Source organism: Lytechinus pictus, chromosome 6, assembly GCF_037042905.1.
Source record: "Lytechinus pictus isolate F3 Inbred chromosome 6, Lp3.0, whole genome shotgun sequence".
Lineage (NCBI taxonomy): Eukaryota > Metazoa > Echinodermata > Echinoidea > Temnopleuroida > Toxopneustidae > Lytechinus > Lytechinus pictus.
Window position 1 is genome coordinate 27,457,462 of NC_087250.1, and position 72,089 is coordinate 27,529,550.

The 72,089-nt window shown below is 37.6% G+C and overlaps 3 protein-coding genes across 3 annotated transcripts; 2 read left to right on the forward strand and 1 right to left on the reverse strand.

Moving 5' to 3' along the window:
* Nucleotides 1-20,568: 20,568 nt before the first annotated feature.
* On the forward strand, nt 20,569-33,298 carry LOC135154582 (peptide chain release factor 1-like, mitochondrial). Its single transcript, XM_064101307.1, has 7 exons — nt 20,569-20,712; nt 21,467-21,602; nt 22,688-22,770; nt 25,818-26,001; nt 26,716-26,879; nt 29,657-29,774; nt 32,504-33,298. The coding sequence occupies exons 1-7, from the start codon at nt 20,665-20,667 to the stop codon at nt 32,863-32,865; spliced, it is 1,095 nt and encodes a 364-aa protein (XP_063957377.1). The 5' UTR covers nt 20,569-20,664; the 3' UTR covers nt 32,866-33,298.
* A 6,076-nt stretch (nt 33,299-39,374) lies between these two features.
* On the forward strand, nt 39,375-42,824 carry LOC129262764 (uncharacterized). The gene is made up of 2 exons (XM_064100599.1): nt 39,375-39,477; nt 39,754-42,824. The coding sequence occupies exon 2, from the start codon at nt 39,781-39,783 to the stop codon at nt 41,431-41,433; it is 1,653 nt and encodes a 550-aa protein (XP_063956669.1). The 5' UTR covers nt 39,375-39,477; nt 39,754-39,780; the 3' UTR covers nt 41,434-42,824.
* A 17,746-nt stretch (nt 42,825-60,570) lies between these two features.
* Nucleotides 60,571-63,357, reverse strand: LOC129274050 (uncharacterized). The gene has a single exon (XM_064100515.1). The coding sequence runs from the start codon at nt 63,355-63,357 to the stop codon at nt 60,571-60,573; it is 2,787 nt and encodes a 928-aa protein (XP_063956585.1).
* Between the last annotated feature and the right edge of the window lie 8,732 nt (nt 63,358-72,089).

Below are 72,089 nucleotides of genomic sequence, written 5' to 3' on the forward strand. Positions count from 1 at the left end.
CTTTTTTTCACTGTTCAGTAAACTCAAACTTTTATCTATATAACAAGACCAATATTAAGAGCAATAAACAATTTTAAGAGCAAAAAACGCTGATTGGAAAGATCGTTTCCAATGGGCTGCTGTCAGCTCAGCTGCTCTGCTCATTGTGTGACGTCACTCAGCTGGAGCTCGCAAGATGACCGGTGGAAGGCAGAAATATGGCATGAAAATAAATCATTTTTGAGAGCTGATTTCTGCAAACTCTGATCACTATTTTGAAAAGTGAAGTTATATATCTGATTAGTAATACTTCCCCTTTACAATGATGACCACATAAAGTCATTATAAAATACTTTTGATTCTTCGGTTGTATACTTTAAAACCTCTGATTCATTGGTTGGGTGAAAAAATATGGAATTATTGCAAGGGACTTTTAAAAATGAACTAAAATGGCACTTAGGGTTTTTAATATGTTGAGATTTAAGTTTGACAGCAATGCTAGAAAAATATAAATTAAATTCATTTACTATCGATTGAGGATCTGTTAACTTTCTTTCTTCTTTAAAAAAATAACTAGGATATTGACATTTTCTTTTCTTTCCTAATAGATTATTAATAACTTCCCAGGTTTTAGACATCTTGTTTCTATTCTTTTGTAATAAATCACTAAAATAGGTTTTCCTCGCAGACTGTAAAATGGAGTTCAATTTATTTCTATAATGTTTATATTTATTTTCACTGATATTATTTCTTTTTTTGCAAAATATTTTATATAATCTATGCCTTTTATTTATACATTTTAGAAGTGAAGGCGTAACCCAAGGTTTTCGTGGGGTATTCTTTCTCTTTATTTTACGGGGAGCAAAATTATGTTTATACGTAGTTTTAAATAAATTTATAAAGGAGTTATATGCATTATCTACATCACATGCTGAGAATACTTCGTTCCATTCTAAAGTAGCTAAATCTTTCTTAAATGAACTTAAACTTGATGGATCTGTAAGTTTTACATAAAATAAAGACGTTGGTTCTTTGTATAATTTAATAGAAAGGTTGGTTATTTGGAAAATGGGTAAATGATCAGTTATTCCACTATAAAAAACACCAGAATGAATATCTTTGTCGACTACATTTGTGAATATGTTATCAATCAATGTTACAGACCGTTTACAAATTCTTGTTGGTTTGTCAATTAATGGACGAAGAGAATTATTATACATAATGTTTACAAAATCATTAATGTGTTGACAAGTATTATATTTAAGAAGATCTACATTATAATCACCCATTAAAAAAATAGATTTATTTTCTGTGGATATTGTTCCAAGACAACTATTGAAATTTTCATTAAATTCAAGAATGGGTTTATTAGGGTTTCTATATATAATACCAACAATAATATTTTTTGAACTATCCGAAATAATTTCAATAAAAAGAGATTCACAAATGGTTTCTGGTAAAGATATATCCTCTCTTACTTTAACATTAAGTGAATTATTAACCAAAAGTGCAACACCCCCACCTTTCCTACCTTGTCTGTCATTATGATAAAAAGTATAATTATCTCTATTAAATAATAACGGGATATTTTCATTAATCCAGGTTTCACTAAAACCATATATAGAAAATTTTAACTTAATTTGATTAAGAAATTGATCAATAGCGAAATAATTTTTGTTAAGACTTCTGGAATTAAAATGGAGAATACTAAAGTTATGTTTGTCATCAGTGGTAAAATCTGAATTATCATTGAAATCAATAGGGAGCCAGTACTTAACAGGTTTATCAAATGTAAAAAAATTATTATCTGGATCAATATCATCAAGTATTCCACTCTCATCAGAATCAATATATGTCGAGAACATATCAAAATTATCATTATCAACGGTATCATATTGCACTTCAGAAAATATACATTTAAACTCTTCATCATTTACTTCATTGAAAGGAAAAATATATTGGAGAATATCCATACAGTTGTATTTGCATGTTCACATTCACACTTCAATCAACATTCAAAGCATACACAGCAAAAATAAAAATAACAATTAGGAAATCAAATATAACATAAAAAGTAAACATTAATATACAACAAGTAGGCATAGAAATATCAGAGTAACGTACAAATATATAAAGTGACAAAAATACAAGCAGATGAAACATGTAGGTCAATAACCTTGGATGTATTATATAATAAAAGAAGTTATAGATTTACAAAAATATGACATGATTAAATGGTGACACTATATTCTCAGAAGAATATACATGACTAATCAGGCGACTTCAGAAAGAAAAACTTCTACAACCATTTCAACGGTATGCAAAAAAGTACAAATATGTTCTTCAGCGTTCTTATGTATTCGAAAGATTATATATGATCAATGTCTTTCACAGAGTGTATCACTCTCTTCAGCGATTTGTTGTCTGAAGTTTTGACCGCTACAAGTATGCGTCCATCCATCGACCAAGCCGATTGGATCTTACTTTCAGATTTTCTGCAAGCTCGTTGGGCTTCCCACAGAAGTGATCTGTTAGTAACAGTCAAGTCCTCAAAGATGCTGAAGCCAGTATTGCTTTCTTTTAGTTTCTTCTTATTTTGTAGCAGTAGTCTTCGCAGTCGGTATGAAATGAGTTTAACAATAATTGCACGCGGTTTCCTTGGCAACCCTTCTGGTGGTCCCATACGCCGGCGAACTCGATGACATCTGTCAATATCCTCCTCCTTGAGATTGACTCCAAGATGTTTCCTGGCGATCTCACGTACCGTCTCAGTTCCTTTTCTTGTTCAGGGACTCCAAAGATGCGTACACAGTTTCTTCGGGAATACTGTTCCTGATCATTTAATTGGTGCTGTAACTTCACATTTCTTTCCTCACAGGTTTGTCGCTGCTTCTGAAGATGCTTCAAATCATGCTCAATGTTTTCAATTTTACTTTGAAGATCCATGATGACACCATCCTGTTTATCCAGTCTAAGAATCAAAGATTGGAGTTTAACATCCATTGCTTCACAGATGGTTCTTTTAATAGTTGATAGAACTTCATCATCCATTAGAACCTCCTTTACTTGGCTCTTTAGTATGGCATCAGAGCGTGTTTCAGGCATTGTGTGGAGAGGTGGTTCCAAGTGTTTAATCCGATGCAATACAAAAGATAATCCAGGATGAAAGGGTAATGTCACAAAAGGTCAGTGATGAAGTACAGTGACCCCTCAAATCAATGCTGGATTAGGTCCCAGGTAAGCTTAGGCTTGAAGCAAAGATAAACCCTACTCCAAAAGGTATATGCTGGGACTGGGTTGAAGATAACTCACAGAAGCAGGTAAGAAAATTCAGCAAATAAATGTTACAAAGTCCGCTTATATGTCACCAAAGTACATCCAGGTCATGACTTGGTTGACTAAGATCTTCCTAAAGGTGAGAATGCATCACACTTCCATATACAAAGTGTAAAAAGGTAGATATTCAGGTAGATATTCTGATGTGATATAGAGCTGATATAGAGCTAGTGTGCATGCACACTAGAAAGAAAGAAAGAAAGAAAGAAAGAAAGAAAGAAAGAAAGAAAGAAAGAAAGAAAGAAAGAAAGAAAGAAAGAAAGAAAGAAAGAAAGAAAGAAAGAAAGAAAGAAAGAAAGAAAGAAAGAAAGGAAGGAAGGAAGAAAAAAAAAGGAAAGAAAAATAGGGGTACTAACTACGAAGAAGGTTACGACTTTTAGAGTAAAGACAACCAGTTGGCAAATCCAAGTCCATGTAGCCAGGCTTAGAGCCCTACTAGTCAGCAAAATACAAAGGACAAAACAGATGGAGCTATAATAACACACAAAGTAAGCCCCCGGTCCTCCCCCAATATAATTGAGTTTGCAAATTATACCACAATTATTGACGATTTAACAAACACATTAGTTTTGTAAAATTAGAAGCAAGACTAGGTAAATAAATATGGGGTGGGATGAATTTTCAAGGTTTAAATTGAATAATCAAAGCCAAAGTATAGTTGGCAAATTATAAAGTGGGCCTATTAAAGTGGCAGAACACTATACGCTCTACCAGTCAACAAAGTGATATACAAGTACTGCCCCGTTTCAGATCTGAAAATAACAGAACTAAAGACTTAAAAAACTGGTAACTCTTCAGTTGGCAAATTCATGAAGACAAGTCTACAACTTGTAGACTTGTCTACAAGTTTGCAGTTGGCAAAAAACACAAAAATGTTCTAAGTTATTTTTACTAAATTCTGTCGCCGAAGATTTTTTTTTAATTTATGGTGTCAGAATGTGCTTGGGGTGGGGATGGGTGGGAGTGGGGGCAGGTTGGAGTTGCATCATTCCTGGTGCTCTTATTGTCTGACTAATGAGATATATAGTCCTGTTGTATTTTAAGTCCATATTAAGATTATGCACCAAATTATCTCCTCGCACTTCAAGTTATTATTGTTTTATGTAGTGCCATATGCTTTTTTCATGACTATATACTTAAAGTGATTGCCCCCTTTTAAGGCCTTAATAAAACATTTCCAGTCTGTGCTTACGTCCGCATTGGTGTGGACCGATATAGATACAGGGCTGGTGTTAAATCAACACTGGCGTTTTTGCAGTGCACGAATTCCTAAAGACAGTCCTTAAAATGTCCCTTTTTCTGATCTAATTATAACAAATGGCTTGTCATTTGGGCACTTTTTGGAGTTTTAAAAGTGAAATACGAAGGCTTTCGTGCACACTTTTGGTGAATTTTGTGATAATTTTCACTAGAAAAATAAGTTTTTAAAAATTTAGGGGTCATCATGCCCCCGTATTGTCGTTGCGAGCATTTTGGGGCCAGGGTGAAATCGCCCCAAACGCCTCAAACAGACATTCCAAAATGTATTTGAAGTGCATTATTAGAACTGAAACTTATCTCTACACCAGGAAAAATTAACTTAACAAAATAAGCAACAAGAAATATTTATAAAAAGTAGAAGGGCCTGTACAAGTACACTGATATTTCACTCTCTCAGCTCATATGCACTTGATCGACTTCCATCGAAGATTCGGGCTAAATTCCGCCCGCCACTTCCGGGGACCAACCAACGTAGTATTTCGATGAAGAGCACTCCGTCGATTCACCGGTTGTCCCTACGATACACGCGCGCCTATGGGGATTGTGAACTGTAGGAAAAATCGTATAAAATTACACTTTTTGATATTTCTACGAAGACGAAGTTATATAGAAAATGAAGAATATTACAATCAGACCATATCCCTAGAAAATTGCTTCAAGAAATGTCATTATGAAGAGGAAATGGACAAAAATTTGTGAAGAAAAATCACGAAAAAGGAAATCGCATCATGAATATTGATATCATGGGCGGTCCCACATTTGCATGTTATAGCGAGTTTTCCATTATTTAATAAATAATGGCATTATTTAATAAATAATGGTTATTTGTATATAAATAATGATTATTTGTATATAATGGCAAACTGTAAAAATTGTTTATAAATAATGATTATTTATAAATAATGGGATATTGAAACTAAATTATTATTTATAAATAATGAAGTAGATATTTCATTATTTAACAAATAATCTTTATTTATAAATAATGGAAAACTCGAACATTAAATAATGATTATTTATAAATAATGAGAATAATGGTGCACTCGAAAAAATTATTTATAAATAATGAAGTAGACGTTTTCATTATTTAACAAATAATCATTATTTATAAATAATGGAAAACTCAACAAATTATTTATAATTAAAGAAATGTGCACTGGCATTGATAATAAATAATAATTATTTATAAATAATAGAAAACTTATTTATAAATAACGGAAAAACGAATTGCAATTATTTATAAATAATTTAGTATGTAGTGTCATTATTTATAAATAATGAAGTATGTAGTGTCATTATTTATAAATAATATAAAAACAAATAATCATTATTTATAAATAATGAAAAACAAATAATCATTGTTTATAAATAATGAAAAACAAATAATCATTATTTATAAATAATGAAAAACAAATAATCATTATTTATAAATAATGAAAAACAAATAATCATTATTTGTAAATAATGAAAAACAAATAATCATTATTGATAAATAATGAAAAACAAATAATCATTATTTACAAATAATGAAAAACAAATAATCATTATTTGTAAATAATGAAAAACAAATAATCATTATTTATAAATAATGAAAAACAAATAATCATTATTTATAAATGATAAAAAACAAATAATTATTATTTATAAATAATGGAATGTCGAACTATTATTATTTACAAATATTACTTGGAATTATATATAAATAATTAGAAATGATATTTTATATAATAGTAGTTATTTACAAATAAAATGTAAATTATATATAAATAATAGTTATTATTTAATAAATAGTGATTATATAACAAATAATTGTTCTATATAATATTGGTACATTCGGCGCTCATATAGTGGTTATTACATGAATGGAACAAAAAATTGATTCCATTGACTCGAAATCCTCCGGAGCACTGCCACTGGAATTGGTGTCAAACGATGCTATTATATCTGCGAGCGTGCGCCGGAGGTTCGTGCGTATGAAAGAAAGAGCGTGATTGGTTGTAAGCTAGTCAGTCCGCAAATCACGCTAGTAGTGCTGTATTGTGATTGGTTATTTTCACCGAGGAAATGAGAAAATCTCGGCAGTTTTTGTATGATATTTTTCATTTTTTTTAGAAAACGTGCAAGTGTTGTCTCTGACGAGTTCGACATATGATTTTAGAATTATTTTTTACACATGTCGACAAAGTTGTAGGTAGATACAAAATTTGAGGCACGAAACGGAAGAAAAAAGCACCTCGGCCCGCGGTCTATATTTTGTTCACCTGAAGGTTTTATTCAGCTTGGGTCGGCTGTATTTGGCAGTTAATGATACGCGTACCGCCTTGACCGAACTGTGCGAAGTCTGTGTGGTCTGTGTGGTAGAGATAGGCCGGGCCGTAAACACTACTTCTTGGGGGTGCATAAATTGCCCTAATTAAGTTTATTATTTGTGACAAAATAGAATCACTGTAATTTGTTTATGATATTAACTGTGGTACGACATAAGGATAACGGAGCAGCTTCTGTTTATGTTAAGATATAGACATATAGGAAGTTTTCTTTCCTCCTATGTGTTACAACGTCGGAAAGTTAATTTCTTTTCTTTATCTACCTCAGGTGACAAATACTGAAAAATAACAACAATGACAAAAGATTGAACATGTTTGGTCAGAGCTGGGCAATGATTATTAGCTCGCTGTTTATTCAATAGACTCATATTTGTTCAGGATGATACGAACATTGCAAAGTATGCATAAGCAAAAACACAGCCAAGAAAATTAACTCGACAACAATGATAAAGGATTGGGATTTGAAGCTTAAATCCCGAGGGATTGTGAAGGAAGAAGATTTGACGTTGCGTCTGATTCTATGTATGTGTCCCTGGCTTTGTCTGACTTCCAACGGCCATGTCGTGAAATCAGAAAGGGAGAAACTCGATTGTTACTAGCAGATGAAGCTCCACCCGACCGGAGACTGTGCAAACCGAACTTAGAGACGTCGGGAACAAAGGGCTTCAACGCCTCCAGGACAATCTCGCGACTTCTGGTGTAACTTAGGCCGTGAGAAGTGGCGACTAGACCGCGTTTGGAACGAGCAAGCCTGCGAATCACTGGTAGGTGAGAATGAGGAGGATCGCCTAAAGCTGCGAAATATCGCTCGGCTATAATGACGGGACAGGTCGGGTTGGATGTCCTAGCAATGGTAACATCTCTGCCTTGGCGGAATTGATCGGTTTTAGAAGAGGGTAAGTGTAGAACTAATCTGTCATGATGAAGAGTGCAGTCCTTCCTTCTTTTCCTGCTAAGGTCGTCGAAGCGTAGGAATCCAGCATAAGAAATGAAGCATATAAACAAAATGCGTAGATCAGCTAAAGATGCATTGAGCTGACCGTGTGATGCGCGAAGATGGGACAGGATTTCTGGTGTAACAGGCTCCTTACGACAAACAGAGTCCGGTTATACCCCTGCACTGCTGTTTTTACCATAGGGTCATCTGTGGGTGAAGGAAGGCCTGCGAGACTGTGCGCCCATTTCACTGACGCGACAAGGGAATCTGCTAGAGTCTTGGCTCCGCTAACGGAAGACAGGTGGGAAAGGTATAGACAGAGGTGGTACGCTTGGACTGGAAATGTGGGTAGAGATTTGGAGCTCGCCCACTGGACCCATTTGTCCCAACGGGATTTGTATTTTGATGTGGTAGATGAAGCTTTGGCAGACATGAGTAGGGATGGAAGAACATCAGCGGCTAGGCTGCGTAGATGCGGATCGGAGATGGAGTCTTGCTGGCGGACCATGTTTCTGAAAGTTAGCTCATGAGAGCAAGAGAATTAGACAAAATTAATAAAAAGAAATCAGTCGAAAGACTGACATACATACTGTAACAGTAAGCAGAGTGAGAAATTTCAAGAAACAAAGTAATGAGTAGAACCAAAAGCTGCTTAATACGTACTCTTTCAAAAGTAGGTATCCAAAAGACCTAGATTTAATCAAAAGAATAACAATGCGACAGGAAACGAATAAGGAGGATGCAAGGCGCCCAGTACCTGACTAGTGTACGAGACACTAGTACTCGGAGGCCACGAAAAACCCCCATATTAGTTCATGGAGGAAACGTGGTTGCGTCCCAGGGTACCGAGCGAGGGCGCACTCCCTTGCTCCTTGCTCCTGAATACTAAGTAATGCAAGTTTGACCAGGGGAGGGGGGGGGGGGGTGAGGGGAAACCCGTAAGAACAAAAAAAGGGGGGTGGGAAGTCGAGCTAATAATGCTGAGCCGAGAATGGAAAAGATATGCGTGTTAGCGCAACGAGAAAACTCGAAATACGCAGTTACGTAAGAAACACAAAAGGAACACCTTGCGTTGGATACCGAAAAGAAATTCCACTTTCCTCCTATGTGTTACAACGTCGGAAAGTTAATTTCTTTTCTTTATCTACCTCAGGTGACAAATACTGAAAAATAACAACAATGACAAAAGATTGAACATGTTTGGTCAGAGCTGGGCAATGATTATTAGCTATCGAGAAACGCAAAAGAAGGCATAACAGATAGGGTAAAAAGTTGCCAGGAACTTAAATTGACCTAAGCAAGGTGTGATTACAATGCAAGCAAGGGCTGCACATCACCTAGGCATGCAAATCTGCCTGTATATCACAAAACGGGGGGGGGGGGGGGTGACTAGGCACACAAATTGGCCTGGATAGAATAAATAGAGATAATGATAGGTACGCAAATCAGCCTCGATAGAACAAAATAATAATATTATTGGCCCGCAAATCGGCCTGTATCGTACAAAAGAAGGAACGAAGGGCGCACAAATCGGCCTGTATAATGCAAAAAGCTAATATCGTAATATGAGTACTTGATCATGATAAGGACTCGTTTGCTTCAAATACAATTTGGACAATAACCCAAGTCAGCAGAACAAAAACCGGTGTTTGAAGTTCTAGGCGAGCGCTTAAAATCGTATCGTAATGCTAGGGTAAAAAATGACGGTTGCTCGCAAAACACATCTTTGTCTTTGTGCAAGGAGGAGGGAGTAAATGAAGCATTTAATATCCTCCAATCGTGAATGTGCGCATCAAAATGGATGCCGTCGGGGCAAATGAAAGGCCAGAAATGGGAGGTAGGCCAACGGGGAACTATCAGCGTGTCGATAGCGCTACAAGCAGCCATGCGCTTTATTACTTGAATAATGAACGATACTGGCGGGCAGAGGTAATTGTTTTCAAATTCCCAATTTTGACAAAATGCGTCCACGGCGGAAACGCCCCGGCAAAAAAAATCTTGCGTTAAAATTGGGAAGTTTGGCATTGTGGGGGGAGGCAAACCTATCGACTGTAAGTGGCCCCCACAAGTTGTCTACTTGTGAGAAAGAATGATCGTCGATAGACCAGTCGTCATAATCACGATATTTACTGATCTTGTCTGCTAAAATATTTTCTCTCCTGGGTAACCATTCCGGTGAAATAACAATATCGTGCAACTGACAGTAAGAGAAAATATCAAGCGCGATACGATGAAGATCGGACTTAACACTACCATAGTTAATGATTCGAGGCACGTTGGAATTATCAGAGAACCACTTGATTTTTTGGTTAAAGCAATGGCTGGAAAATGCTTTGAGTGAGCGATAAACAGCGGTCAATTCGCGCCAAGTGGAACTCTGAAGTTTCTCAGAAGGTGACCACAAACTGTGGACGCGCAGGTGTGAATGATCTTGGACATGAGCACCAAAACCAAGATCGCTGGCGTCAGAAAATATTTGCATGGTCGGTACAAGGCGATATGAAAGTGCAAATCCATTAAGCGAAAAAATGTTGGCAGACCAAAAAACCAGTTCATTGAGCACAGATTCGGAAATAAAAATAAAATCGGACCATGAAGACCGAGATTCGATTGCGCGATAAGTTGCGCGCGTCATCAATCTCGCCACCGGACCGAGAGCTAGATTTATTGAAATGACGTGTCCGGCGAATGAGGCCAATTTTCTCCCTGGGACAGGAGCAGCAGCCTTAGAAAATGAGACAAGCTCGTCAGTGCTCTGAACTAAGTTTATTAGTTTCGACTGAGGTACAAAAATCGAGCGTGATGGTGAATCGATGAGGAATCCTAAGTAAAGAATTCTACTAGATGGGTTCCAAGCAAGCACACTTTGCTTCATTGGGAACGAAACCGCTGCGCCGGATAGTTTGCCTTACTACTGCCAAATTTGCTAAAGCGGATTCATAAGACGTTGAAATGATGAGGCCGTCATCAATATACATGTAAGCAATTATACCATGTGAACGCCAGTGGTACACTAGTGGCCTTGTCAATTTAGTGAACAAATAACATGCGTTGTTGAGCCCAAAAGGCAGTACAGTGAATACATAATAACGTACTACGGAATCAGAATGGGTCCAAGAAAACCCTAAAAATTGCTGGTGGGGGGGAAATATGTCGACATGGTGATAGCCGGACTTTAAATCAAATGAGAAATAAAATTGCTCGGAACCAAGCACTTGCGCAATATGAGTGAGATCTTCATATTTAAATTTAGATTGAGCAACGAACTGATTTGTGTGACGTAAATCCAAAACTAGGCATATTTTTTTTGCCTTCGGCAACGGTTAGAGGGTTACAGCAATAAGGGCGTTGCTTTACTTCTACTGCACATCTGTTTTGTATCAATTCAGAGATGGCACTTTCAACAAAATCTGGGTGATCCAAACTGGACTTGTTATTCTTGCTATAAAATGGGGGAGGTACTTTATCAAAGGGGATTTTATAACCGTACTCGATAATATCGCAAACAAACTTGGAAGCTTTTAATTCACTTTTCCAGAATGCTAAACATTCTCTCAATTTACCTTGCACGCCTGAAGGCGGGTCGAGAGATGAGGCGGGTGGGGCACTAGAAGGGGGCCTTTGATGGCTGTTGCTGGTTGACGGCACTTAATTCTAGCGGCTCGCAGAGCGGGGCAGTTGGGGCGGACGTGACCGGCGATGCCACACTGGAAGCAGATGCGGGTTTCAGGACGGTAGGGGTTGAAGCGACGAAAAGTCCCAGGCATAATGCGAGGAGGTACAGAAGAGCGGGGGGCCCGGAAGGGGGGCTGAATCTTTGACTTTTTGGCTGTTTCGGCCCTTTTGGTGGCTGCAGCCTTCTCCGCCTGAAAATAAATCGCATATGAAAAAATTAACAATGCATGAAGAAATGCACAGTGGTATAAAACGCAGTCAAATATTGCTAAAATTCGTATGAAAAATTTGATATATTTTGTTAAAAATAAAATATTCTGGAATTAAAAACATATTACCTTTCTGAGACGTTTTTCGTCATCGGAATTCTCCGCGAGGTCGTCTGCGATATACTCTTTGACTGTGGCCCAGCCCAAACGGGAGCGGTCTGCCAGGCGAATCAGTTTCTGCCTCTGAGTAAGGAGGGCGGATGCCTCGAGTAGACGCTCCTTTGCGGCCTCGATATCGATATCCTCCAGCGAATGTAGAGCGTCGTCAATGCACTAAAAAAAATTTTTGGGCGTGGTCGTATTGCTGCTTGTTTCCCTCACTCTTGAAGGAGGGGGAGCTTTCGGGCTTGGCAGATTTCCGGGAGGCAGAGTCCACCTTTCGTTGAAGAGCCTGGATGGCTTGTAAAATGTTGTGAGACGTGGCTGGGCCGGGCGTGGTCTCGTCCACGTCCATGCCGCTATCTTGACGGGAAAAATACGGTAGCAGGACTCGTAGAGAAAATCTGGAGCTGGTTTCCAAACGTGCGCGAGCTAATAATGCTGAGCCGAGAATGGAAAAGATATGCGTGTTAGCGCAACGAGAAAACTCGAAATACGCAGTTACGTAAGAAACACAAAAGGAACACCTTGCGTTGGATACCGAAAAGAAATTCCACTTCTGATGACCAAAAAGTATAAATATTATTCTCTGATTCTGTACTCCCGAGTTCAGGTTCAGTTGTCTTAGCCACGCGTTGTTTACTACTGCGCGCACGGTGTACGTGATTATTGCATGGAGATGTATTCGGCGTATTCCGTGTGGTGTAGGGCCTATACACCGTTCATGCGCTGCACGTATACGTATATGCACCGGTATGCACACATTATTCATCCCTGGATTTGGCTTCTTAAAATGAGATAAGCATGATTTACCGTGAAAATTGACGGAGCTAAATATTAATCAATCAATATGAATTTTATATGTATGAAAGCTTACATGTTACATATATATCCCTGTCTGGGAACGAGGATTTCCAAATCTAACGCAAAACGCGCTGCTGCCAGGTTGAACATCGTATACCAAAATCCAATCGAGCACAGTGCGACCAATTAATGGATATTGTGCATGATAAGAACAAAAAAGTTAATTGCATTGTAAAGTTTAACCTAAAAGTGACGAAGGTTTTTTTTCAAGAATGGGCATGATTTTACATGTAATGAAAAGGAAATGTTCTCTTCTTCTTCTTATATCTAGGACGAGGATATTGTACCACCTTTCAATTTTTGATAGGAGAGGAAAGAGTATAAAGAGTTGATATATATGCATCCTAAATTAAAATAGACAATCGTGCGCAGTGCGACTAATCAATTAACGTAGATTATGCGTGCATGATAAGTACAAAAAAGTTCATTGGATTGTAAAGTTTGACCTAAAAAACACGGCGGTTTTTTTCAACCAATCAGGTTGAACCTTATATCACAAGAAAGAGTTACAACCTGTCTATCTGATAGTCTTTGAACTGAGACATTTTGATACGAAAGTCAGACGCTGTAAGAGTTAGACGCAGTGCAAAAAGTGCTTCTCTCACACAAAAACACGAGAAACTGTGTATTTTCAGTCAAAAAACACGGTTGTTTTTTTAGAGAGTAAAAAAGGGGCCTAAGCTTTCGATCCTAGCAGAATCTTCGTCGGAGGCAAAATGACAAACATATAAAGTGGAACAACCATAATATAGACCACAGACAAGCTACAGCAACACTAGAAACAAGGAGACAAAAGGGGCATAAGTGAGTAGAGAAGACCAATCAGGTTAGTGAAGGGGATGAAAGAAAAGGAGTAGGCAGACACAAAGGGAAGTTAGTGTAAGTAAGGCCAGTAAAAGACCTCAAGCCAAGAGGGATTAAGATAATGAGGCAGGCAACATCAAACAGGATCTGGAACAAAACAGTGATATAGAGGGTATGAGGAAGAGATGAATAACAAGATAATTAGTGAGAGGTGGGTCAAACAGGTTACAAAGAAAGGCATAATAAACTGGTGCATATAAGAGTGGGGAAAAAAAGGAAAAGAATGGGGAACAACTGGTAATGTGCAAAAGACATATAAGTATATATATGATAAAGCATTAAACAAACTAAGAGAAGAAGGTAAGTGTAAATATGTAACTATAAGTGATATGTATATAAATATATCCAAAAAAGAAATGTATATGAAAAAATATAAATACACATATGGTGTAACTGATATTGTAATCCGCTAGGTGTGACAGGAAAAAACATAAGACTATATATATAGTAGGGGAAAAAAAACAAAAAAAACAACAACCTGTATTTGTGAAAAAGAGGAAGCAAATTGCCTAAAAAGGTAAAAGCAAATATAGAAGAGAGGGGGTGTATTATGAAGAAACCATAGTATACATGTAAATAAGCAAATGTGGTAAATCTAAAAGAGGTGAGTGGAGAAAAAAAAAATATATATAATAATTATTATGTCGCCTGAATAAGGAAGGAAAAGTGGGAGGAAAGTAGAGGAAGAAACTATAATGTATCTATTCAAAAGAGCTGAGGGGAAAAAATTATATGTATATATAAATTGAAAGTGGATAGGAAAGAAAAATCAGTCGTTCCCCTCTTGGATGTTCAGGCCATGAGGTTGGGTGGTGCGAAGTCGTCTCATCCAGAGCTTCTCTCTGCTAGTACGGACTGAGTCAGGACGGTACCTATAGATTCGATGCCCTGTAGCATCATGTCAGTGATGGAGTGGTTGGGGAGGTTAAAATGGCGGCCAACTGGAGTGTCCAGCTTTGCTGTGTTGACGGTGGATCTGTGCCCGTAGAATCGTTTCTTGAGTGTGGTCTTGGTTTCCCCTATGTATTGTACCCTACAAACTCTGCAAGTGATGAGATATACAACATTAGTGGTAGTGCATGTGATGTTGCCCTTGATTTGGTGAGACAGGCTGGTGGAGTTGCTGGTGAAAGTGTCGCCCTCGTGAAGAAGGTGTATTTCACATATATGATGCACCTGTTGCTGGTGCATTTGAAGGTGCCATGCTGTATATGGGAGAAGAATGGTTAGTGAGGGAGGGTACTTCAGCACGAACAATGAGGTCCCTGAGATTCGGTGGGCGTCGGTATGCTAGAAGGGGAGTATCGGGAACGGCCTAGCCTGTTGGAGACGATCAGAAGTGTGTAAAATGTGGTGGTTATCACAAAGGATTTTGCGGAGAGGGGGTAGATTGGGATGGAAGGTGGTCACAAGCGGTATTCTGTCGGTAGTCTCCTTGTCACTTTTAGGTTTGAGAACTTCAGATCTGGGGAGAGAACGAACTTTGTTAATTGCCAGTTGGACTGCCCTGGCCCCGTGGCCCCTGGCACAGAGATGTTTCTGCAAATTCCTGGCATGGAAGGAAAAATCAGGGTCCTCGGAGCAGATACGGCGAAGTCTGAGGCCGGCTTGACTGCAAGCGATGCCGGTTTTGCAGTGACGGGGGTGGCAGCTGGATGAGTGGAGGTACTGGTGGGTATCTTTGGGTTTAGAGTATAGGGTATATAGTGGTGATACTGTTAGACTTTTTCTGGACTGTGACATCAAGGAAGTGGGTTTCCTGTTGGGAGAAATCAGAAGTGAATTTGATGGTCCTGTGGAAAGAATTGATGTGGTCAATGAATGTATGGAGGCTATCTTCATCCCTGTTTTTTTAATCAGAATATAAAATGACAGATATCATGAGATGTAGAACAAGTCTAAGATTAAAAAACCGTTTGAACCCGTGAAAAATCTCGAGCGGTTTTTGAGATATGAGTTAAAAGAGCCGAAAATGGGTATATTTTGTCAAGTTTTTTACGCCGGAATAGGGGATTTGCCACGGTGCGCGTTAAGTGAACACACCAAGATCTGTGATGTCACACACGTACAACTCCCTCATTACTTAGTACTTATTTCACTGATATTCTCACTTTTATAGACTCTATCACAAGGTGAGGTGTTCTCTTTATGAGAGGACAAGTACAGAGGTTTCACGACATTATATCATTGATGAATCGTTTGTCATATGATTAGAATAAGCAAAAAGAGATGTTTTGGGGTATATTTTCAGCGTCCAAAAGGGGAGAGTTGTTCATCTGTGACATCATAGATCTTGGTCGCATTGCCAATGGGAGGATCTCCATAGCATTAGTGATCTCGACATTCAAATGCTCATAACTCTTCTATTGCTAGTCCTATTTTACTCAAACTTTTGTTGATATTCTTTGATTTTTCTGCTTTCACAAAAGCTAACTTGCTCCAAGAGTTTCATTCTCCTTTATTTCAATCAATGTACTTATTGGTCGCTAGAGATGAGCCACAAGTTCTGCTATCCTTAGCCGGTCAGTAACATTTTCTCACGTTTTAGCATTTGACTTCGAGAAAATATTGAATGCTTGAATTTGAAGAAGGGAAAAGGAGGTTACAATTCTCCGATTTAAAATTCAAAGTCCAACATTATTAAAGGAGAATGAAACCCTTGAAACCAGCTGAATCCATATCAAAGAGAAAAATCAAAGAAACATATTGTTGAAAGTTTGAGGAAGATTAAATGAATAATAAGAAAGTTATGAGCATTTGAATATTGAGATCACTAGTGCCATGTAGATCCTCCCATCGGCAATGCGACCAAGATCCGTGATATCACACACGTACAACTCCCTCATTACTTTAGTACTTATTTCACTTATATTCTCACTTTTATAGAGTCTATCACAAGGTGAGGTGTTCTCTGTATGAGATGACAAGTACAGAGGTTTCACAACATTATATCATTGATGAATCGTTTGTCATATGATTAGAATGAGCAAAAAGAGATGTTTTGGGGTATATTTTCAGTGTCCAAATGGGAGAGTTGTACGTGTGTGACATCACAGATCTTGGTCGCATTGCCAATGGGAGGATCTCCATAGCATTAGTGATCTCGACATTCAAATGCTCATAACTCTTTTATTGCTAGTCCTATTTTACTCAAAGTTTTGTTGATCTTATTCTTTGATTTTTCTGCTTTCACAAAAGCTAACTTGCTCCAAGAGTTTCATTCTCCTTTAAGGTACTGAGTGAGTAAATTATAGTAAAATGGAGTGAGGTAAGGCCTTAGTCGTTGGTAATAAAGGCAAGTCCCACATATTCATATTTGTGTAAGTTAATTTGTAACAAATGACGGATAGTGTACTTAAATGGAGCTGGAGATATAGAAAGTGAAATGGGAATTAGCCTACGTCATGACTAGAGTGAAAAGAGGGAAATAAACAAGAGATGGCAGTAGATCTACAGCGATTCCACTCATTATATTTGCATGAAAGGAGGTGTTGAAAGTGTGAGGCCGGGCGGGAGAAGTGCCCATTGCAAAATAAAAATTTCGGACACTTGACTGGTCTTCATTTTATTAATTGGACCAAAACAAAAATATATAATCATTCATTGAATCAAATAAAAATCATGTCTATTTCTGAAGTACAAATGTTGAATATTAATGTCATTAAAAAAAAGAATTGAAAAAATATGACCAGTAGATCATGTAGATCTAAACCGTAAACGGAAATTATTTACTTATCATCTCATCAGCTCAGTGGCAAATTGTCCATAGTCTGGAGTGTTGCACCCATGGGTACATTACCGCCGCCGCCGTGCACAGGATAACCACTGGCACGGCACTTGCAATGCCTTTTAGTGCGGTTTCTTTTAAACTAGCGATAGCTAAAGATTTTATGTATAAAGATAAGCTTTGGATATGAAACTTACCAAACGATATGAAGCCAATTTCAATTCCTCTCTGTCTTTCTGGTACTTTATATCAAACATTTTTCTTGATGTTGAAGCAGGCCTGCAGCCGATTCGCTGGTTTACTCTATACGCACTGAGAGGGCGCGCGATATTATTTAATAAACTTGCTTGTTTCCGCTTGTTTCCGTCGTTTACGTTAGATCAGCTGTACTACTGGTTGCGTTCTAGGCGCTCCGCATTTTTTCGCTGTTCAGCATTATTTTATGATGTAGCGCCATCAGCGATTATACGTGAGATGCCTGTTGATTTTTTACTCTGCGCGCTGACGTCACACTGGATGAACAGGATATTAATTAGCTGCGGGTATGAGCTGATTTTTCTCATCTTCTGCACTTAAACTGCAGATCCGATGCGTTATTTCATGAAGCTAAAAAATGGAATTATTCCATGGACCATTAAAAAAAAAAAATATCTACAATTTCAAAATACTTTACTCTGCAGTGCTGCCAAAAATCACGAATATTACCCCGAGTTTGAATAAATGGGAGAGTGGTTTTGTTTATTTCTTCACATAGATACAAAGCATTGGGTGCATTTTTGGTGTTTCAAAAAGCACATTTGCTCTAATAAAAATGCTGATAGTTTAAAAACAAGCACATGAACCCCTATTTTTTAATGTTTGTACCTCTTAGGTATACCTTCCTCTGCAACTCTGCAAATTTTGGTGAAAATGACATGGATTTTGAATAAAGTGCAGCATTTATTGTACGTTTGTAGTTTGTTACTGAAATTTCACATTTTTTAGATTGGGATTTTGTTATCTCTTACGTCATTTTTAAGAACTGACAGTGCTGTTAAACTTAAAATTGCAAACAAATAGCACTATGAATAGATTCTCCATTCTAACGATACAATTATTAACTCTCTTGCGAAATTTGATGACCTTTTCACGTATTTTGACTGAGTAATAGAGAATTAAACTCATTGTAGTAATCTTGGACGGTCTAAAAATGCCAAATTCTTTTGAATGCGCAATTCTTAAGAACATCAATTTGGGTGAACTTTGAAGCTCTATAGCAAAAAATCAAGCACATGGACCTATGTTAATTTTTGCATATTTCGAGTATTAAGGTTCTAAAGTATCTATGTGCAAAGTTTGGTGAAAATGACATGGATTTCACTTTAACTGTGGAATAAATTTAGTACACTGTAAAGATTTAGGCGTGTTTCATATTCACACATTCTTGGTGATGAATGAAAACGTCAAAGTTCATTATGAAATGACATGCGTTGTGCGAGGTTAGTACAACTAACCTCGCATGCTTGTGTGAGTGGGAGTGTTGGGACTGTAAACAATGCCGGATAGATCTGGACCATTTCTGCACAGCGATTTGGAGATCGCTGATTGGTCAATCATGTCATGACTACGTGGTCGCCAAAATAATTACTTCGGACCGCGTACGGAAGTATCGATAGCGGTAACGATATCCTGTCACATTGTATACGGTCTTGGTTCGTGATCGGATCGCTCCAGCTCAGTGTAGGCCTATTGATAGAATATTATCAAGACGCTGCAATTTATTTTATGCATATTCAAGCGACGCTCCAAAAGGCAGTGGCTGGATGACGTAATTTAATAAGGGTCTTTGTTCTGAAAACGAGCGTACACTCTTCAACAGCACGCATTTCCCATTCAGTCGGCAGAAATGTTGGATGTTTTGGAGAGTGCCATATTAGAAAGGGTGTCAAATTTTCCGCCGTGGGGAACTCCCGTGGTGGCCATTCCAGTTTTTCTTGCGATAGATTGAACAAGTGCGAGCGCGGCAGCGATATTTCTGGTGGAAATCACTTCCCCCTTATGAGATTGTCTGTCTTGAAAAGAATAAAGATTTACCATCATCTTCATTTTACAGTCACCATGATCTCCAAAAGAGTGGAGGTATCACCTAAGAGAGAAAGAGAGAGTGATCTCATTGTCAAAAAATTTACAAGCAAAGTGTATCATTATCATGTTCTAGATAGATGACACAATATTATTTTAACTCTTAGCCCACCACGAACACCCTCCTGCGCCGCATTAATTTCAAGTGCAACCTTTAGAGGGGTTTAGCATGGACTCTGCTAATACAGCTCACTTAAGCTTTTGTTTGGTTTAGTGTAAAGAAAAACTTTGCGATGCACTCATCACTAATTTGTGTATGAACAATAGACTAATTGCACTTGGTTTGTATTGTAAATTTATTTATTTATTTATTTATTCATGCATGTTCACAATATACAATGTAAAAGAATACACAGATAATGTATAAATATATATATATGAAAACACAAGTAAATAATGAACAAAGGTGTTACAACATAAGCTAAAAGCTTGATTGGTTGAAGCACCTTTAAACTGGTTTTGCATCCAAGAAAACAAAATAAAAATGTAAGAATAAGGAAGAGAGGAAATAGAATGTGGCTTGAATCTAACTTGGCTGTCTGCTCTCTGTGACTAGTTGAACAATGCAGGCAGAGTTAATAATCTTTTTGTTTAATTCTTTCTTCCCACCTTTCCTCAGAAGGATGTGTACCAAAGATTTACTCGAAGGAGTATTGTTTGCAGAAGATGAATAGCATGATTCAAAGAACAACAAGACTTGTTTCATCTTGTAGACTTCAACTACAGGTGTTTGCAGCATGTCACAGTCACTCGCATACAGCAAGGCATAGTGTGTTTCACTTTCCTAGTCTAAAAACACATGGAGGAGAGGCTAATGTTTTGCTTAATGGCAGAGTTTTTAAACGGAATCTGTCAGCATTATCACAACGTAGATCAGAGTCAGACATTTGTAAACTCCAAAGAGCTCTTTGCAGGAATTTGAAACAAAGCTCGTCATTGCTATGTCAGATGAACCAAGTTAATTGCATATGTGTCGGTCCAAGGAGATTCAAGGATAGTAGACAGATGTTGAATAGACCGGTACATCATCATTTCTCAACAATAGCTTTATATTCTGTACTGAATGTTTGCCGCAAGAGAAGATATAACCAGTCTGCAGTCACTAGTGCCTTCACATGTTGCAGAGTTCAAAGGTATGGATCCAGTGCTGTTGGAAATGAGACCGGTGATCCCCTCTCACCTAAGAGCCCACAGTTCAGATGCTACATGGATCATCTGAGAAATGAGCACCAGGCCATCTCAGATAGACTTCAGGTTAGTACCATTCTCTTTCCTGCAGTAGTATTGAGAGGAATCTAACATTTTATTTACCTGTTCAGGGATCTGTTTCATTAAACTTGTTTTAAACAAATCTGCAAAGCTAATGAAATCCTTCAATGTGATTGGCTGGTAGTAAATTTGTTATTGAAATGGTTCATTATAATAAGTCTAAGTCATGGGACAGAGACCCGTTTCCACAAGCAGTTGTAAACATTAGTGCAACATGCGTACAAACCTTGATTGTGATTGGTTGCTGAGCCATGTTTAAATTCAAATTCAAATATATTCAACACTCATCATAAAAACACATTATAATATTATAGAAGTAGAACATAAAGGGAGATGAATATAAGATATAGAATGACAAAACACAAGGTATAAACATAATGAGAGTCTCAGGGTTAGCAGAAAGGAGGAGATTCCTTATATAATTGCTACCCCCAACAAAATCCTAAAATTGAAAGTGGTAGATGTACATAAAAAATACTACACATAAGAAACTACACTGAGGTCGTTCAATCCCCGATCGAGTCATACCAAAGACTTGCAAAAATTGCGACCTTCTGCCTTCTTTTAGGCGCAGAATTTAGATTGGAGAAGGGTAATAATAACATTATTATGCCCACTGGTAAAGTAGTTTCCTAACTGAAGTGGCTACTCTAGGTAAATAAAACATTATTAATATTACTTATTATAGATATAAGATACAGCAGTTATATTTTCCCTTTTGTTTTGTTTGTTTTAATAGGGAGGGGAGCCGTTGTCAGACTCTAAACAGAAGGAGCTCCGGGGATCCAGGATGGAGCTTGGTGAGATCCTTGAGAAATGGAACGAACTGATATCAATGGAAGAAGAGATCAATGAAATTCAGCATCTTATCCAAGGTATGTAGTGGTCTTGATTTAAATGTGATTTTAGAAAAATATGAAAAATAAGGATAAATTTGTGATATCAGCTGGCATTCTGATAGCTAAAACTAACAGTGATTTTAGTCAATGCTTCTGTGGAATGCAAGTGTTCATATCCTCCTGCAGTACACGTATCCATGACAGCTTATTTCCAATCGTCAAATTGCAAACTCGTCTACTATCGTTTGGTCTACCATCAGTTAGTCCACTCACCAAATGGTCTACTTTCATTTTAATAGTCTAATGCCATTCTGTCTAATAACCAGTTGGTCCAATAGCCATATACCATTTGGTCTAATTGGACTAAGTGTTAAATTGTGCAAAGTGAATGAAAGTAATATGGATACTAGACCAACTGGTTATGAGACGAAATGGTCATAGATGAAATGGTGATTAGGTGAAGTGATGATTGGACTATTTTTGTTTAATGGACCAAATGGTTGTTAGACGAAATGTTGATGGATGGAATGGCATTAGACTAAATGAAAGACCATGTGGTGAGTGGACGAGTTGGCAAATACCATAATAGTAACTTTTATGCAATGGGGCACTGATCTTCTTTGCGACCATTTTCTCCTGACTCATTGGAAGTTTTTTAATAGGGCCGTCTGCACCAGCCCGAGTTTTCAAATTAGTGCGCGATTTCTGATCCGGTAAATTATCCCGATCTGAAAAATCTCGAAATTATTTGTAATGGAGACGCAATTTCGCTGGATTAATTTCGATATTGCAATCCCAAGTCAACTTGGGATTATTTGCAAAATAGTGCGCTATTTTCCGAATTATCTCGCTAATGTGCATGTGCAGGTGCAGACGCACTCGGGATTATTTATTCATGGCGTCATACCATAATGAGTCGATGCCTTGCTCGAGCAAGAATCGCTCTTCTTGGGATAGTGGACACAGGGTTTCTTGAATCTCGAGATTAATCACAAAGAGGGCCGATTGGGCTAAAATCTTGAGATTAAGGAAACTCTGGCTTGTGCAGCACTGCCTATTGAGATTGCATTATATGCACATCTCATGCTTGAGTGAACCCTGAATATTCTGTTAATCATTAGATGGTCATGATAAAGAGATGCAGGATCTAGCTTTGTCTGAGAAGGATCAACTTCAGGATAGGATTGAAGATGTATCACAAGAGGTAAGACCAAGAAAATCTCAATAGGCTCATTTTTGTCTCACCTGCATAGCAGAGTGAGACTATAGGCGCCGCTTTTCCGACGGCGACGGCGGCGTCAACACCAAATCTTAACCTGAGGTTAAGTTTTTGAAATGACAGCATAACTTAGAAAGTATATGGACCTAGTTCATGAAACTTGGCCATAAGGTTAATCAAGTATTACTGAACATCCTGCCTGAGTTTCATGTCACATGACCAAGGTCAAAGGTCATTTAGGGTCAATGAACTTAGACCATGTTGGGGGAATCAACATCAAAATCTTAACCTAAGGTTAAGTTTTTGAAATGTCATCATAACTTAGAAAATATATGGACCTAGTTCATGAAACTTATACATAAGATTAATCAAGTATCACTGAACATCCTGCATGAGTTTCACGTCACATGACCAAGGTCAAAGGTCATTTAGGGTCAATGAACTTTGGCCGAATTGGGGGTATCTGTTGAATTACCATCATAACTTTGAAAGTTTAAGGATCTGATTCATGAAACTTGGACATAATAGTAATCAAGTATTACTGAACATCCTGTGCAAGTTTCAGGTCACATGATCAAGGTCAAAGGTCATTTAGGGTCAATGAACTTTGGCCAAATTGGGGTATTTGTTGAATTACAGCCATAAATTTGAAAGTGTGTTGGTGTAGTTCATAAAACTTGGACATAATAGTAATCAAGTATCACTGAACATCCTGTGCGAGTTTCAGGTCACATGATCAAGGTCAAAGGTCATGTAAGGTCAAAGAACTTTGGCCACGTTGGGGGTATTTGTTGAATTGCCATCATATCTCTATAAGTGTATTGGTCTAGTTCATAAAACGTGGAAATAAGAGTAACCAAGTATCACTGAACATCTTGTGCGAGTTATAGTAGTTTTCAAAATCAGCACTGCTGCTATATTGAATCGCGTGATGCAGGTGAGACGGCCAGAGGCATTCCACTTGTTATCTCAGCCATTGTTTTTATGATGAGCTATTTTAAAAGAAGTGATGTTTATTTCTGGCTGCTCTTAAACTATCATTACGTAATGAATAATTCTGTAAAGTTCGAAATTGCCTTCTATTGAGTTGTAAAGCAGTTTTTTAACTGAATCGAATTACCCTCATTTTTTTTTACTGATCAATAAAACGTGAAATAAGTAAATAATTACCTTTGTTTTGAAGTGAAATTATTGACATTAATTTATTTGGGATGGAAATAGTCCATTAAGATAATTTTTTAGCAATTCGTATGGTCAAATTTACATTTTGCTTTGATATATACAATATGAATTTATTCTGACCTGATTTGGCAGATGCTAATTATCATTTAATATTGTCATACAATTCAAATACTGTTTCAAGGGAGAGGGCCTTCAGTACACAAGGTATTGATAGGCTGCACATTCAGACCCTTATTTACTGGAGTGAAGTGTTTGCACCACAGATGTGGGGCCAGTTTCATAAAGAGTTACAACTGCTGTAACTTTGCCATTATGGCAACTACCATGGTTACCTTGACTTTGATTGGCTGCTGAGCCATGTTATCATGGTAGTTGCCATTATGGTAAAGTTACTGCAGTTGTAACTCTTTATGAAACAGGCCCTAGCATTTAATCTTGTCTGATCCATTAAAAGTGAAAAAAGTGCCCTAGATGCTGTAACGCAAATCTTTCAATTGAACTTGGACCGATTTTCATGCCTTATTGCATATATGTTGTGATCATTATAACAGCAATCAAGCCAGCAAATCTATTGTATGGTAGGGGGTCCTAAAGCTACGCGGGTCCTAAAGCTACGCACCACTCCAATGCGCATGCAGTTTCAATTGCAAAATGCGCACTCTGTGTGTGTGGAGCTAGTGACTGCAGTGTGACGAACGATTCCTAATCAGTTTTGGTACAGAGGCTGCAATAAATCGCTAAATACAGAGAAAACCAGCGACTGTTTGGAATTTTGGAGTTATATTCACTTTGATTTCATATTTTCCTATAAGAATATGAACATTATTTAGAAGTTTAGAGACAGGAAATACTTTTTCTTTGCATGATAAATTGAGTGCGTAGCTTTAGGACCCCTCTATATCGGGCGGCGAAATCAAGAGGTGTTCGGAAAACACGGCGGGATTTTCGTATTAGTGAGTTTTGTGATATTTTCTTTTTGGTTATGAATCTTTACAATATTTAACACAAATTTGTGAAAGATGATTTGTTAGAATATTAAAATTGGCATAGTTTTTATCGTTTGTAAACAAAGTGCGTAGCTTTAGGTCCCCCCATCATATACTCTGCGCTATGCCATTTGCTCTGATGAGAATGGCTCTGCTCTAAATTCCACATACTAATCGATGGACCATCTTCAACCCTGGGTTTAACACTATACCATATCCTAACATACATCCCATTGCAACCATAACCCTACATCTGAGATAAAATTAAGCCCAGAGCAATTGTTGCAGGAGTTGTGTCACTGCATAATCAAGCCATAAATATGATCATGATCATTTGACCAGCGATCAAGCTAGCAAATCTGAGCTCCATTGCATCAAAGTTTGTAGTGTTGTTGAAATAACATAAGAGCCAATGTAGACAACAGATATATGAGATTCAGTCTTGACTCTCTGAGTCCAGTTTAATGTCTGATTCAATGTTGTACATTTAGGTGTGGCTTCACTCAAGCACGATAGTGCAATTCAATAGCTCAAATTAAACATGTAATATTACAATGTATGCAGTAAATAACCAGGTGGTGACCTGAATATCTTAACTGTTAATGCACAACATTACTTTGAATAAATTATAGTTGCATCAATAATTGTATACACAACATTGTTACCATCATGGTAACTTTACCTTCCAATGGTAAATTGCAGGTAATCCTTGATTTTGATTGGCTGTTGGTCGTTGTTACCATGGTAGTTACCATTGGATGACAAAGAAATCATAATACTTTTTATGCAACGGGGCCCCAGTGTCTGATCAAAGGTTTGTGTGACAGTCCATTCCATCTAATTTCTTTTGTCTTTCCTCTATAGTTGGTTGACCTTCTAATGTCATCCGAAGAGACTGATGATAATGATGTCATAATGGAGTTTTCAGCAGGAGTGGGAGGTCAAGAAGCTATGCTGTTTGCCTCTGATATGTTTGACATGTATCAACGATATGCAGATTACAGACGTTGGTCCTTTACAATCCTCGAGTACTTTACCTCAGATATAGGTTAGTAAAAGTCGTATTGTTTGGAACTGGAAAAATGTTGATGAAACGCTCCCCTGTGATAAAGGAGTCTTTGTTATGTGTGAGTAGCATGATCATCATGGTATGTTATTTTGTTGACTCTGAGACGATAGCTCTTTTCTGTCCTTGATATTTTCCTCGGGTATCATATTGCAAAGCGTGTTCAGATCTTTTAAAACCAATTGACTGATTGCAAACAAAATCGGTAAATGGACTGACTAATCAAGACCAATGTTACTTGTGCATTTTGTTCAACATACTAACCAGGAACCAATCAGAAGTGTTCTTTTATATTTACAGGTACTTTTTTTTCTTTTGATCCCCTTTCCTTTCTCTCTCCATATATCTCTTGATCCTGGCAATATGCAAGAATGTACGAATGTAGTCTTGGAAGTTTTCATTATACCTAAGATCAATGGTATACAGTATACAGGATATGTTTAAACATTGTACCGTAAAGTGTAATTAATGAAATGTATACTTGTTTTTGTAGTTGTGTAATTCCCATTCATTTCAGTTTGTTAACTAATGTGGATAATTTAAATTAATACCATTTATCTACATGTATCGATCTATTCATCTATCAATGCCTGATCTTTTCAAATCAGTTTATCTGGATAAAGCAGTTTCTATTACCGAAGAGACCACCCTGTCTAAAAAAATAGATAAATCAGTTACTTCAATTTTTTTTCCTAGGTGGATTAAGGCATGCTACCGTTAGTATCACCGGTGATCAAGCTTATCGTCTTCTAAGACAGGAGGCTGGCGTCCATCGTGTTCAGAGGGTACCAAAGACAGAGAGACAAGGGCGTATACATACAAGCACCATGTCAATAGCGGTACTTCCACAACCTAAAGAGGTATAAACCAAGGGCGTTTACATACTATTTCCATGTCTGTAGTGGTACTACCACAACATAAAGAGGTACAAAAACAAGGGCGTATATAAACAAGTACCATGTCAATAGCGGTACTACCACAACCCAAATAGGTATAAACCAAAGGCGTATACATACTAGTACCATGTCAGTAGCGGTACTACCACAACCCAAAGAGGTATAAACCAAAGGCGTATACATACTAGTACCATGTCAGTAGCGGTAATACCACAACCTAAAGAGATATAAACCAAGGGCGTATACATACTAGTACCATGTCAATAGCGGTACTACCACAACCCAAAGAGGTATAAACCAAAGGCGTATAAATACTAGTACCATGTCAATAGCGGTACTACCACAACCTAAAGAGATATAAACCAAGGGCGTATACATACTAGTACCATGTCAATAGCGGTACTACCACAACCCAAAGAGGTATAAACCAAAGGCATATAAATACCAGTACCATGTCAATAACGGTACTACCACAACCCAAAGAGATATAAACCAAGGGCGTATACATACTAGTACCATGTCAATAGCGGTACTACCACAACCCAAAGAGGTATAAACCAAAGGCATATAAATACCAGTACCATGTCAATAACGGTACTACCACAACCTAAAGAGATATAAACCAAGGGGGTATACATACTTGTACTATGTCAATAGCCGTACTACCACAACCCAAAGAGATATAAACCAAGGGCGTATACATACTAGTACCATGTCAATAACGGTACTACCACAACCTAAAGAGATATAAACAAAGGGCGTATACATACTAGTACCATGTCGATAGCGGTACTACCACAACCCAAAGAGGTATAAACCAAAGGCGTATACATACTAGTACCATGTCAATAGCGGTACTACCACAACCTAAAGAGATATAAACCAAAGGCGTATACATACTAGTACCATGTCAATAGCGGTACTACCACAACCTAAAGAGATATAAACCAAGGGCGTATACATACTAGTACCATGTCTAAAGCGGTACTACCACAACCTAAAGAGGTATAAACCAAAGGCGTATACATACAAGCACCATGTCAATAGCGGTACTACCACAACCTAAAGAGGTATAAACCAAGGGGGTATACATACTTGTACTATGTCAATAGCGGTACTACCACAACCCAAAGTGATATAAACCAAGGGGGTATACATACAAGCACCATGTCTATAGCGGTACTACCACAACCCAAAGAGATATAAACCAAAGGTGTATACATACAAGCACCATGTCTATAGCGGTACTACCACAACCCAAAGAGGTATAAACCAAAGGCGTATACATACTAGTACCATGTCGATAGCGGTACTACCACAACCCAAAGAGGTATAAACCAAAGGCGTATACATACTAGTACCATGTCAATAGCGGTACTACCACAACCTAAAGAGATATAAACCAAAGGCGTATACATACTAGTACCATGTCAATAGCGGTACTACCACAACCTAAAGAGATATAAACCAAGGGCGTATACATACTAGTACCATGTCTAAAGCGGTACTACCACAACCTAAAGAGGTATAAACCAAAGGCGTATACATACAAGCACCATGTCAATAGCGGTACTACCACAACCTAAAGAGGTATAAACCAAGGGGGTATACATACTTGTACTATGTCAATAGCGGTACTACCACAACCCAAAGTGATATAAACCAAGGGGGTATACATACAAGCACCATGTCTATAGCGGTACTACCACAACCCAAAGAGATATAAACCAAAGGTGTATACATACAAGCACCATGTCTATAGCGGTACTACCACAACCCAAAGAGGTATAAACCAAAGGCGTATACATACTAGTACCATGTCAATAGCGGTACTACCACAACCCAAAGAGATATAAACCAAGGGCGTATACATACAAGCACCATGTCAATAGCGGTACTACCACAACCCAAAGAGATATAAACCAAAGGCGTATACATACAAGCACCATGTCTATAGCGGTACTACCACAACCCAAAGAGGTAAAAAACCAAGGGTGTATTTATACTAGTATTATATCTATAGCATTACTGCCAAAATCTAAAGAGATGCAACCTAACAAGCACCATTTCTATAATGGTACTACCACAGCCTAAACAGGTGCAACTTTCCACAAACATAAAATATTTGAGAATGTTGGTAAAATAGCTTCATAATGTTTTGAAAACTTTTTAGAACACTCTGAAATCATTTTGTGTTTGCTTAATACCCACCTCACTATTGTTTGTCTTATTGGTTAAAAGTTTTAGTTATCTTGCATTTCAATCTGTAGCAAGTAGGAAGTATTGTGACATCACTGTCATAGCATTAGTTTGCCTCTCCCCTTGTTAGCTACAGTATATACCTGTGCAGCTTAGAATACATGTAGTTATTGGCTAATTCTATGAAGTAAAAAATACCAGCCATGACTTGAAAATAAAAATAAAACTCTAATACCTTGGTCACATTTGCTCTATGGCAGCCATACGGCAAGTAAAGAACAGCTTTTTAATCATTTTTTTTTACCAGCTACATAGGTGATGTGAATAAAAATGAATAAAATGGCTGTTTTCGACTCGCCGTACGGCTGCCGTAGAGCAAATCTGACTGAGGTACTAGTATTAGTTTCATATTCCTGTTGCATGGCCTGAATACATAAAATGGATGTGTTTGGATTACTATAAATAATAAATTGTTCTAATTTCTGTTTTGGGCATAAAATTTTGTATTCCTTTCATTCTGAATTTTTACTCTTTTAACTTAGATTGATCTGAAACTGGACCCTAAAGATCTGAGGATTGAAACAAAGAAAGCTAGCGGAGCAGGAGGTCAGCATGTGAATACAACGGACAGTGCTGTTAGAATTACCCATATACCAACAGGTATTATATATCTACTACAGACAGTGCTGTTAGAATCACTCATATACCAACATGTATTATATATCTACTACAGACAGTGCTGTTAGAATCACTCATATACCAACATGTATTATATATCTACTACAGACAGTGCTGTTAGAATCACTCATATACCAACAGGTATTATATATCTACTACAGACAGGTATTATATATACATGTGGGGGTTTTCTGCCCCTAAGACTACGGTGCGTCCCCGAAAAAACTATACACTTTTGAAATAGCTGCCAAATAAAAAGTATATAACTTCGGGGGGAAAGACTTATATATATGGAAAGCCAATAAAGTCATCAAATGACATCAAAATGTTGGAAAACTATTCATGCTTGAGTAAGCACTACCCACTTAAACAGAGGGTATGAGAATTAGGGTGGGCAGGAATTAGCCTTTCGGTTTCTTTCAGTTTTTGAGAGGCGAGTCCCTTGGAACTTGCAAACTTGAGGGTGTTGTGATGAATTAATGGTCATTCATTATCAATTTAAATTGTTAGAGCAAATTTCATGAATTATCAAATTGAAATTCCATGCATGAGTGAGCGCGAATTGCAAATCTTTAGTGCAGCATTTTAACTTTACAATGTGGGTCTCAGCAGTGTGTTGATTGGAGTCAGGAGAATAGGGGTAAGAAGTGACTTCAGTGGGTGAAGTAAGCTGATGGACCTACAGGTCCGTCCCCCCCCCCTCCTGTTGAGAGTGAGACTGATTGCTATTACATGTACGCATTAAGTGCAGAGCGGACTGTCAATTTGATAATAAATTCTGAAAATTAGGTCATCAACTTTTACCTATCAATCATTTAATCAACAATCTGTTAGTAAATCAACTCAATCAATGTGATCAATCAAATATTCATCTTTTTCAATAAATTATCATTCAAACATTCAGCTTTTTCAATAAATCTTTTCATTAATCATCATAATTAGTCAAATTCTTAATAATCATTCAATGGAAAAGAAAGACCCATCAACCATAATTCACTTGGCATTTAAGTTTTAAATACCATCAAGGAGAGAGAAAGGGGGTGGAGGGCAGGCATGAGTACATGACATGTAATTTGTAAGAGAACACAAAGAAGAATGCCCCTTTAACCCAGTTTTACCATATCTCACCCCCTTGCATGTAACAGGTACCATCACATTACTCTGACTCTCACAACCACACTTGCTAAGATCCACATAATAAACTAAAAATGCTACACTAAAATTACAATTCCTGTTTACTCATGCATTACATTTCAATTTAGTAACTCATCAAATTTGCTTAAGAAACCAAAACTGATCTCAATTCATCAGTAATTTAGCATAACACCCTTAACTTTGCAAGTTTCAAAGAACTCACCTCTAAAAAAAAGTGGAAGGCTAATTCCTGCTCACCCTAGCAAATGCTAGCCTCTTAGGAGGGGTGAAAGGGGTAGAGAGGGGGGGGGGGGGGTTAAGTGTTCTGTTGACCCATATCCCGTCAACCTACTTCCCCCACCTAAGACCCATCCCTATTCTGACTTCCATGAACACATTGCTGAGATCCACTTGAAAAAGTGAAAAATTGTATTTCATGTTCACTCATGCATTAAATTTCAATTTAATAATTCTTGAAATTTGCTCTCAAAAGTAAAAACCTAAACTGATAATGCTTGATCATTGATTTATCAAAACACCCTCAACACTGCAGCACGTTTGGTCACCCTATCCAAAAAACATGTTCATATCACACCCATTCTGAAATCTCTACATTGGTTAAAGGTCAACGATCGCATCATCTTCAAAATCCTTCTCCTTGTATTCCATGCAATTAACGGCTCTGCTCCACAGTACAATATTAATCTAATCAACAAATACACTCCTGTCAGGTCCCTACATTCATCCAACTCTGGTTCCCTAGTTATTCCCAAATCCGTTAAGACATGGGGGTTCAAGCTTTTGCTCATGCTGGCCCTGTTCTCTGGAATGATCTTCCCCTGGATATCCGAGAATGCACTTCTATCGACACATTTAAACGTTACCTTAAGACTCGTCTATTCAATGATTCTTACTCTTAATTGTTCCTGAATCTATTACTATTATATTTGTACTTTTTCTCTTTCTTTCTTTCACTGCGCCTTGTGCACTCTGCCGAGTGGATTCGGCGCATTACAAATCACATATATTATTATTATTATAAAAGAAAGGTCTGATGAAACACATGACCACCATCCCATGTTATCAATATTTTTTTAACGATACAGTCCTTTATATCAAACGTTAGAAGTTATCTTTATGAATCTTGAATATTTGGTGCATTATACATTATTTTGTCTGGGGTTTGTCAGGTTTGCTTTTATTTTGTTCAATGCTATGTTAATTATTGTTTTGCATCTTATGTCTTGTTTTAATTTTCAATCTTACTTCTTTTTAAGTTATTTTTTTTTAGGATCAAATGGAAGGACAGGTATATTTTGTAAATATCACTGAAATGGGCTACCCTTCATTGAAAAAATTGTTTTGATTTTCACTTATTTTATTTGTGATTTTAATATGGAAAGTAAAAAAACCAAACAAACAATCAAAAACTAGGTGAGAGAAGTAGATGTGAACAATTGAGCATATAAGCAATCAAATTCAAGTTGCAGCATCTTCAACAAGTCTTTGACAAAAGATATATATTTTACTTCTTTCTTATGCCTATTTAGTTCAATTTTGTTTTGATCTTGAATAAGGTATCTCGGCTGAAAGTCAACAAGAGCGTTCCCAACACAAGAATCGTTCGATTGCCATGACGATGCTACAGACTCGAATCTACAACCGGATCCTTGAAGACCAGACCAACTCTGAAAGATCGATGCGTCGTTCACAGGTGGGCACAAGAGGGCGCTCTGAAAAGATTCGTACTTATAATTACCAGCAAGATAGGATCACGGACCATCGGATCAGTCGTAGTATCCATGGAGTAATGGAGTATCTACTAGGATCTGAACACTTAGATGAAATGATGGTTAGTTGTATGGAAGGCGAGGAGTGTCAGAATATACAAGAAAGAATCCTAGAAGTTTATGATATGAGCAAAGAGAACTCAAGATAGGATCACGGACCATCAGATCACTCATAGTATCAATGGAGTATCTACTAGGATCTGAACTCATAGGTGAGATGATGGTTAGTTGTATGGAAGGCGAGGAGTTGGAAGGGGGAGGGGTCACTGTTACTAGCAGGTAGACCTAATGGTCGTATACAGACTTCCCCAGAATTTCTCTATTGATTTGCCCATCTTACAGTACCCTAAACAAATCCCTAAACTAAATGATGTCTCAAATGTTGTATTGTAATGAAAATGTGAAGCTTATACCCTTTCCATGAAATTTTATACCCTTTTTACTGGATGTGCTGATATTGCCTGGCCGTTGAAAACAAGACATTTTACTTGTTATTTTAAATGTGCATTGTGGGCAACTTACTTTTTGTAGTTGTCCTATATTGAACAAATTTACTTGAAATTAAAGCATCTTCAAAATGAATATTCTCTGTAGTTTTTCTTTGATTCCTTGTTTTATACATTATTTTCATCTATTTCGTCTCAAACATTATTATAATCACAAAATTATTAGATCGATTTTAGAATCAATTATTCTTTTTATTTGTACATGAAATTTCTAGAAATTTTCTTGCGGTACAAAAGAATTGGTCTCTTATGATTTGAAAGAAGGAATTAAAAAAAGAAACCAAACAGATTGTGCGCCAAATGAATCCAGTTGAAACCTGTTTATCATCATTAACCTTCTGTCAGGGAAAAAATTTAATAGATTTAATTCCTTTGATTAGACATATGTTCTGACTTAGCCCTAATAAGACTAGGGGGCCCTCCTTGACATTTTTGTCTCACCTGCATAGCAGAGTGAGACTATAGGCGCCGCTTTTCCGACGGCGACGGCGGCGGCGGCGACGGCGGCGTCAACACCAAATCTTAACCTGAGGTTAAGTTTTTGAAATGACAGCATAACTTAGAAAGTATATGGACCTAGTTCATGAAACTTGGCCATAAGGTTAATCAAGTATTACTGAACATCCTGCCTGAGTTTCATGTCACATGACCAAGGTCAAAGGTCATTTAGGGTCAATGAACTTAGACCATGTTGGGGGAATCAACATCAAAATCTTAACCTCAGGTTAAGTTTTTGAAATTTCATCATAACTTAGAAAATATATGGACCTAGTTCATGAAACTTATACATAAGGTTAATCAAGTATCACTGAACATCCTGCTCGAGTTTCACATCACATGACCAAGGTCAAAGGTCATTTAGGGTCAATGAACTTTGGCCGAATTGGGGGTATCTGTTGAATTACCATCATAACTTTGAAAGTTTATGGATCTGATTCATGAAACTTGGACATAATAGTAATCAAGTATTACTGAACATCCTGTGCAAGTTTCAGGTCACATGATCAAGGTCAAAGGTCATTTAGGGTCAATGAACTTTGGCCAAATTGGGGTATTTGTTGAATTACAGCCATAAATTTGAAAGTGTGTTGGTCTAGTTCATAAAACTTGGACATAATAGTAATCAAGTATTACTGAACATCCTGTGCGAGTTTCAGGTCACATGATCAAGGTCAAAGGTCATGTAAGGTCAAAGAACTTTGGCCACGTTGGGGGTATTTGTTGAATTGCCATCATATCTCTATAAGTGTATTGGTCTAGTTCATAAAACGTGGAAATAAGAGTAACCAAGTATCACTGAACATCTTGTGCGAGTTATAGTAGTTTTCAAAATCAGCACTGCTGCTATATTGAATCGCGTGATGCAGGTGAGACGGCCAGAGGCATTCCACTTGTTGGGATAAATCTGCCGCACAAATTTTTTTGACCGCGTCGTTCGCTGAATTTTTTACTTTCAAGTCTCGCGCAACTTTTGACACCAAAATTGCAACCCCCGGGTACGTGGTTCCAAAATTAGGCAACATTTTGTAAGTGCATGCAGACACAAAATTTCTCGAAAACATGAATTTGTGTACAAATCCAATGGAAATAGTATTTTGAGCCAAAATTCATGAATGTATCATTATTTTTCCTTTTACTGCTTAAAATCAATTAATTTCATCTTGTCTATGGTAACAATAAAAAACTAAAAGTCGAAAAACAAAGAAATACATAAGAAATTTAGAATACAATAAAACATATACGAAATAAATGTGATGTTGATTTTTTTGCAATAAATTTGATCAGATTCCTATAAAGAGTCTGTGAAACAATATTTAGCATTTTAGGGTCAGTATTTAGTTAATTAGAGCAAACAGTTGATTTTACGCATAAATTAGCCTAATTATTTAGCAATGAGATTTTTCTCAGAATTTGATCTCATAGTTTTATAGATTATGCCATGGGTAACGCGCGTGCCAATTTTCGTTGCGATAGCGTGATTGACGGCCGAGATCATAAGGGGGGCTGAATCAGCCCCCCCCCCCCCCCAGTCTTCTTAGTCGTCGAAATGGCCCAGTCTTTTTAGGGTTAAAGATAGTTCATGTGTTGGAAATATTTCGACCCCGGTTATGGTTTGTACATTTGTGTTAGGAATATTAATTAAATCCCAGTCAGGTTGATGCCATATTTTATACAAGTGTTGGAAATATCAGTCTTTAATGCACAGGAAGTTCTCTTTTGTAACAGGAATATTTTACTTCATATGCTTTATGCACTCATCTATTCTTAACATTTTTATGAGTGCTTTCCTAGTTACGATAGGGTATAATAGGCAGTTGATTTGAGTTTATCAGGGAGATAAGAACCACCTAAAGCTAATACAGACCATAGATCTCCGTTTAGGCAGTAAATGTTATCTGAGGGAGTCCACGTCGGTGACGAGACTACGAGCCCAGCTGCCGCCCGGTTCTCCATCGACATGCTATTCATGTCAATATCCGGGGCTCGATCTCATCCGTAATCGTCAAAGTCCTATCTGAGGGGCATCGCCATCTGCAGAGCCCAGGGGACCGACTACCGGGGGCCAAGTGGAGCAACGCAGACGGACAATGATTCTTCTTTATTCTGCCTAAGTTAAGTTATATTTATTTGTGATCATTTCCATATCCATATATATCATGAATGTTTATTTTCTGAAACAAACCGAAATCAGAGAAATGGTGGATGTATCATCATTAACCTTCAAACTATTAAACTTAAACAGTTAAAATGACTTATCTGTTTGGATGGTCTTGAAGACTGCCTAATAAAGGTGGGGGGGGGGGGGTTATGATGCATACACCCCCATGGTGGACGTATCATACCCCCCCCCTCCCCCTCGCTACATATCAGCATCAAAATTTGGCACACCTCTTAGTTCACATTTCTCACGTGAAGTAAAAGACTTTACATAGGCCTATATTGTAAATAAAAATAAACATCAAAAGTTTGTTTCATCCAAATTGAAATAATTGCACATATTTTTTGTTTGAATATCAGCAACTAATTCACTTGTTTGACTTGTTCAAATTAATAATTGTCTTCTTTTCAGTGTCACCAAGTCAACATTAATTCTTGATGAATCGTGTAATGCAGGCGAGACCTGCCAGGGGGGCGTTCCTCTTATTAATTATTTGTACAAAAATGTTTGCTTTTTCAGATCACAGCAGTTTATGCGATGGCAATTTGATTTATCTGTCAGTATTAGCTTTTGATCTTTTATATGATTCATAGCTTATGTAAACATGGTAAAACAGAGATAACTCATTTCAAGAGGCCTTCACATACATGTATGAGGAGGTCGGACATACATACACTATGGAATAGCTCTTTCTTTCTTTCTTTCTTTCTTCTTTGATTCTTTCTTTATTCCTTCCTCCTTCCTTCCTCATCCTCCTTCTTCTTCTTCTTCTGTATTCCATTTCCTTACCTCCTTTTAATTTCTTTATTTCTTTCCCTACATCAAAATCACAAATATTGAAAATTACAAGATACTAACAGAGAGGAGAAGGAGATTTGCATAACATATCTTAAGAATTATTATGTTCCTAAAAATGCAATATCCTGGTAACCTAATGGAAGAAGGAAAAGCTCGAGGCTGTCCCAAGCATCCCTGGCGACGGACTTTCTTCAAAGACTTAGAGTGGACCCATATCTTTGTACCAATCCCTTGGAGGTTAAAGCGGTCACAGATAATGATAGATTGTTGCCTATAAATGCACTACACAGGAGGGACTAAGTGGAAAGTAAAAAAAATAGGAGTATTTCTGCATCTGATATCCCCTCCCGACCTCCTATTGGTGCCTAATGTGGTCCAAAGTATCACTATTCATATTTAGTAGTTTATTTGATATTCTGATATCATAAAAACAAATATTAAAATTGCTCTGAAACAGATCAGATAATGACAGTTATAAGTGCTGTTAAAATTTTCAGATAGAGTCTGCTGACTACATGCATACATCCCCACTGTGGATGTATCATAATTAACCTTCAAACTATTGAATTTAAAACAACTTTGCTGTTTGGATGGTCATGAAGACTGCCCAATGGAAGGAGGGGGGGGGGGGGTTATGATGCATATATCCCCACGGTGGATGTATCATCACACCCCCCCCCCCCTTTCACCAAAAAAAATTGGCACACCTCTCAGTTCACATAGCGTGTAGTAAAAGACTGTACATAGGCCTATATTGTAAATAAAAAATAAAGATCAAAATTGAAATAACTGCACATATCTGCTTTTTTAATATCAGCAACTAATTTACTTGTTTGACTTGTTCAAATTAATAATTGTCTTCTTTTCAGTGTCACCAAGTCAACATTAATTCTTGATTGAATCGTGTAATGCAGGCGAGACCTGTCAGGGGGGCGTTCCTCTTGTTAATAATTTGTCAACTTGAGGTTGTTTGTTTTTTCATATCAGATCACATCAGTTCACGCGATGGCGCTTTCATTTATCTGTCAGTATTAGCTTTTGATCTTTTATATGATTCATAGCTTATGTAAACATGGTAAAACAGAGATAACTCATTTCAAGAGGCCTTCACATAATGCAGAGGTTGGACATACATACACTATGGAATAGCTCTTTTGTTGATTCATCGCTATCATAAATTGAATCTACACCAGGGGGCCGTTTCATAAAGCTGTTTGTAAGTTAAGAGCGACGTTAAGGACAACTGGTGATCCTTTCTTACGCGCTAAACCATCTCCAATGAATATACCATTTACCACAATAAAGGATCACCAGTCGTAGCAAGTAAGATATCTTGAGAGGGGTGGGGCAAAATGAGTGACAATTCTTTCTCTTTAAAGGGGAATGAAACCTTTGGAATAAGTAGGCTTGTGTCGAAACAGAAAAATAAGAGGATAAGAAGAAAAATCAGACAAATAATGAGAAAGTTATGAGCATTTGAATATTGCAATCAATAATGCTATGGAGATCCTCCCATTGGCAATGCGACAAGGATGTGTGATGTCTCATGTGAACAACTTTCCCTTTGATAGACTATAAAATACCCTCAAAATGTCTCTTTCTGCTTTTTCTTGTGGTGATACAAACTCTTTATCCATGATGTATTCTTTAAAAATCTGTATTACATGCCCTCCTATATAAAAAGAACACATGATCTACTGATAGATGAGATAAAAGAGGCAATTTAAGTGAAATATATACTAAAGTATTGGGGAGAGTTGTTCACAAGTGACATCACACATCTTTGTCGCATTGCCAATTTGAGGATCTCCATAGCATTAGTGATCGCAATATTCAAATGCTCATAACTTTCTCATTATTTGTCCGATTTTTCTCAAACTTTTGTTGATCTGTTTCTTTGATTTGTCTGTTTCCACACAAGCTATCGTGTTCCAAAGGTTTCATTCTCCTTTAATGAATAATATATCTAGTCTAAACCTACCTTCTTGTCCGTTTCTTTTTTCTTTCTTTCTTTCTCTCTCTCTCTCTTTATTTATTTCTTTTGTTCTTTCTTTCCTTCCTTCTCCTCCTCCCTCTTCTTCTTCTTTTTCTTCTCCTCCACCTTCTCCTTCTGTATTCCATTTCCTTACTCCCCCTTTAATTTCTTTATTTCTTTCCCTACCTGAAAATCATAAATATTGAAAAATTACAAGAATAAAATTATATGCAGTTAAATGATAAACCTCTTAGACTAACCGAGAGGAGGAGACTTGCAAAACATGTCTCAAGAATTATATGTTCTTAAAAATGCAATATCCTGGTAACCTAATGGAAGAAGGAAAAGCTCGAGGCTGTCCCAAGCATCCCTGGCAACGGACTTTCTTCAAAGACTTAGAGTTGACCCATATCTTTATACCAATCTGTTGGAGGTTAAAGCGGTCACAGATAATGATAGCTTGTTGCCTATAAATGCACTACACAGGAGGGACTAAGTGGTAAGTAAAAAAAAAACAGGAGTAATTCTGCACCTGATATCCCCTCCCTACCTCCCATTGGCGCCTAATGCGGTCCAAAGTATCACTATTCATATTTAGTAGTTTATTTGATATTATGATACGAATGCTATTTGCTCATCAGCATCATATCATAAAAACAAATATTAAAATTTCTCTGATCAGATAAGGAAAGCTATAAGTGTTGTTAAAATTGTCAGATAGAGTCATATTCTGTTTCTGGCAAATTGGGATCTGAATCTGATTCTGCAGTTCTTCATTTGAAGTCTAGGTGTAAACATTCAGATTTTAAACGATTGTGAACAGGTAATGTAACTTCTAAATTTTAAAATGATCCATCTTAAAATAGTAATTTGTAGTTATAATGGGATGGGAGATGATTATGTAATGCTGAAACACAAGGTACATTAGCTAAAGTAGTTTTTTTTTCATTATCAAGTTTATCTTTTGCATTAATGTTGACATGTATGAGAAGGTGCATGGGTAAGTTACATAACTTATTTCTTGCCATTGAAGCTTATTTTAATTTCATTTCTTCTGAAGCTTTTAACCTCACATCTCTTACATTTTTACTTTTTCCAGAGCTAAACAATCATCAGACATCACATCATGGCATCAAGATTTCCAGAAGGAAACCAACTTCAACTCCGACCGAGAAAAGGTCATGACATGAAATGGTCATGTGACAAGCATGGTGAGCCAATCAAATTTTACTGTAAGAAACACAAAATTCCTATATGTCATCCATGCGCTACCAAAGATCACAGTCAGAAACCATGTGAGCTAGACGACATCGAGGATGTCATCTTCGAAAGGAGGAGACAGCTAGATGAAAAACGGCCAAAATTTCAAGGACTTCACAAACAATTGGAAGCCCTCAGCACGAAAATAAAGACTGTGTCAACGTCTGGAAGTACTCATCTTCGGACAATTAACAACAACATTCAAGATTCATATCACGACAAGATCGAATCTGTTGGAGAAAAGGAGAACAGGATGATTAGGGTTATTAACGAGGAGGCAGATGAGGAAATAAGACTAGTAAATGAGAAGAGAGAAAAACGGATCAAGGATTGCAACACCGAGAGAGAAAATGAGCGACAAATCATCAAAGACAAAGAAGCAAAACTTCTAGCAGATGCAAAGAAAATCAGCGAAGTCGTTTCTAAGAAGATCAAAGATCTGACTGATAAGAATCAGCATGTAATAAACACTGTAAAGAACATTGAATCAACCATCACACGTATAAACCAACATGATGAAACATTGGTAAATGAAGCTCCTCAAGTACTTGCATCTATTGATGAAAATTTAAGTTTGAATGTTCATCAAGATGTTAGCGTCTGTCTTGACCGAATACAGAGTGAAGTTGAGAGAGTGGAGTTTGTAGAGGGGGAAGTAGGTGGAGAATACTGTGGTAGAATTGGTGGGTATATCGGTAAATGGGAACTTGTCAAGTCAATTCACATTCCATCGGTTGTTAATAACCCGTGTGTGAATTGTTTAGTCAGTGATGATGAGATATGTGTGCGAGACGTAGGTAACAATGGCATGTATATTACAAACATCAACACTCAACACACAGAGAAAGTCATTGATGAAGGTGTGTGGATTACATCATGTGCGCTCATAGACAGTAACGTAATAGTATGTGGTAAGGAGACAGGTGATCGCACGGGTGACAGGTTGAATGGATGCATCACTCTCTATGACAGACAATGGAGCGTGATTAGAGACATCAGCATACCAAGGAATAGAGGCAGTAATGGTGTGTATGTTGATGTTGACAGGGATGGGATGATCATCGCTGCTCAGTTCGATCAGTCTAATATCTACGTCATCAATCCTGCTGATGATAAGATAGTAAACACTATTACGATGCAGGGTAAGAAGGTGTGGGATGAGATACAAGCCTTGTCATCAGGTGATATCGTTGTGAAGACAGGTGATGATGAATTCACTGTCATCTCACGATCAGGAGAAGAGAAGGCTGTCATACACTGTGATGAGTGGTACGGCCCACAGTGTCGCGTTGACAAACTGACAGACACACTCTACATCGCGTACTGGGATGGAGCGCGTAATACCATCGCAGTTGATCAGGCGTCACGTGATGGTATCATCCAGGCAAGGAGGATCGTGGAATACGAGCAATCAGATCGCACTAACTGGGTCAGCCCTTGTATCGTTACTCCTACTGGTAACTTTATAGGGTGTGATGGAGACAAACTTCTTATCTACAAGAAGACATACATCTTGTAAATCATCTAGACTATCAAAGGAATGATATCGGATTTGTAAGAGAAATATAGACCAGAGATTTGTTTTCACTTTTATTTTTATTTCAATTTACATCCTTCAAGCTCTATGTACGTAACTACATTCATATACGCATGGTCACGGTGTTTAATGTTGTATCAATCCATATTAAATAAAAAGCGGTCGTTTATATTTATCTGTCTAGATTAGGTATGTAATGGATATCCTCAGATCCAAATAAATAGTTTACTCGTAACATGAACAAAATAAATACAAATGTGTTAACGAATTGCCTACTTGAACCAGATAGTTACTGTAGAGTCTTTCAAATGACCGAGTTCAGTATTAAAGGGGAATGAATTCTTTGGAATAGGTAGGCTTTGGTCGAAACAGAAAAGTAAAAAAAAAACAGATCAACGAAAGTTTTAGAAAAATGGGACAAGCAATGAGAAAGTTTTGAGCATTCGAATATTGCAATCCTCCAATTGGCAATGCAACAAGGATTTGTGATGAACAAATTTCCCTTTGATGGACTATAAAATACCCCAAAATGTATCTCGTTGCTCTTTCTTATGGTGATACAAACTCTTTATCCATGATTTAAAAATCTGTATTACAAGCCCTCCTATAGAAAGAACACGTGATCTAGTGATACATGTGATAAAAGAGGTAATTTAAGTGAAATATATACAAAAAAAAGTCATGGGGAGAGTTGCTGATTACTATATAATTGTTTCCCCACATGACATTATCATCTTTCACATTGGCTACCTGACTAGAGAATCTAAAGTAACAATCATATGGAAATGAAACAAAAATAGTAATGATAGTTATTTGTACTGACGTAATGTAATGATGTGTGTGCGCCCACTACGTTAAGTAATGTTCATCAACATCATGAAATTATGTCAAATTAATTTCATTATAAAGATCATATGAAAATAAAAACATCCGATAGTTGATCGTACCGCGCTGTAAATAAATAAAGCAGGAACATATATATCAGACAGAATTAGATAACTTGTCAAATAACTGCACATAATGTAGCTTTTGTTCGCGGTTTCATGTTAAAATAGTATTCAACTCAATTCAATTCATTTGTTTATTTCGTTTGCATTTTAAATTGTGTTTAGTGTGTAAACTTGAAGTCTATTCCAGAGGCATTAGCTAAAGTGAATATTTTTTAGATGAAAATGGTTGTATTCTTCTGATCATAATTTATTTACATTGTGTGGTTATTCTTATACATCTACCCCCCCCTCTCTCTTTTAACCCCTAAATTACCCCCTTGTACTGTGTAATACGACACGGATATCCATGTTGCTGCAATAAGTTGTATATAAATCATTATTGTCTAGGGTGTGTTGTTTTAAGGTAGGAGTATATCATTTTTCAAAAGAAAAAAATCCAACCGAATTTATTCTTACAATAATCACCTTTGTACAGGTTAAGTTTAGCTAGGGTTTATGCTTTATTTCAACTATAAATTCAATTGCCCGTTATTGTCTATATAGTATAGGTTATTGAAAGTTCGTTCCTAAAAATGGAACGGGATATAGTGCTATATGTCTACATTTTCATCCGGTGATATGTCAGATCTAACGATTTTTCTTGTTTTTGATTGGCTGAGAAGCGCTGTTACTATGGGTAATGTCAAATGAAACGCTTGACAATCCAAACTTCTTTTTTTTTTTTGCTCAATATTTGTTGTTTGATCTTATACAGCTAATTACAATTTTCTTCATACAACTAGGAAAACTAATGTACATAATGAACATTTATATTATGATATAACATGTATAATGTGATGATGTTAGTATCTATTATTTCAAGTGTATATTGCAAGATGAGTAGAAACTATACTTTTTGTTTTTAAAATAATATATTTTCATTATAATTTGTTGTGAATTACTAACACTATTGAATAGAAAAAAAAAACCGTTTGTTGATGTATATTACTTAAATCGAGACGAAATTATTCTTACCTACTTGAGAGCTGAAAATAGTCAAGTGAAAATAGTTCGGAAATATCTTTCTGTATTAATGTATTTAGTAAATTTCGAGAAATGTTTGCCAATGCAATATAAAGTGCGTCCCACAAAAAAACAAACCGAAATTTATCGATGATTTATCATAACTTAATCACAAATAAAATAGACAAATGACCTATCATTGTAAAGCTTAGAATCTTCTCTTTCATCTGCAATTACTTACATTATTTTTTATTCACGCATGAGTGAGTAAAAACAATTTGAAGAGGGGATACTAAAAAGTCATTTGGCGGGCTGTATCTGGATCTCAAAAAAGAAAACCGCATTTTGAAAAAGTTCAATATCTGCTCTTTAATTTGATACCTCAATTACAGAAAATGGTCAAGAAATAACAAAGTTCTGGTTATTTGAAATAAGGTTTGAATTTCAATAATTTCATAAAATGAAGAGGTTTTACAGGCTAGCGTTCAAAATCACTCGACACTCCGTTTTGTTGACTATCAGCCATGCATTAATTCTTTTGTTAACTATGCGATAGCTTCTGTGGGAAACCGGTGAAAACACGTTTATTTAATGAAATTATGGAAATACAAGCATTGTTTCGAGGGAACATAACTTTTTTATTTCTTGACCATTTTTTGTGATTAAGGTATCAAATAAAAGAGCAGATATTGAACCTTTTAGGCATGTGATTCTCGTTTTAAAATTCAGATACCCCCCGCCAAATGAGTTTTTGGTATCCTTTCTTCATATTGTTTTTGCTCACTCATGTGTAAATAAAAAATAATCTCAGTAATATCAGATGAAAGAGGAGATCCTAGATTTACATTGATAGGTCATTTGTCTATTGTATTTATGATTAAGTTATGATAAATCATCGCTAAATGTCGGTTTCGTTTTTTGTGGGACGCACTGTATAGTGATATACAAATTGCTGATCTAATTATCAACCGATCGGAAGAATATCTAAGATTTTAAATTGATCAAAAATACATGGTGTATTTTGAAGTTATTATCATAGTTATGAAGAGGATGTTCTTAATACACAAATAATCACGTACTATATAATCAAGAAATTTTGTCAGCATAAATGAAAATAAATGTCAAACAAAATACCGACTTTGCTCAATATATGATGTTTAATATATACAGCTGATTATAATTCGCTTCATAAAACTTGGAAAACTATTGTACATAACATGCATAATGAACATTATTATGATATAATGTATATCATGATATCTATTATTTTCAAGTGTATATTGAATGATGAGTAGAAAGTATACGTTTGCTTTTGATATAATATATTTTTGTTATACTTTGTTGTGAATTACTAGGAAAAAAAGCAAAATTATTGTTGTTGGATAGACTTAAATCAAGACGAAATTAATCTTAAATACTTGAGAGCTGAAAATAGTCATATGAAAATAGTTAGGAAATATCTTTCTTTACTGTGGGTTAATGTATTTAGTACATTTCGAGAAAGGTTTGCCAATGCAATATATACATGATATACCGGTAGTTGTATACAAATTACTGATCAAAACACCAATTATCAACCGATCTAACTATATCTTCACTATGGGTTATCTACGACATTTCGAGAAAAGCTTACCAATCCACAATGAGTTGTATGCACATTACTCATCTAAAAACCAAGTATCAACCGATCTGAATAAATGCTTAATATTTTTAAACTGATCGAAATCTTTGCAGTTTTTTTTTTGAGGTCATTATCATGGTGATGGGGAGGGTGATTTTAATGCACAAACAATCATGTAATGTTATAATCAAATAATTTTGTCAGCATAAACGAAATTAAATGTAAAAAACCCGACTCTATATGCAGTTCATATTAGTGATTTACAAATGATTTTATTGGGCATGTAGGACTGATGGTAACAGACGAAGGGGGGGGGGGGGGGAATGAGAAGATAAAGGGAAAAGAGAGGGGTGGGAAAGTGGAGGGGAGTGAGAGATTAAAAAAATGGAGAGACGAGGGAAGTAAAGATGGAAAAAATATAGAGAAAAATATATATATGAAAATAAAAGGATAAAGAGACGGAAAGGAAAGGGAAAGAACAGATGAGAGAGAGGGGGAGGGGGGGGGAGAGAAAGATAGAAGAAGGGGAGAGAAAAGAATGGAGAGACAGTGAGAATAAAGACTGAGAAAGAGCGAGAGAGAGAGAAGTGGAGGAGTGAGAAGGAGAAATGGAGAGACAAGGTGAATACAGATGGAATAAGAGAGAGAGAAAGAGAGAAGAAGAAGAAGAACTACCGAGAGACAAGGGATGATAGAGAGAGATTGGGGGGAAGGGGACGGGGTGAATTTGTATTTGAGTTTGTATTTGTATTTTCCTTTCTTATATAGGAAACAAAGAAACATTACATTACAAAGTGAAATACATCACAAACCATGTCAATCATAAAAATTCATAACAAAATTGAAGAAAGGATGAATTTGAATTCCGTATAGATAGATCTGGCTTCGTCGAAATTAAGTAAAAGGAAACATAACTGAGGGGCTTGCCAAGAACGAATGAATTTAAGAGATTTAAAAAAAAATCATAGAAAAGAGTTAGAGAGAGAAAGAGGGGGGGGGGGAACAATCAGAACGCTACTTTTTTGCTTCACTGGGAAATTTTGTACGATTAAATAATATTAAATTATATTAAAGGGATGGTCCAGGCTGAAAATGTTCATAATAACTAAATAGAGTAAAATCCACAAAGCCAAATGCCGAAAATTTAATTAAAATCGGATAACAAATAAGGAAGTTATTGAATTTTAATTTGTCTAATTTTAAACATTTTGTGAAAACATTTATTTGCATATGGTCATGATTATTCATTAGGTGGGCTGATGATGTCACATCTCCACTTTCCTTGTTCTTATGTTATTACATGAAATCATACACGTTTCATTTCTTCATACATGTGCAAATGATGTGTCTCTATTACGATAAAATAGGTTGCAGCAATAAATAACTAATGCACTTGATCAGTTGCCATCCAATTGTTTTAGCTCTTGGTAGAAAAAGTTTAATAAATCTAATTTCATATAATACAATACAAAAGAACTGGCGGGGATATGACTTCATCAGCCTACCTCATGAATATTCATAAAGACATGCCTAGAACAGTAGAACTCAGTGTTTCACCGGAATGATAATGCAAATCTTTAAAATTCAAATAACTTCGTTATTTTCTACCCGATTTTGATCACATTTTTAGCATATTGCTTTTTGAATTTTATTCTTTTTATTGAGATTTGAATATCTCCAGCCTGGACCATCCCTTTAAATGTGACCATTGTGCTACTTCTAAAAATTCAAAGAACTACGCCACTGTCATATTAAAATTATGTTCAACGCTTCACCAAAATAATATATCAAAATATAATAACACAACACAAGAAATACATTTAATTATAAAATTATAAAGAAGATTATGGCAATGGCAATTAATGAAAGTTAAATGTATATCTAACACAAAATAATGTATACACTGACAGAGCAACGCACGTTGCTTATTGAATCACCCATTGAAAGTGAATTTCTTCTTCTTTAGAAACCACCCAGTAATGGCTTCCATAAAGTGACAGTGATCTGAAGTCGGGTATCATCTATCGGGAATCCACCTTCATGTCTATCCATTATACGTCAAAAGATGGCGCTCTTTCATGTCTACATTACACACACATTGAAGCACTTGATGAAGATGTGATTTCTGACATTAATAATATCAGTCATATCGAAAACTTGTATGCAGTGTACCGGACATGTAAAAACATAGCAGACGACGTTTGCAGACCTCGCGATCATCGTATGACTAGTGGTGCGGAATGTTCCATTGCGGCTTTATGGGGGAAATAGCATTACAGAGGGATAAAATGTATACACAGATAATGTTTCAGCGTTGATTCGCAATATTTTTAGTCAATTTTCATGAATTATCGTTCTTTGAATATTAAAACATCATTATACAATGAAAGAAATAAGCAAAACTTAATTTTCAGACTTAGCTATGCAGTGGTAAGCTAGGATGCACCCCTCGTATACATAATGGACCCGTCACGAGTGTAGGTTTGCTCTTCGGACATCACTATCACAAAGAAAATCTCCTCTGATTTGATGATAAAAGTGCCCTATTTCCTTATTAACCAATCTCCATGGTTCTTTCATGAGTATTTGCCTTACAATGTGCCCTTTATTGTAATCTGGGCGGAAATTCATGATACCACCACCCACCGATGTGACGACGGAAATAATCCACCCGGGTACTATAAAAATGTCCCCCAAACCCATTATCCCAATACATATTCCTGACTATGGATGGTTTCTAGTGATTTTAATGTAATAAAGTGCCATATTTCCCACCAATTGAATGTAAAAAACACTATGGTCATCTGATAGAAGAAGTTGTTACCATTCATTTCAGGGGGGCGGAAATTCTATCTGAATCAACGCTTGTCCTTGATACACATTTGTTTGTGAAAAAAGGGTATAATGCAAGGGAATTCTGCGTGTTATAAGGGTGCGCGCGTGCAGCGAGGACCTTCTGTCCGCTAGTTTTCCATATGTGAAATCAGAAGTCCTAGCAGTCTACATTGAAGCTGAAATGAAACGATTGATTTCTGTAATGTCAATACGCTAAAGATGCACTCCCTCACTCCTCACTTTTTTTCCTTGCACAGATCAAATATGCAACTAAATAGCTCATGAAATAAATTCGATGAGATTGAGGAATACCCCCCCCCCCCCCCCCCCCATTGCCCAATTGGCAAGCATACACTGTTACTTTACAAACATGCATGTCAGGTCAAAATTTTTATGCAAAAGGAAGATCAAATGAAATATTTTTAAACTGAGAATGTAGTCTTCCATTATAATCGTTGGAGGAATCATGTCGGGTTTTTTTTGGTGAGGCACCGATCCCTTAGATATGCCAAATAAGCTGGAGGTTTCGTGTTGAGATAGAAAGGCCAACGCAAAAAGCAGGGTAAAAACATGGTGTTGTGATCATGTATCAAGATGCTCAAAGCTACTCGTCACAGGCTGAAAATAATATAGAGTGATACTCACTTACCAAAATTCTGAAAATTTTCATTAAAATATGATTACAAAATACTGCTGTTAGTGTATTTTAATGGGCTTGTGATATCACGTCCAGTGCCATAGAAAGGACTTTTCAAATAGCGGGTGCTGGGGGATTCGTAAAAAAAAAATTGTTAACTAGATGATGCCCGAGGGGATTTCGGTAACTAAAAAAAAAGAAGCAAAAAAAAAAAATAATAATAATAAATAAATAAATAAATAAATAAATAAATATATAAATAAATAAATAAGTTTCTGCTGCCAAATGTTCCTCTATTTCAATCATTTTTTTTTCTTGTCAACTTGATGGCAATGGAGTGCTTCCTATGTGATAGCATACGCAACACCCTCTGAAAAATCATGAGGGGTGCTTCCGCATTCACCCCAGTACCCCCGCTTCATATTTTATTAAGTTATTAGATTAAATCATATTCCTCTACTATCTGAAGACATGTTTGCATGATAAATATATTACACATTTAGTCAGTAGTCAATTCATGTTTTCCGTTCTTGGTGGACGAAATTTGACGAAATATAATTTTCCAAAAAAAAGAGAAAACAGAATAAGTGCGGATTAGTCTGCAGGCACAGACCCTGATTAGAACTTCGACCAACCAGTGTGCCTCCACGCAAAGACTAGCACATACAAAACTTGCTGTTCCAAGATAACCTTCAGTACACAAGGCATATAAGTAGGCTGCACATTTAGACCCTTAACTCGAGTGAAGGGTTTGCCCAGCAGACTAAGTGCGGATAGACGTCATCAATTTGTTCATTGTATATTCATGAAGACATGCAGAGGCCCGTCTCATCAGAACAATGAAAGTGCTTAAAATATCAAAAATCTATCATTTCTTATCCGGTTTCAATGACATTGTCAGTATTTTAATTGTCTAATTTTACTTTTTCTATTCAAATCATATTATATCCAAGCCTAGAGTACCCCCTCTAAGCTTCCTTTCTTAGGCACGTCAACCCACATGAAATAATAATATTTGTTGACAACGAAACTACATAATTTTTATCATGTCATCTCTGCCTTCCAGAAGGTGTACGTTTTTCATTGAATCACATGGATCCTTTTAATTTATACAGTCTTTTATATATCTATATAATACACTGAAATATGAAGAGTTAATGGACGAGGTGTAATGTTTAATACTTAATTCTTATATTGCCCCCTTTCCTGTCCAAACGACGGTGTAATATTCGCAACAATCACCCTCATGAACATTTGGTATTTGCATACTATACCAGCATGCTGACAATCACCATGTAGAAGCATGCTCATTATAACTGTAACGTTAAATATTTTTTAAATGATATGTTATTTTTCCTGTTTAACCATCCTTGTGATCCCATACAGAGTGTTGTACATATGAAGAGTTTAGTTACAAAAGGGGTTAGGTCCACTATGGACCATTTCGAGAAAAAAAACATGTTTTTTATTCTCACTTATGTAATGTTATGTTGGTGGAATGACACTGTATATCACTGAGATGGACACGTGACTGATTGAACTCTCAAATAACAAGTTTATTAACAACCACTTAGCAACCACGCGCATGCGTAAACATATATCATAACCAGGGCCGTAGCTGGAGGGGGGGGTATGGGGGTGTGACACCCCCCCCCCCCCAACATTCATGGCAGTCGGCAAAATCATGCTGTACCAGTTGGCAAAATGGAGGATAGGGGAAAAAGAAAGAGGGAAAGAAAGGAAGAGAAAAAAGAAAGAAGGAGAGAGGGGAGAGAAAGAAAAAGAAAGAAAGAAAGAGAGAGAGAGAGGGGGAGAAAGGGGGGGGGGGGAGAGAAAGTGAGATAGAAAGAAAGAAAGAAAGAAAGAAATAATAATAATGATAATAATAGGCATTTATATAGCGCCATCTATCTAGAAATATTCTATTCCGAGGCGCGTTGTTATTATTATTATCACCCCGGCTTTAGCTCGATCTGCCTTTCAGCGCTCATGCATTCAAGGAATTAATCCTGCCAGGTACCCATTCACCTCACCTGGATCGAGTGCAGCACAATGTGGATAAATTTCTTGCTGAAGGAAATTACGCCATGGCTGGGATGAAAGAAAGAAAGAAAGAAAGAAAGAAAGAAAGAAAGAAAGAAAGAAAGAAAGAAAGAAAGAAAGAAAGAAAGAAAGAAAGAAAGAAAGAAAGAAAGAAAGAAAGAAAGAAAGAAAGAAAGAAAGAAAGGAAGGAAGAAAAAAAAAGGAAAGAAAAATAGGGGTACTAACTACGAAGAAGGTTACGACTTTTAGAGTAAAGACAACCAGTTGGCAAATCCAAGTCCATGTAGCCAGGCTTAGAGCCCTACTAGTCAGGAAAATACAAAGGACAAAACAGATGGAGCTATAATAACACACAAAGTAAGCCCCCGGTCCTCCCCCAATATAATTGAGTTTGCAAATTATACCACAATTATTGACGATTTAACAAACACATTAGTTTTGTAAAATTAGAAGCAAGACTAGGTAAATAAATATGGGGTGGGATGAATTTCCAAGGTTTAAGTTGAATAATCAAAGCCAAAGTATAGTTGGCAAATTATAAAGTGGGCCTATTAAAGTGGCAGAACACTATACGCTCTACCAGTCAGCAAAGTAATATACAAGTACTGCCCCGTTTCAGATCTGAAAATAACAGAACTAAAGACTTAAAAAACTGGTAACTCTTCAGTTGGCAAATTCATGAAGACAAGTCTACAACTTGTAGACTTGTCTACAAGTTTGCAGTTGGCAAAAAACACAAAAATGTTCTAAGTTATTTTTACTAAATTCTGTCGCCGAAGATTTTTTTTTTATTTATGGTGTCAGAATGTGCTTGGGGTGGGGATGGGTGGGAGTGGGGGCAGGTTGGAGTTGCATCATTCCTGGTGCTCTTATTGTCTGACTAATGAGATATATAGTCCTGTTGTATTTTAAGTCCATATTAAGATTATGCACCAAATTATCTCCTCGCACTTCAAGTTATTATTGTTTTATGTAGTGCCATATGCTTTTTTCATGACTATATACTTAAAGTGATTGCCCCCTTTTAAGGCCTTAATAAAACATTTCCAGTCTGTGCTTACGTCCGCATTGGTGTGGACCGATATAGATACAAGGCTGGTGTTAAATCAACACTGGCGTTTTTGCAGTGCACGAATTCCTAAAGACAGTCCTTAAAATGTCCCTTTTTCTGATCTAATTATAACAAATTTTCAGCTCGCGCTTCGCGCTCGCATCACTTAATTAGTGAAATAGTAAATTCCTACAAACAAGCCATACAATGCCCCTCTTCAGGTCCGAATTCCAAAAATTGTCAGCTCGCGCTTCTCGCCCGCAATATTTCATTAGTGAAATACGTATCATGTTCATGATTACAATGACCACAAAAAGTGCTTCATGTACTAGTGTAATTCTTACAAATCAGCAAGCGCTTGGCGCTCGCATTAGATGACTATGATGAGATACGTACGCACTTCATAAATTCCAAAAGATAGTCCTTAAAATGTCCCTTTTTATGGTTAAGTTATACAAAAAAAATCAGCTCGCGCTTCGCGCTCGCATTGTTTTGTGAGACAGGTACGTATCACGATTACAAAACTTTGCTTATAATGTCCCTTTTTAGGACTGAATATCAAACATTTTCAGCTCGCGCTTCGCGCTCGCATTATTTGATTACTAAGATACATATCCGTTTAATGGCACAGTCCTTAAAATGTCTCTATTAGGTCAGTATACCTGGCAATTGAGCGCGCTTCGCGCGCCCACTTAATGACTCAAAATTTTTGCTGATGCCCCCCCCCAAAAAAAAAATGCCGTGACCTACGGTACGCCACTGTTAGCAGTAGCACTCTTGACATTTTAGTTGAGACATCTTGCACAGAAGGTCAATTAAAAATTAACAAATCTTTGATTTTGATATTATTAATGCATATAGGGCATTATACTGCAAGTTAGCAACTACGGCACACTAGCCTTTCTATTTTGATCCAAAATGTTTATTTTTACAGTGCAAGTATCTTTGTATATCTTTGTATAATTTACCTTAAAGTATTCACCAAATGCCACTAATTCAATTCTAGAAATTCAAAATCTTTTAGCATGTGATTATTGTAGGGGGGCACATCCCCCATCAGACTCCCCCTGTGCTCACGTTGGTGCTGTCACGCCAAATTTAGTTGGCAAATTTAGCTGGTACACCCCCCCAACAAAATGCTTCTGGCTACGGCCCTGATCATAACATGACAACTTAGTGCAATATTCTTATGAGAAACTAAATTATCATGATATACTACTCTATCATGTGAACATAAAATTGGTTATAAAAGAAATCTACCTGCCTTCATTTTTTTTCTATATATTCTTTTAAAAATCATAATTGTGGACCTACCCTCTTTTGCAACTAAACTGAAATGAATCCAATCTATTTTGACTAAAGAAGTGATTGTTTCATTGCCACTTTTATTCACGTTTTCATGAAAATTTCAAATTTTCTTTGTTTTCATTAGAGCAACAAAAAATTTAGAGGTTTTGAGACAGAAAACAATAAAATTTATGAAAAATGGACCTAACCCCTTTTGACAAATGAGCTCTTCAGAAGAGTTTGTTTGCATAAGGGGTTAGGTCCACTCCAAAAAAAAAAAAAATCATTTTTTAAATTCTTCCATATTGCAGTATTCTTATGCGAAACTAAATTTTAATGATACCCTACCATGATAACATAAAATTTGGTATAAAAGAAATCTACCTGTCTTCATCTTTTTTATGATATTTTTTTCCAAAAAAAAAATCTGTATGGACCTAACCCCTTTTGAAAAAAAGAGTAATTTTTCTTTGCCATTTTAGTTCGATTTTTAATAGGAATTTCAACTTTTCTTTGGTATCATCTTATAGAGCTACTAAAAATCTACACATTGAGACATAAAAATCAAATTTGATGAAAAATGGACCTAACCCATTTTCCATGTGAGCTCTTCATATACATCGGAAGTGATCGACGGAAATATGTAAATGAATGTTCAAGTTGAAAGTGAAAGTTGTTCATTCTAGGGACTGATACAGGATGTAAAACTGCATGTTCAAAACTTGTAGATTATAGTCGCATTCATCCACAAAATGAACAGAGACAAAGGGTGTGAACTTGAAATTATCGGTAAGTTTTGATAATTAGGAATACCCTAATCCGTATTTTCTTTTCATTTTCCGTATTGATAAACTGGAGAACATGTAAGCTAATACTACATAATCCTGAATCATTTCATATGAATTTATAGGCCTACTTTATTAACACTTGGGATACGAGAAATTTCCTAGTCAATAGAAAATCGAATCTAAACATAATCTTGCTGTAGCCTATAATATTGACACTATAAATGTAAGAGGTGAGAGAATTCAAAATATAAGTATGATAAGAGATGAAGAAGGACAATTTTATTAGGACTCAAACATAGAGATAATGAGGGTGACTCTTGCACGTGGTAAACGAATGCGGTGCAAGACATAATTTTCGTTCTCGCTGATGTATGACGTTATATGATAATATAGCACCCCCCCCCGGATTAAAACCTATGGTTATGCACGTGATCAGGAAATTACAAAGAAACATGTTTGGAAGTCTCAAACTTTTCGTCGTTGTTGTTCTTCCTTGGAACCATAGTAGAATATAAAGTTCACTATCAAACCGTATTCATAAAAAACAAGTAAAGATTGTTTTTGTCTTGTCAATCTGAGACACTACACTCAAAGCAAAATATACAAAATTAGAAGAGATGTATTGTCTATCAACCTGATAATTGTAAACTGATGTTACATACATATTTTGAACATGCAACCAGCTAACTGTGACACCTCATCCCTCTCTTTCCTCTCTCTCTCTTTCTCTTTCCTGTATCACTATAATCAATAGCATGTAAAAGAGAGAGCTCTGGGGCTAGGCCCACCCCAAAAGTTCAAGCACCAAGATAAAATTGAGAAAGAGAAAGAAAGGAAAGGAATAGGTGTGAATTATATACACATAAATTTGTCTCAATCTATCACAAAATAGGATTAGAGTGTCTTCTTTTGCTCGATCTCTTTAATCATTTTTATCTTTTGGACAATGTTTGGCCCCCTCATCTTTTGTTGGTTCATCACGGCATTGACACAAGACTTTTTAAATTTGACAAAAGTTTCCGAAACTGTGATCAAATTAACAATTTTTGTTCTAATATCATTCAGACTAAAAATATTCCTTCTGGATAAAAATGAAGGGAAATTTTAAAACTAATCTGCATTTGTAATAATTCTTTTCTGTATTATCATAATAGTACAAAACAATTGAATTATATTGGATGGTTCAGAACGGAATATCAGAGTTATTTCAATAGTTTTGTATAGTAGCCTGGTATGCGGAGGATATCAGTCCTTTGTTCAATGTGCTCTCATATTGAACAGACAACTGATTCAGACAAAAATAAACATTAAAAATGCATCGCTAAAATCATGGACCCTTGTAGGGTCCATGCTAAAACACTATGTAGATTACAATCCTTGATATCAGTATTAATAGTATATAACCATTATTGTCAAAGTCATGGTCAGTTATTAAATGTTATTATCATGTACAACATTATTATCATTCTTATTATAGTTATGGTGATTTAGATTTTTCGTTATCATAAATGGTGACAATTATAATAATAATAATAAAGTAGGTGGCCCTAATGGTACTATTATTATGGTAATATTCACCATCAACGTTATCTAACATACACAATAATAAAACATTTAAGTTTTATGCAGAAAATCTATAGAAAGTTCAAATTAAAAAAATGAAAATGCCTTGAAATTTCAAGGCTCAAAATCCTCAAGGCCAAGGCTTGACAGTCCTAGGCCAAGGCTTCGAAAAAGTTGGCCTTAAGGCGCTTTGATAATAATAATAATAATAATACCAATATGCTTATATAGCGCATATCACTGCCTAATGCGTCCCTATGCGCTTAATTGGATATTATTACCCTGGCTTTAGCCTCGCAGCCTTTTACAGCGCGATGGCATTTAAAGGAGTAAATTCCTGCCATTTATCTCACCTGGGTCGAGTGCAGCACAATGTGGATGAATTTCTTGCCGAAGGAAATTACGCCATGGTTGGGATTCGAACCGACGACCCTCTGTTTTAAAGTCCGAAGACTAATCCACTGGGCCACAACGCTCCACATGGCCATGGTCGAATATCAAGGCACTATAACACTAGTTCTTGATTACAAAAAATGCTTCTATACTTTCCAAATTTTAGGTCAAGGTATCATTTTTTCAGCTTGCGTTTTGTGCTCGCTTCAATAAAGTTTAGATGTCCGTTTACCAATCCCATTTTAAAAGTCAGAAAAAAAAAATCACAGCTCTCTCTCTCTCTTCTCGCTTGTATCAGAAGTTTAGTAAGACATTTATTTTGTTCACAGTTAGAAAAAGGTGCTAAAAAATGTCAAGGTTAAAACTCGGAAAATAAAAAAATTCAGCTCGCGCTTTGCGCTCACGTATTTTGTGTACTTAGATACCTATCCTCTTAAGGGTAACAAAAGATTAATTTCCTATTGTTTAGTTGGAAAATTAAAATTTCAAGCTTATGCTTCGCGCTTGTATTAATATTGTTTGATTAAATACATATCATGTTTATGTTTACAAAAGTGTTTTATTGCTCACATTGATTGGTACATGTAGGATATGTATTCTTCTCATGTGTTACATGGAAACCTTCATTAACAGGTAGCTTTTCAGATCAATATAGTAACATTTTCAACTCCCGCTCGCAATATCCTCTACATTAGCCACTGTAAAACTGTTATTATTAACTGCCTTTTTAGATTAGTGTATTGAAATTTTGGCTCGCGCTTCGCGCTCCCATTAATTATTTAGTTACATACGCATATTGTTCATGATAATTTAACAACTGCTCAGAATATATCACTATACATGAAATATAAAATAAAAATAGCTCGCGCTTTGTGCTCGCGTTATTTCTTAATGCCTTATCCTGCTATCTTGTGTGGAACACCAAATCTGAAATGAATTAAAACTTCAGTCTTTCGAGAGGAATACCCCTAAAAATTAGCTCTTGGCAGCTAATCGGAATAAAAATATATTTGTTTCTGCCAATCATTATTATTGTAAGATAATGTGTTCTTTCCCCGGATAACAAAAAGTTATTATTACATACGCATATTGTTCATGAACAAAAAAAAACAACTGCTCAGAATATCAAAGTTTATATCACTATACATGAAATATAAAAAAAAAATAGCTCGCGCTTTGTGCTCGCGTTATTTCTTAATGCCTTATTCTACTATCTTGTGTGGACGCACAAACCTGAGATGTAGTTAAAACTTCGGTCTTTTGAGAGAAATACCCCCTAAAAATTAGATCATGGCGGCCAATCGGAAAAAAAAAATAATTTGTTTCTGCCGATCATTATTATTGTAAGATATGTGCTCTATTCCCCGGATAACAAAAAAAAAATATTAAGCTCTTGCTTTACCTTTAGATTCCCATCATCCATTAGTGAGATAAGTATATCCTCTCAACAATTTTCATGCCTCTTAAAAAGTGTTCAAAGGTTTCCACTTCTGGTCACTATAATAAGATTTTCACCTTGGGCTTTGGACTCGCATCAATCATAAAATTAAGATACACAAATTGTTCTTTATTTTAAAAACGTGCTTAAACTGTCCAATTTTCAGATGGGAATATGAAAATATCCCAGCTCGCACCTCCTGATTGTATGGCTTAATTAATCATGCTTAAAAATTTCAATTTTCAGTATAGATTATAAAAAAAAAATCAGCTCACGCTTGGCACTCGCATCAATTGTTTTTATTATAAAGGCATCTTATCTTGAATGATTATACGCGACCGCAAAGCGTGAGCTGCATTTTTTTTAATTCTAACCTGAAAAACGAAAATGATCTTTTTCTTAATATAGAAAATTTCTGCTCGCAATTCGCGCTCACTTTTTTTTTGTATTTATCCCTTGTAAGATACCTTACCGTGTTTTTGAGAATAAATATCATAATTTATTTAACTTCGTTTGGTTTCTACAAAACATATTTATTTTGGTGCCCCCTACAAATGTTCAAACAGCCCCCCCTCCCAGCTGAATTAAGTCTCAGATACGCCATTGCCTTCAATATTACATTACTTCCAAGATATGTTATCAATAATATTTCTCACCTCCCGCTTACACAATTCTAGGCCTACTCTGATAAAAAAATACATGAAATTGAAACCCCCAAATACTTGAAACACGTGTCATATCAGGGAGGGGAGCTTAAGAAAATACCCTTCCTGGTATGACTATCACAACAACTCCATCAACAATACAAAACAGAAACAAACGGAAAATGAGGCAAAATTCATAAAATTACCTTAAAACTTATTTTATTACGCAAAGGCGCCCTCTTGCGCTGACAAGAATCGCACATGTACATGACATACCTCCCCCCTTAAAAGAAGAAAGTTATAGCAATTTAACTTTCTTTCATTTTAAAGGAGCATGTTGAAATAGCATAACATTATAACGCTCAGAAGAACGAGGAATATGAAAACTAAAAAAATTCATTCAAGTGTATAGTCAAGACGTAGCATCATAAACATTTACAAAAAGAGATGCAGAAAACTTCAATCAATAACAAGTTGGTTTTACCTTAGGAATTCCAATATCACTTAAAAAAAAACATATGCCAATACAACAAGGTGACTTAACTCTGCAAGACTCTTGTCTTTTTATATACATACATATAAAACCTTTCTATAGCAACATGAGCTATTTAATCATAAAAAAATAAAATAAAATGCAAGAACTTTGATCCAGCTTCATGTTTACAAATGCAGAACCTGAAAAGAGAGAAAAAATAAATAAATGAAGAGAGTAAGAGTTAGAATATGTAGATTTGTTAGAACAGAATGAATTGTTCCATGTAATTGATAAAACGATTTCGTCATTAAAAGATAGTTGTTAATAAATTGTTAGAGACATTCATTTCAAAACATTGCTTGACCACCTGGATGTTGGAGTAAAAAGAAGAAAATCACCTTTTTTTTTTAAATTGTTATTATTGTTAGTGTTATTTGTTTTCTTTTAATATTTTTATGTGAATAATAGTTAACGACCGGTTTGCAGCTTTCCGGTTATGTTTTTTTGTTTTTATTTTTTTATTATTATTGTTTTGTTTGTTGTTTCTAAGGAGGTTATTCGGCAATTGACTGTTAGATTTGCCTAAACTCTAGAAAGTGCATCCGCAATAACATTGTCATTTCCCTTGATATGAGTCACGTTCAGCCCATAAGGCTGAAGAAACAGACTCCAACGGAACAATCTCTGGTTCTTGTTCCTAAACCTTTCGAGGAAGGTTAGTGGATTGTGATCCGTGAAAACGGTCACATCAGGGCAGCTACTCAAATACACATCAAAGTGTTGAACTGCCAGCACCAGACCTAGGCACTCCTTCTCTATCGTAGAGTATCTTTGCTGGTGTACATCAAGCTTCTTCGAAAAGTAGCTCACGGGTTTCATGAAACCCTCTTCATCCAACTGAAGGAGAACTGCACCAACTCCTACCTCACTTGCATCAGTGGCCAGTAGGAACGGATGCTCAAAGTTAGGAGCCTGCAATACAGGCTTTGAGATAAGAACAGCTTTCAATTTCTGAAAGGCAATCTCACATGGTTTGGTCCAATCAAACTTGGTCCCCTTCTTGAGAAGATCTGTAAGAGAAATAGCAATGTCACTGAAATTCGGAACAAACTTGCGGTAAAACCCACACATGCCCAGAAACCTCATCACCTCCCTCTTTGTGGAAGGGGCAGGGAAATCCACAATAGCTTGGATCTTTGCCTCTCGTGGGGCAACGCGTCCATGCCCTACTACATGAACCAAGTAAGATACTGTTGCCTGCGCAAACTCACACTTGGACAAATTCACAACAAGTCCTGCCTTGGTCAATCTGACAAACACATCTCTCAAGCAAGTTAGATGATCTGACCAGGTATCACTAACTACTAGAATATCATCAAGATATACTACAACATTGTCCAGTCCGGCAATTACACAATTCATGAGCCGTTGAAATGTTGCTGGAGCATTCCTCATGCCAAATGGCATAACCCGACACTGGAATAACCCCTGTGGGGTCACAAATGCAGAGATTTCTTTAGCCCTCTCTGTTAATGGCACCTGCCAATAACCTTTCATCAGATCCAGCTTTGTGATATACCTTGCATTACCAATCTGATCAATGCAATCCTCAATACGAGGTAGAGGAAATGAGTCAGGTTTTGTTACAGCATTGACTTTCCTGTAGTCAATGCAAAAACGCTGACTCCCATCTGGTTTTGGAACAAGAACTACAGGTGAACTCCAGCAGCTCTGACTAGGCTCAATGACACCGCATGCAAGCATATACTCAAGTTCCTTCCGCACCTGGCTCTTCTTTCTTGGATTCAAACGGTAGGGATGTTGTTTAATAGGCAGATGATCGCCTACATCAACATCATGAATAGCCTCTCCGGTATATCCCAACTTATCTCCACATACTTCAGGGTAATCAAGAAGTATTTGCACTACATCCTGCTGTTCAAAATCTGATAGATGACCCAATATCTTTGAGGGATCAGCCATCACCTGTGAGTTATTCACCTTTCCAGACATCCCTTCACCAATCTCCGCTTCCACCGGGATTTCAAGTTCTGCAGGAATATGTTCTGCTGCCTTTTCACAAACAACAGCGTCTGTCGCCACCTCGTCACGATCATAATACTTCTTCAGCATATTAATATGGCAAACCCTCTTTGTTTTTCTCCTGTCTGGAGTACTCACAAGATAGGTTTCTTTACCCAAGTTCTTCTCTACCACATATGGACCACTGAACTTTGCTCTAAGAGGTTCACCCTGGATGGGCAGTAACACAAGGACTTTGCTACCAGGCTCGAATGAGCGAGGTTCTGCCTTCTTATCTGCCCGGGCTTTCATTGCACCTTGAGACAACCTCAAATGTTCCCCCGCGAGTTCACACGCCCTCAAGAGTCGTTCACGAAATTGTGACACAATCAAGCACATTCCCACTCTCCATCCCAAAATCTGACAACATATGCTCCTTCACTACCTTGAGAGGACCTCTTGGCTCATGGCCAAACACAAGCTCAAATGGGGTGAATCCCGTAGATTCATTTGGAGTATCACGAGAGGCAAATAGGAGGAAAGGAATGCCCTTTTCCCAGTCTCCAGAGTTCTCAGAGCAGTAAGACTTGATCATTGTCTTTAAGGTCTGATGGTATCTCTCAAGGGCACCCTGCGACTGTGGGTGGTAAGGTGATGAGTTTACCTGCTTGATTCCTAATTGATGCATCACCTCCTGGAATACACTAGACGTGAAATTAGAGCCCCGATCTGACTGGATGTCTTGAGGGAGTCCATAGCGTGTGAAGAACACCAAGAGGGCATCAATAACCGTCTTAGCCTTAATGTTCCTCAACGGAAAAGCTTCTGGAAAACGTGTGGTGGAATCCATGAGAGTAAGCAAGTATTGATAACCTGCCTTGGTTTTCGACAAAGGGCCAACACAATCTATCAATACACGGCTAAATGGTTCAGGAAAAACAGGAATTGGAATAAGTGGGGCTGGTTTGATGTGATGTTGTGGCTTGCCCACCACCTGACAGACATGACATGACTTACAATACTCAGATACGCACTTCCTGAGACCAGGCCAGTAGAAATGAGCCCTAATCCTGGCCACTGTCTTCCTCACACCTAGATGTCCAGCAAGGGGAATATCATAAGCTAACCTTAGAATCTCTGCTCGATACTGGGGCGGGACAACAATCTGATCTACCGCAACCCAATCTTCATCAGCTGGGCGACCAGGAGGACACCATTTTCGCATCAACACACCAGACTTGATGTAATAACACTGTGAGACCTTCTCAGCCTCCTCTGCTGTCAAAGCAACATGATACAAACCCTTCAAGTCTGCAGCTGACTGTTGGGCTGCAATCAAGGCAGGCTGGCTGAAAACAGTCCTATCATCACCAGTCTGACTATTCATTCTCTCACTCAGATCTCTGAAAATTGTATCCCCTAAATCTATGTCACCACCATTTTCAACCTCTCTCTCATCTCGCCCTGCCATAGCCTGCGCTCTGGTAACCGCACACGATGGAAAAATACCTGGGATAGCCGTTTTCATAGCCTCTGTCTTGGAATCCACTACCGGCATGTCACTCAACACAGTAGATGGCTGCACCTTACCCCCAGCCAAATCATTGCCAAGCAGCATTGTGATTCCCTTCATAGGCAATCGAGAAACAACGCCAACTGTCACTCGCCCAGAAACCAGCCCACTACAAAGTTCTACATCATATAGAGGAACAGATTTGAAACCCTCATTCACATCTTGGATCAGAACTCTCATGCCTGTGAAACTAGATTCAATGGATGACTCATCAGCAATTAATAGTGTCTGAACAGAGCCAGTATCTCTCAAAATCACAACAGGAAATTCCTCTCCATCAACAGTGAACTTCACCGTGCCATCAGAAATAAATTCCTTGTATCCTTCATCCACCCCATCACGAAACGTCTGCTTTACCCCATCACCACACACAGGGTCTCCTACACAAACCGTAGCCGGCCGAACAAAACCGCTGGCCTGGACTTTATTCTGACCAGTATTCTTGTCCTTTAGTTTCTGACAGTGAGAAATAAGGTGCCCATCCTTCTTACAGTATGCACAAAACAACCTGCCCTCTGGTCTAACACCATTAGACTGGCTACCACCACTCAACTTACTCTTCGGCGACTTTGACCTCTCCATTTCCTTATGTAACGTCTCGGACCTACTCCAACCAAAACCACTCGCTAACGGACTAGAAGGTTGGAGCTGCGATGCGCTACTTCTATGTGACAACTCATACCCATCTGCCAACATTGCAGCATTTCTGACACTAACAACAGCATGATCATTCATGTACGTTTTAACATCACGGGACATGCATCTTGTGAACTCATCAATCAAAACAACCTCACGCAGTGATTCATATGTCGTCTCAATTCTCAGAGACCGGATCCATCTATCAAATGCGACCTCTTTTCGACGTGCAAACTCAACACAAGTCTCTGCAGAATCCCTCTTGAGATCACGAAACATCTGACGGTATGCCTCTGGGACTAGCTCAAACGCCTGAAGGATGGCATCTTTCATTTTCCAATAGTCAAAAGCGTGATCATAGCTCAATGCAGACACGACAGAATGTGCCTTGCCTGAAATTACTTGCTGAATGAGCAATGCCCAGTCACTTTCAGGCCATTCCATTTTCCTGGCTACTCTCTCAAACAAAAGAAAGAACGAGTCTAAATCAGTCTCATCATACCTTGGAATAAGCTTTACCCTGGCAGAGAACCCAGCTTCCATTGACCTTTTCTCTCTCTCACCCAACTGCCCACTCTGAGACACAATTTCACTATGCCGCATCATCTCAAACTCCAGTCGCTTTCTTTCCATTTCCCTCTCATGCTCAGCAGCTCTCAGCCTATCTCTTCTTTCTTCTAGTTCAATACGGGCCAGTGCAAGCCGTACTTCATCACTGTCAAGTTTAGTTCTGTCATCACAATCATTATCAGAATCACCACTCATACTTTCAGGTATCAATTCCGCACGGGCCGCAATAGCAGAAAATAACTCTGCCTTAGTCTTCAAATCCGAAAGATCTAGCGACATTTTCTGTCCAACCGCTATCAGATCATCTTTACGCAGCTGACGCAAGCGAACGAGTGTAAGGTCTGCCTCTAAAAACGTATCTACATTAAACTGTGCCATATTTCTCTATCCAGTAAATTGACGGAAAAAAAAGAAGAATGAAAGAAAAGAAACAAGTATTTAGGAGATCTAACAACAGTATGTCTAAAAAAAAATCATTAAAATGTCATGCGCCCATGCCACGGACCAGGCTATGTCACACGCGTTTCAGTTTTGAAACCATATGTTCAGGTCTAATGTCAAAATAGTATGACCTAGTCTAAGAGACAAAAAAAAAAAGGTCACATCAAAAACTCCTCTATTCTAAGAGTCTAACTCTAACGTTAAGGCTCTAGAATGGCATAGGACCTAGACTGACTCAAGAATCAAGGATAGGTCTAAATCATCAAAGTAGACAACGTTACGAAATGTCCTTGCCGGCCAAACTCATCCAGGCAATGAACAGAGCAGAATCGCGACGAAAAATGTCCTGGAAAGTGCAGAAAAATGCACAGTATTGACAGTAAGAATATTAAATAGCACCAGCCAACGACTGCAGTACAAGCTATTTAATAAATAGACCTAAATCCTGAAATCGAGACCACAAACAACGCCTACGCTACATGTAACTTAGTACAGAAGTAGCCGAGACAAGCAAGCAGTAGGCAAATGCCAAAGCAGAGAAAACCCCGACATCAAATTAGATACGTGGGACAATAACGTAAACAAAAGCGAGATCGGACACAACCCGAGCAAGAAAAATGGCTTGTAAAATTATATTTCGGACAAGCCCCCATATGTCATATCAGGGAGGGGAGCTTAAGAAAATACCCTTCCTGGTATGACTATCACAACAACTCCATCAACAATACAAAACAGAAACAAACGGAAAATGAGGCAAAATTCATAAAATTACCTTAAAACTTCTTTTATTACGCAAAGGCGCCCTCTTGCGCTGACAAGAATCGCACATGTACATGACACACAAATTACTCGCGCTTCGCGCTCGCATTTATTATTTTTGAAGAAAAAATGATATTACATATATATATATGGATTTGGAGGGCGCAATTCATCTTCGCTGGATAAGGTCACGACCGTTCCCGGAGAGTGATTAAACCCTCTATTTCTAACGTTTTTGGATATATATTTTGAGAAAGGACTAGTGGAATCTGAGGTAAATATAGTGACATAACATATATATCTATTTGGAAACTGGATGTTGTTGCATGGTCTTGATATTTTGAGATTCCAACTTTGATGTTAACGCCCAGGCTATTTTTGAAAGATGGCGGCCTACGCAGAAAAAGCCCGGTTTAAACCTCCAATAGACTCAACTGACATTAAACCGATGTTTGTGAAACACAAGGACATCCCCTCTAGTAGATCGGAGGTTTATGGCGTTCATATCTGACGTCCCAAGACGCCCGTATAGAGCTCATCACAAAAGGCATGAATGTTAGGAATGTCAATATCGCAGTATACGATAAAAATCCATTCCTAAATGATGGAATGGATGGATGTATTCGCCTCATAATTAAGGACATACCCCTGTCAGCCCATGACTCCTTGATTTGTGACGAACTAGAGATGAGGAAATATAAAACTGTTGGGAAACCCACCTACCAACGGCTCCGTGTTGACGGGCAGTTGACAGACTGTCTAACCGGAGATAGGACTGTTTACATCCAGCAACCATCCCAACCCCTCCCTCGTTTCATGACCTTCGGCCTCTTCAAAGGGAGAATCTTCCACCCAGGGCAAATCACAACCAACACAAGCAAGGTGGTAGTATGCTCCAACTGCTTGAACGAAGGGCACCATCGTTCAAGTTGCATTAACCCGGTTGTGTGCTGCAGTTGTAAACAACCCGGGCACATTCAGCGTGATTGCAGCTATACGACCAGGCCCACCTCGCAACAACAGGCTGACAACACCCGCACAGCAGATATCACCCCCGATGCCCAGGCGACAATTGAACAGTTCATCGCGTCCAAGCGAAATGCAGCTACACCCGTCACCGAACAGACGCATCACCCTGACGACCCCATACCTATGGAACCGAAGATTACGCGATCTAAAAGCAGCCGCCAATCGCAACAAAAGAATGCGTCGTCATCCAGAATCAGGGTACTAATGGATAATTCGTTTTTCAATCCTGATTTTCGTAGAGCAAAAACGGAAGTCAACCTCATGGATTGGTCTTTGAAAACACAAAAACGAAATCACAACGAGAAAAACCCCGTTGTGATTTCATTTTTGGAGATCAAAAACAGAAGAATGAAATCAGAAATACTTTTGGTCCTCTCTGATACCTCATTCTATACCTGTGTTTGTTATATATTAAAAACAAAATCAGAACACGCTTTCTACCCCGTGATTCTGTTTGGAAAAACGCAGACAGCGAAAACGAAATCGGGTAGTTCGCTTTCCACTTCCTGCTCTCAGATTTCGTCTTTCGCACAGCCAACAGCCATCACACGTGCACGCAGTGCAGTGCATGCATGATACGACCACGTGCAACAAAAATTCACTTTAACATGGCTTTTTCCAGCGTTTTCGGACCTTCGCAGACAGTGGCGTAGCTAGGATTTTTTTCCCGGGGGGGGGGGGGGGGGGGACTGGGGGTCCTTGCTTTTTCAGGGGGGGGGGGCACCGGCCATTTTTTGCGGTGTGTGTGTAATAAAGTAATTTTTCAAGGGGCCCCCAGGGATATCCCGACGGCCTAGCCAGGGTAACCACGTATCCTAACTTGTAGAACTCGACTCGGGCAACCAGGTAAACACTAGCTTGACCCGGTACATGCACATTTAGGGGGCTCAAATTAACAAAACTAAAGGGAATAAAGGGCTATTTATCGCATTTTTTAAATTAAAATAAAGTATTTTTTCAAGGGGCCCCCAGGGATATCCCGACGGCCTAGCCAGGGTAACCACGTATCCTAACTTGTAGAACTTGACTCGGGCGATCAGATAAAAACTGACTTGACCCGGCGCATGCACATTTAGGGGGCTAAAATTAACAAAATTAAAGGGAATAAAGGGCTATTTATCGCATTTTTAAAATTAAAATAAAGTAGATTTTCAAGGGGCCCCCAGGGATATCCCGACGGCCTAGCCAGGGCAACCACGTACCCTAACTTGTAGAACTCGACTCGGGCAACCAGATAAACACTGATTTGATCCGGCGCATGCACATTTAGGGGGCTCAAATTAACAAAATTAAAGGGAATAAAGGGCTATTTATCGCATTTTTAAAATTAAAATAAAGTATTTTTTCAAGGGGCCCCGAGGGATATCCCGACGGCCTAGCCAGGGTAACCACGTATCCTAACTTGTAGAACTCGACTCGGGCAACCAGATAAACACTAGCATGACCCGGCGCGTGCACATTTATGGGGCTTAAATTAACAAAATTAAAGGGAATAAAGGGCTATTTATCGCATTTTTAAAATTAAAATAAAGTATTTTTCAAGGGGCCCCCAGGGATATCCCGACGGCCTAGCCAGGGTAACCACGTATCCTAATTTGTAGAACTCGACTCGGGCAACTAGGTAAACACTAGCTTGACCCGGTGCATGCACATTTAGGGGGCTCAAATTAACAAAAGTAAAGGGAATAAAGGGATATTTATCGCATTTTTAAAATTAAAATTATTTTTTCAAGGGGCCCCCAGGGATATCCCGACGGCCTAGCCAGGGTAACCACGTACCCTAACTTGGAGAACTCGACTCGGGCAACCAGATAAACACTAGCTTGACCCGGCGCATGCACATTTAGGGGGCAACTGGTTAAAGCATCTCATGAGCAGATCTTATTCATATATTATACTCAGTCCTAAATCCTCCGCCAATAAAATAGTTCCGAAAGCTGAGTGACACCTGTATTTTTCTTTTATTTGCACAAAATATGTTCAATGGTTGCCCATTCTCTGTTTCTAGAATCAGTCTAATCATTATACATATTCTTTTTTGTAATCAACTTACAAATTAAAAAAATGAGAATGGGTTGGGTCGAATGAATATCTTCAGCCTTCTGTTGTAGATCGTCATCTCTTGGAGAAAAGATGGGGGCGTATATCGATAGAAAACGTATTGTCAAAATATAAAATATGAGTATAAAGCTCCTCAAATCTTCGAATAATTCTCATGAGACATTTTCTTTTGCACGTGTAGCCTTCAATTCAATTAATTAGCAACTTAATATAATATGTGATGTATGTACCCGCGATTTGATTAAAAAAAAAATGGCCATCTGCAATGTTTAAAAATATCACGAGGTTCTGGGGGCTCCGCCCCAGACCAGTGGCGCCACCGAATGGGGAGTCCCCAGTGAGTTGCCCCCCCCCCCCGAAATTTGAAGAAACAAAATGTATAGTAAACGTTGTCATATTACTCCAAAAAAAAATTTGTTCTTTAAATTTTAAAAATATTCTCATCCATTCACCGTTAGCATTTAGGTCCCAACAATTTTGGTCACTAACATAAATCTTTCAGGCCATTATATAAAATTCAAAATGTAGCTCGCGATACGCGCTCGCAGTTATTAATGATTATCTGTTCACATGGGGCTTAAAAATCAAATGTTATTAGAGTTTTCATTATTTGTTTTAGCGAGATACATATCCTGCGTATTCATAATTTCCATAGAGGATTTATTTTCTGCGAATTAGATAGCCATTCATTTTATAATTTAAAAAAAGCTTAGAACGGCCAGGTATCATCCCGGATATCAAAAATTTTCAGCTCACGCTTCGCGCTCGCATTATTCATTTGGTGAGATATCATCTTCATGACCGAATTAATGCAAACAGCTGATTCTTAACAGTTCCCTTTTTAAATCAGTAGGGACTGCATTTGCAATAAAATTAGCTCGCGCTTCTCGCTCGATTTTTTTTTTAAAATGTGTGCCACCCCCCGGCCCCAAAATGTGTGTTTGCCTCCTCCTAGGTTAAAAACCCTAGTACCGTCATTGCCCCGGACCCGAACCGCATAGCACTGCCCCCCCCCCCCCCCCAAAAAAAAAAAAAAAAAAAAAAAAAAAAAAAAGTTCTACAACCGAGAAAAAAAAATTATAAAAGGAAAGAAAGAAAAGGAAGAGGAAAGATATGTCATTTTCTGCATACCATGTCAAAATCAATCTCAAAATTGAAGGTGATTTTTATTCTCGCTCGCTTCGCTCGCTGGAGACTTATTATTAAGCAAATTTTTGCTGCGTGCGCCATGGTGTGCCCCCTCTATTTTGTTCTTATCTCGCATTGAGCTTCGCACTAATGCTCGGGGCATAATCATAAAATATCCTGTTCATACAATGATATGACACCTCCGTTCTCCCTTCTCTTTCTCTCCCTTTCGCTTCTCTCTCTTCTATTTTGTCTTCTCTCTTTCCTTGTTGTTTTTTACTCTACCCATCGGCAGCACTAAGGGATGGGGGGAAAAGTCAGGACCGTGGTTCCCCATGCTTGAAAAAGCCCGTATTCCTTTACTTTTGTTAATTTTAGCCCCCATAATGAGCATGCAACCAGTTGCGTAACAGGCGGGGGGGGGGGGGGGGCAAGCTGCCCCCTTCCCCCTGGCGGAGTTCACCGTGAAAATGTTAAGAAAAAAAAACCGGGAAAAGGAAAAAATAAGGGGAGAAAGAATGAAAGGGAAAGGAAAAGGAAAGGGAAAAAGATGAAAGGGGGAAAAGGGAGGGGAATAGAAAAGGGTAAGGGAAAATAAAACTAAGAAAAAAAAGGGAAAACGGAAAGAATTTGGAAAAAGGAAGGAAAGAAGAACATGTGAGGAAGAACAATTTTCCCAGATATACACATACATTAGCATGATTAGTAAGACAGGGAAATGAATTAAAGATGACAAAAAGGCAAACAAAAGCGGGAAATTAAGGTAGAATGGAATGAGGCAAAATCTAAATTGGAAAATAAAAAAAAAGGGACAAGATGAGCTGCTGAGGATTGAAGATAACGAGAGGGAAAAAAGATGGATGGTATATAGCATAATTTCGTATGAAAGTCTATTATAAACTTGCTAAATATCCAAAGCTACCGGGGGCTCTGTCCAAGAGTCAAGACCCCGTGCAGTGGAGGCTCTTAACTTGTAACTTTTAAAGGGCTCTATAACGGGCCCCTATATGGACCCTTCCTGCATTAACCTTTGCGTTGAAGCACTGGCGTACGGGGGGGGGGGGATTGGTTCCACAGCCAAGGGGAAATAAAAGAATATGAAGGAGGCAGCGAAATGAGATGAATGAAATAAAAAAAATATAAGACATGATATTTGCTGTGATGTAAAAGTCTATCACACAATTCAATTTTATTTCAAAAGGCCATTTTTCTTCTGGCTCGTTTCGCTCGCTGCCGACTTTTTACAAATTTTCCCACATTTGCTATGGTAGACCCCCTCAAAATATTTAGATGATTACGGTACACAACTGCAGCACTGAATTTATGTGTAGTGTGGAAGCTATATAAATATACACGCAATTTGATTAAAATTAGTGGCCATCTGTAAGGTTTAAAATGGCTTTAATATCAACAGGTTCCGGGGCTCTACCCCGGACCCCACTCATTTTTGCCATTAAAATGTCAAAAATTTTGCTCGAACGCTCCGCTCGCTCGCATAAATATATATTTTTGTCCGGTACTCCATAATATCGCCCCCTCAAAATTTGTGCCTAATGACTCCATTGCCTGCTTGATGATGTGACCGGGAAATTCTTGGTTCTTGCCCCCCCCCCCAGCCACCGACCCCTGTTACGCCACTGCATGCAACGGGTCAAGCTAATGTGTATCTGGTTGCCCGAGTCGAGTTCTACAAGTTAGGATACATGGTTACCCTGGCTAGGCCGTTGGAATATCCCTGGGGGCCCCTTGAAAAAATACTTTATTTTAATTTTTAAAATGCGATAAATAGCCCTTTATTCCCTTTAATTTTGTTAATTTGAGCCCCCTAAATGTGCATGCGCCGGATCAAATCAGTGTTTATCTGGTTGCCCGAGTCGAGTTCTACAAGTTAGGGTACGTGGTTGCCCTGGCTAGGCCGTCGGGATATCCCTGGGGGCCCCTTGAAAATTTACTTTATTTTAATTTAAAAAATGCGATAAATAGCCCTTTATTCCCTTTAATTTTGTTAATTTTAGCCCCCTAAATGTGCATGCACCGGGGCAAGTCAGTTTTTATCTGATCGCCCGAGTCAAGTTCTACAATTTAGGATACGTGGTTACCCTGGCTAGGCCGTCGGGATATCCCTGGGGGCCCCTTGAAAAAATACTTTATTTTAATTTTAAAAATGCGATAAATAGCCCTTTATTCCCTTTAATTTTGTTAATTTTAGCCCCCTAAATGTGCATGCGCCGGGTCAAATCAGTTTTTATCTGATCGCCCAAGTCAAGTTCTACAAGTTAGGATACGTGGTTACCCTGGCTAGGCCGTCGGGATATCCCTGGGGGCCCCGTGAAAAAATACTTTATTTTAATTTTAAAAATGCGATAAATAGCCCTTTATTCCCTTTAATTTTGTTAATTTTAGCCCCCTAAATGTGCATGCGCCGGGTCAAATAAGTTTTTATCTGATCGCCCGAGTCAAGTTCTACAAGTTAGGATACGTGGTTACCCTGGCTAGGCCGTCAGGATATCCCTGGGGGCCCCTTGAAAAAATACTTTATTTTAATTCTAAAAATGCGATAAATATCCCTTTATTCCCTTTAATTTTGTTAATTTGAGCCCCCTAAATGTGCATGCGCCGGGTCAAATCAGTGTTTATCTGGTTGCCCGAGTCGAGTTCTACAAGTTAGGATACGTGGTTACCCTGGCTAGGCTGTCGGGATATCCCTGGGGGCCCCTTAAAAATTTACTTTATTTTAATTTAAAAAATGCGATAAATAGCCCTTTATTCCCTTTAATTTTTTAATTTGAGCCCCCTTAATGTGCATGCACCGGGTCAAGTCAGTGTTTATCTGGTTTCCCGTGTCGAGCTCTACAAGTTAGGGTACGTGGTTACCCTGGCTAGGCCGTCGGGATATCCCTGGTGGCCCCTTGAAAAATTACTTTATTTTAATTTTAAAAATGCGATAAATAGCCCTTTATTCCCTTTAATTTTGTTAAATTTAGCCCTCTAAATGTGCATGCGCCGGGTCAAGTCAGTGTTTACCTGGTTGCCCGAGTCCATTTCTACAAGTTAGGATACATGGTTACCCTGGCTAGGCTGTTGGAATATCCCTGGGGGCCCCTTGAAAAAATACTTTATTTTAATTTTAAAAATGCGATAAATAGCCCTTTATTCCCTTTAATTTTGTTAATTTGAGCCCCCTAAATGTGCATGCGCCGGATCAAATCAGTGTTTATCTGGTTGCCCGAGTCGAGTTCTACAAGTTAGGGTACGTGGTTGCCCTGGCTAGGCCGTCGGGATATCCCTGGGGGCCCCTTGAAAATTTACTTTATTTTAATTTTAAAAATGCGATAAATAGCCCTTTATTCCCTTTAATTTTGTTAATTTGAGCCCCCTAAATGTGCATGCGCCGGGTCAAATCAGTGTTTATCTGGTTGCCCGAGTCGAGTTCTACAAGTTAGGATACGTGGTTACCCTGGCTAGGCTGTCGGGATATCCCTGGGGGCCCCTTAAAAATTTACTTTATTTTAATTTAAAAAATGCGATAAATAGCCCTTTATTCCCTTTAATTTTTTAATTTGAGCCCCCTTAATGTGCATGCACCGGGTCAAGTCAGTGTTTATCTGGTTTCCCGTGTCGAGCTCTACAAGTTAGGGTACGTGGTTACCCTGGCTAGGCCGTCGGGATATCCCTGGTGGCCCCTTGAAAAA

Coding starts and splice junctions, on each gene's coding strand:
- LOC135154582 (XM_064101307.1), top strand. CDS start 20,665: ATGGATCATCTGAGAAATGAGCACCAGGCCATCTCAGATAGACTTCAG. Junction 20,713..21,466: donor CCATCTCAGATAGACTTCAG/GTTAGTACCATT, acceptor TTGTTTTAATAG/GGAGGGGAGCCGTTGTCAGA. Junction 21,603..22,687: donor AATTCAGCATCTTATCCAAG/GTATGTAGTGGT, acceptor GTTAATCATTAG/ATGGTCATGATAAAGAGATG.
- LOC129262764 (XM_064100599.1), top strand. CDS start 39,781: ATGGCATCAAGATTTCCAGAAGGAAACCAACTTCAACTCCGACCGAGA.
- LOC129274050 (XM_064100515.1), bottom strand. CDS start 63,357: ATGGCACAGTTTAATGTAGATACGTTTTTAGAGGCAGACCTTACACTC.